This window comes from Mixophyes fleayi, chromosome 1, assembly GCF_038048845.1.
Source record: "Mixophyes fleayi isolate aMixFle1 chromosome 1, aMixFle1.hap1, whole genome shotgun sequence".
In the NCBI taxonomy this organism is placed as follows: Eukaryota; Metazoa; Chordata; class Amphibia; order Anura; family Limnodynastidae; genus Mixophyes; species Mixophyes fleayi.
Window position 1 is genome coordinate 285,289,803 of NC_134402.1, and position 72,089 is coordinate 285,361,891.

General features: G+C 41.3%; 1 protein-coding gene across 1 annotated transcript; it reads right to left on the bottom strand.

Annotated features, from left to right (window-relative positions):
- Positions 1-13,709: 13,709 nt before the first annotated feature.
- Positions 13,710-22,208, bottom strand: LOC142149595 (uncharacterized). The gene is made up of 4 exons (XM_075204948.1): positions 19,826-22,208; positions 17,444-17,671; positions 15,705-16,015; positions 13,710-13,770 (listed from the first exon to the last, which is right to left on the bottom strand). Exons 1-4 carry the CDS (start codon positions 22,067-22,069, stop codon positions 13,710-13,712), a joined length of 2,844 nt encoding a protein of 947 aa, XP_075061049.1. The 5' UTR covers positions 22,070-22,208.
- Positions 22,209-72,089: the final 49,881 nt, after the last annotated feature.

A 72,089-nucleotide genomic window follows, 5' to 3' on the forward strand; every position in this document is an offset into this window, starting at 1 on the left:
TTGACTTACTTTGAATCTCTGCAAACATATTAAAATGTCACTACAGTAAAATTACACATTCAAAGTTAGACAAATTGTGCCTTTCTCCAGGGCCGGAATTACCGCTAGGCAACCTAGGCACCTGTCTAGGGCCTAGCGGCTCTCAGGGGGCCCAGATGGGGGTGACAAGGGTGAAGGAAAAAAAAAAATCGGCCCCTCCCCCGACACGCGACTTCCCCTCGCACGAGTCGCGCGCGCGCGTGGGGGGGGGGGTTGCCGCGAATCGGGGGAGGGGCTGGTGTTAGAACTAGGGGTTGGTGCAGGAGCTCCCTCGTTTCTTCTGTTCCTGTCATCATTCATGTGGAAAAAGGTAAGAAGGGTACTTGGAAGCTACAGGGGATGGGCATGTGTGATAGAAACTGCAGGGGGGGCATATGTGATGAAAGCTGCAGGGGGGCATATGTGATAGAAGCTGCAGGGGGGGCATATGTGATGGAAGCTGCAGGGGGCCATATGTGATGAAAGCTGCAGGGGGCATATGTGATGAAAGCTGCAGGGGGGCATATGTGATGAAAGCTGCAGGGGGCATATGTGATGAAAGCTGCAGGGGGGGCATATGTGATGAAACCTGCAGGGGGGCATATGTGATGAAAGCTGCAGGGGGAGCATATGTGATGAAACCTGCAGGGGGGGGGGCATATGTGATGGAAACTGCAGGGGGTGGGCATATGTGATGAAACCTGCAGGGGGGCATATGTGATGAAAGCTGCAGGGGGGCATATGTGATGAAAGCTGCAGGGGGGCATATGTGATGGAAGATGCAGGGGGGGCATATGTGATGAAAGCTGCAGGGGGGCATATGTGAGGAAACCTGCAGGGGGGCATATGTGATGGAAGATGCAGGGGGGGCATATGTGATAGAAAACTGCAGGGGGGGCATATGTGATGAAAGCTGCAGGGGGGCATATGTGATGAAAGCTGCAGGGGGGCATATGTGATGGAAGCTGCAGGGGGGCATATGTGATGGAAGCTGCAGGGGGGCATATGTGATGGAAGCTGCAGGGGGGCATATGTGATGGAAGCTGCAGGGGGGGCACATGTGATGGAAGCTGCAGGGGGGCATATGTGATGGAAGCTGCAGGGGGGGGCACATGTGATAGAAGCTGCAGGGGGGGCATATGTGATGAAAGCTGCAGGGGGTGGGCATATGTGATGAAAGCTGCAGGGGGTGGGCATATGTGATGAAAGCTGCAGGGGGGGCATATGTGATGAAAGCTGCAGGGGGGGCATATGTGATGGAAGCTGCAGGGGGGGCATATGTGATGGAAGCTGCAGGGGGGCATATGTGATGGAAGCTGCTCTGGCACAGGGGGAATGTGTGATGGAAGCTGCGCTAGCACAGGGGGCATGTGTGATGGAAGCTGCTCTGGCACAGGGGGCATGTGTGATGGAAGCTGTGCTGGCACAGGGGGCATGTGTGATGGAAGCTGTGCTGGCACAGGGGGCATGTGTGATGGAAGCTGTGCTGGCACAGGGTGCATGTGTGATGGAAGCTGTGCTGGCACAGGGGGCATGTGTGATGGAAGCTGCTCTGGCACAGGGGGCATGTGTGATGGAAGCTGTGCTGGCACAGGGGGCATGTGTGATGGAAGCTGCGCTGGCACAGGGGGGCATGTGTGCTGGAAGCTGTGCTGGCACAGGGGGCATGTGTGATGGAAGCTGTGCTGGCACAGGGGGCATGTGTGATGGAAGCTGTGCTGGCACAGGGTGCATGTGTGATGGAAGCTGTGCTGGCACAGGGGGCATGTGTGATGGAAGCTGCTCTGGCACAGGGGGCATGTGTGATGGAAGCTGTGCTGGCACAGGGGGCATGTGTGATGGAAGCTGCGCTGGCACAGGGGGGCATGTGTGCTGGAAGCTGAAGGGGGGGCATGTGTGATGGAAGCTGCAGGGCATATGGGGGGCATGTGTGGCTAAAGGTGCTGGACAGAGGGGGCATGTGTGAAGGTGCTGGGCAGAGGGGGGGCATGTGAGTTAGAAGTCTGTTCCCCACACGGCCCCTCCTCAGCCAACAATACCCTTACAACACTCACTATCTTTTCTTTGATATTCCCCATGATACGTGCTCATTATCTATTCCCTCACATGACCTGCTGCCTCAATCCTGACACCTCTTACCTCAAAATGAAAAGAGGCACCCTTTATATTAATATAATATGTGTGTGTGAGGGGCCAGTGTATGTATATTATGTGTATGTGAAGGGCCAGTGTATGTATATTATGTGTGTGTATGAGGGGCTGTTTGTGGGAGGGAAATAGGTTTATTTTTAAAATGGTAACACTATTAATTTAATGTTGGAGCTGGTTGGAGGGAAATAGGTCTATTTATTAAATGTGTATGCTATTAATTTAATGTTTTGGTTGGAGGGAGGTCTACTTATAAAATGTGGGTGTTATATTGATTTAACACTGGGGCTGGTTGTAGTTTACTAAATTTCGTGTACCCATTTTTTTCCAAATAGAACCTCCAACATTCCAGGATCCAGACAAGCAGCAGCTGATCTAAAGACACCAGCAGCCACAAACCGTGAAAGTGACGAGAACATGTAGGAGAGAGCAGGGCAGTCTGCCAACTATCCTGAATCTGGTGGGATTTATATTATGAGGAGGTCTGAATTGTTTAAATGTTGCACTATGGGATTCATGCAGAAGACTGACATATTAACATAATTATTGCATTCCAGCGCTTTTTCATGTTTCTGTAGGTAGAGGGCTGCAGTCAGTAACTGTAGTGGCGGACTGTCTGTGACGTGGTAGTGATAGGAGACTGCTGTTTTTTTTATTACTGGGCTTGCTAACCATGAACTGCAATTTCTTAACATGTTAATTATGATTAATACCTAAGTTTAGTTAAAGATAAAGTACAATTTGTGTGAATTGAAAGGTAAGCAGTGGTGGAAGTGAGGTGTATATGGTAGTAGGCCATACCGCTACTTCTCGTACTGCCTTCATTATAAAATAATAAAATTGCATTCACTTGTTTACATTCTCATTACATTTTTCATACCGCCACTTCTAAACTTCCACTTCGACCACTGAGCTTAATATTCATCGTATGGAGTATATCACCAGCATAATTCAAAATTCTGGTAGGTCCTTTGACAAAATATGGGGTCCATGAACATTATTCTTTAACTGCTGGGACCACAGTGTGATGCAGTGTAATGATAAAGGAGGGCACAGTGTGATGAGAGGGACAATAATGAGGGGCCGCATGGTGATGCAGGAGGAGCAGCGTGATGTGCGGCGGCACATAGTTTACCCTTCTACTTAACTATAGGAGTATATGCAATGCTAAAAAAAATATAATGCTATGGATTGTTTCAGGGAGGCGGGGGGCTGGAGGGATCGGGGGGGCATGTGGAGGGCTGGGGGGGAGCATGTGGAGGGCTGGGGGGGGGGCCCAAAACAATATCTTGAGGTCTAAATCCGGCTCTGCTTTTCTCTCCTACCTGATCTTGCATCGTAGACTACCTGATGTTCTCTCTTGCTTGTTCTTGAAGCGTTGTTGTCAGTTGGCTTCTGGAACCTTGGGGTCCTGTATTGAAAATGTGCAAATTTTTTATTATAATGCTAAATGTTAACTAACCATGAATGATTCAAACACAACACTCCATTATGACCAAATAAAACAACCCCCTAGTACATGCATATATAGATAATAAAGGATATGAAAATTATTTATAATCATAGAATCTACCAACCCCTGACAGTCAGTTAATTAACCCCCAGCCCTTAGCCAATTTATAATTTTATGCCCCCTGCAGCTTATCCCCCCCCCAAGTCATGATCTCGTCTCTGGCCCCCTTATAGAGGAAAATATTTATCCCCCGGCAGCTTATTCCCCCCCCTCCCCGAGTCATGATCTCGCCTCTGGCCCCCTTATAGAGAAAAATATTTATCCCCCTGCAGCTTATTCCCCCCCCCCTTCTGAGTCATGATCTCACCTCTGGCCCCCATAAAGAGAAAAATATTTATCCCCCTGCAGCTTATTCACCCCCCCAAGTTATGACATGTGCCACTGCCCCCCCCCCCAGTCATGATCTGTGCCTGGGGCCCTCTGTGCCACTGCCCCCTAGTAATTATTTGTGCCTGAGGCCCCCTACAGTAATTTGTGCCTGAGCCCCCCCCTAGTATTTTTTGGTGCCTGAGGCCCCCCTAGTAATTTTTGGTGCCTGAGACCCCCCTCCAGTAGTTTTTGGTGCCTGAGGGCCCCCCCAGTAATTTTTGGTGACTGAAGGGCCCCCCTGGGCGGAAAAAAACGTTAATACGGTAATTTTCTCGCTGGATTTCAGCTCGCAACTCCCTGAGCCGCGGGCTGAAATCCAGCTAACTATTACCGTATTAACGGTAATAGTTTTCCCACGGCGCGGAAAAACAACAATTGAATATGCCCTATAGTGTTTATAACATTTTTTTCTTTTTTTACACTTTATTGCCCCACACCCACCGCCCAGGGGTGTGGGAATAGCCCTAGTGCTTTCAACATAGGGCTGGAATGTGCAGGCCCCTAGAAAAGGGGCCTGCACATTTCTTTTGCGGACCCCAACTCCCTAGATGTTTCAGCCCCGTGCTGAACAGCCTGGGGCTGGTTTGTCTTTATGGCAAGGGGACCCCCTTCTGCAGTTTCCTTGCTATATTGCCACCAGCCCCGGCTGGCTAGATTAGTGTTGGTTATCGCAAAATCGGGGGAACCCATGCTATTTTTCGCCCTGACTTTGTGACTGCCAGAACAAGCCTGGCAGCACAAGGATTAATATAATTAAGAGGGGGGAGCCCAAATTTATTTTTTTTCATTCTAATTTTTAACACTGTAAAGAGCCTGCAATTCTGGTGGCTATAATGCTGCCCAGAGCCGTAACGAGGCAGGTGCGGGCGGTGCCATAGCCCAGGGTGCAAGGCCAAGCGGACGCAACAGCCGCCCGCTACCTGCCTTTGTACCTTCATTACTTCAGTTTCGGAGTGGAACGCATGTGCGTTCCACTGACAGGAAGTTCGGCATTTGGAACGCAAACTTCATGTATGCAAGTCTTGCCAATACTCCCTGTGCACAGCCTTGACGTGATCTTCGGAGCCATAGGAATCTGATAAAAGAAAGGGGGCATTGGTTGCATGGGATGATTACTGACTGTTCATGGACCATGTGTATGATTGTTGGAATAGTTCAAGCATGGTATCTTGGTGATTAAATATATGTATGTGTGAAGATACCGGGTTTATCTGGCCCAGTGCTACCCAGTACCTTCTAGGATTCGTATGGTCACTCAGGCAAAATGCAGTTATAAAAAATACAACAGTATATTTATTGTCATACAAATCACACTAGACTATTATGTACACACAGTAAATAAATGCCAGGCAGATTTACCACATTATCTGTCCCTTACCCCAATAACTTAAGGAGATATTGTCACCTGCTGTCCAGACTTCATGACCCATGGATCCCTCTCAGCTGCATATATATACTCGAGTTAGAAAACGACAATTCAAAACTCCATTTTGCACCTTCCTGAATGAAATCCAAGCATGGACACCCCTCCCCCCTGGAGTTGTTCCTTATATATCACAGGTCTAATTTACACAGTCTTTCCCCTCCCTGGGCAAACCCCTGCATCTATTCTACTTAACCATTGGTCAGTGCTGGACTAGGGGGGGGGGGGGGGGGGGGTTGGACAGGGGAGTGAAGACGAGCTGTCCTTTCAGAGAACCTCCCCTGTTAGATGGCCTGTCTGGACTAGCCTGGTGAGAACAATGGACACTAATTAGTTTTCCTACTCAGGCACATGGCAACCTGATCCCTACCCATAATCCCCCTGGCTTCACTTTAAAGACAATGAATAGCAACCTTACTTCAAGTTATCAATATACAATAAACAATATGCATATGTACACTGAACTACAATGTCCCCTTAGCCACATGTTATTGGACAATGCAGTTATAGTCTGGTGAGCTGGGGAAACAAAAGAAGGCTATAAAAAGTATTTGCTATAATTCACATATCACACTCGTTTTGTCACAGTATGCCTAGGTCAGCTATATTGCATTGTGTGCCCTGGGTCTCAGTGTGGTTTAGTTTACTTTCAGGGATGCAGCAAATACACTATTGTCAATTGCTTTGTGGCTTTGACAGATGGGAAATGTGATAGAGACAAACTGTCCGGAGTGTGCTAGGGGTGATTGCCTTATGATTTGGTGTTATTAGAGTGGGGAGGTAAAACTAATACTCATGCACTCTAAAATATGCAGTATTGAGACCTTACCATAGCATTTATTCAGGAACACTCTCTTGATGATATTCTATTGTAGCATTGACTCCCAGATTAGGAGTGACCACTAGGCAGAGCCGTAACGAGGGCGGTGCGACCACCCAGGGCGCAAGCCCAAGGAGGTCCAGCCGCCCGATACCTGCCTCTGTGCCCAGACGAACCACGACTCTAATCCAGCTCCCCTATAAGCAACAATTCATTCCCGGCATTAGAAGCAGTGGAACGCATGTGCGTTCTTGGGTAATTGCATGGACAGGGGTAAATGCATGGTCTTCTAAGGAACCCACAGACCACAAGTGCAAATACTAGTTAACCACTGTGTTTGACATGTGGTGCCACTGGTATTTAGCCCAGTGCCATATATCTATATAGATATATCTATATATATATATATAAATATATATACATGCATTTGGCTTTTCATGCATTTGCAAATATGTGTAACAGAATTTTTTCAGTAAAGTGCCAACCACACCCCCACATTAGGTTGGCCACACCCACTCGGCAAATGTCACTCCCACTTAGATGGGGGGCGCCGGTGCCCTGTCTCGCCCAGGGCACTAAAATGTCTAGTTACGGCACTGATGCTGCCAGACCCGCTGACTGAGCTTAGATTAGCCCCAGAGCTGATGCAAGATATATGGCAGTAAAAACAAGTAATGTTGACAGGCGTAGGGCTTGATTTGGATGTGGTTGCCTGCGTTTGAGTTTGGCACACCTCTACGGTAAAATGGCTACAGCAAAATCACTCCCAGATTATCCCACAAAGCCCATAATTTGTATAATTTTTTTTACAATTTATTCCTAACATGATTAAATGTATACAAAGTAATCACTTACGTCTTTACATGTTTTTAAAAATTCCCTCAAAATGAGTAACTTTGCATGGGGCAAAACCATGTTGCATTGGAGTGGGGAGGTAAATTTAAAATGTGGGGACAGATTTAAAGCTATCAATTATTTGTGTGCTAGATGAAAAAACAGCCAGTATTTAACTTATGTGCAAAATAATAAACTAACTTGCACCCCTTGCATTGTAACATGGTTTGTCCCGGAGAACATTTACTCCTTTTTTTTTTGCCTTACTTTCCTTAATGACTTAGGCCCTTGATCACTATATGCTATTCTTAATTCATATATTAAAGGGTTATTTATATATTAATTAAACAAAATACTCTTAATCTGTATGAGGTACTTCTAGGGTATAAGCACCACAACACAAGTTAAAAAAAAACCTGTTCTATGGCATCCCAGCCAACAGAATTTATTGTATGTTAATACATGCTATACCAAAAAAAGTAAAATAACAAATATAAATTCATGAAATTTGAAAAGTAAAAATAAAAAAACACACAAACTACTTTTGACAAGTACATATATATATATATATATATATATATATATATATATATATTATGGCATAAGCATCGAATTAAGTACATATATTTAACAAGTTAACCTGTGCATGATACTCATGCATTCTAGTCAAATCAAGCTACGTAAGGTGTTAAAAAGGTTCTTGTCATGCATTTGGGCCTAGCCCAGGCCTACTCAGGGGAAGAGCGTTACTTACCGACGCAAGCGCCCTTTTTTAACGTGGTTTTGTCCACATGTCACCACCTCATCATTTTTCTCCATCACCTCATCATTCATCTTCATCGCCACATCCTTCATCAAGCTACTTAAGGTGTTAAAAACTCCCCACTGTCACCCCCGGCAACCACCAACCACTCCCAACTCTCCTTCAAGAAATATATAGGTCAGTGTATAACTCTGCCCAGCAGGTGGCGCTGCAGCTTGGTTTTTTTTTCCACACACGCCACTAGGCATTTATATAGTAGATATCTCGATGTTGCAGGTGATTTCGGGCTAATCATGGAAAGACCCCCCAAAAAAGTAAACATTTAGAAAGCAATTCCTGGTGAAACTTATGCAGAGTGAAAATTAAAAACATGTGGTCCTTCTGAGGTATAATTTTAGTAAGGCCCCTGGCAGGGTAAGGGTTAATATAAGGTAGATATTACCATCCTTCTACTTTTACAAATTATATACATATGTTAATGGAAAATTTGGGAGTTTGATTCCCAACCAAGTCATTATCTGTGTGGAGTTTGTATATCCTCCCCAAGTTTTCGTGGGTTTCTTCCGTGTGCTCCGGTTTCCTCTCACACTCTAAAAACATACTGATAGGCTATTTGGTTGCTGACAAAATTCTCCTTGGTGTGTGTGTTTGTTTCTGTCTGTGTGTGTTTGTGAATTTATACTGTAAACTCTAATGGAGAAGGAACTGATGCGACTGACAAATATTCTCTGTACAGCGCTACAAAATTAGTGGCGCTATATAACTAAAAGATGATCATAATATTTATTGATCATATTTTGTTACAATTATTAAATTCCTGCCTGAAATATTTATTGTATATTCCCCTTCAATTGAATATGTGTATTCACATTTTGGTAAAAATTGTCAAAGTTGAGAGGATCGGAACATCTCCTACATTAAAATGACCGGTGGAGTTTAAATTGCTTACGTAAAGAAAATACTTGAGATTTATTATAAAAGGAAGACTTTTGTTTACTCGTGCTTGACATTTCTCTATCCATGATTACTGCATACTCTTCCATTTGTAGAAGTACAATTTCACTCTCGACAGGAATTACTTTAGAAAATGGAAAAAATTATAAGTTTATCTTAGAGATAAAAATCAATTACAAAGGAAGTGTACATACAGATTTGCTTCATAATCTAGTGTATGATGCTTAATTTATAAAGAAAAGCATGTTCAGGTTTCCTTAATGAATAACTGCAAAGGAAATACCTGGGACGTTCAGTACTTTCAAGAAACCAGTCGCATACTTAGGCTACCAGATTGATGTAATGTTTTGTATTCCTCATCCTATCTAAAATGAAAAAGAAAACATAGAAATGATATTTTATATATATATATATATATTAGAGATGAGCGCACTCGGATTTCTGAAATCCGAGCCCACCCGAACGTTGCCGATCCGAGTCGGATCCGAGACAGATCCGGGTATTGGCGCCAAATTCAAATCTGAAACTGAGGCTCTGACTCATAATCCCGTTGTCGGATCTCGCGATACTCGGATCCTATAAATTCCCCGCTAGTCGCCGCCATCTTCACTCGGGCATTGATCAGGGTAGAGGGAGGGTGTGTTAGGTGGTCCTCTGTCCTGGTAGATCTCGTGCTGTGCTGTTTAGTTCTGTGCTGTGCTGTTTACTTCTGTGCTGTGCTGTGCTGTGCTGTGTTCTGCAGTATCAGTCCAGTGGTGCTGTGTGCTGTGCTCTGTCCTTCTGAGGTCAGTGGTGCTGCTGGGTCCTGTGCTGTGTCCTGTTCAGTCCAGTGGTGCTGTGTCCTGTGCTCTGTGCTTCTAAGGGCATAGTTATTTCCCCAATATTCCAAAGTGTTTAAAAAAATAAAAAAAAGTTATTTAAAAAAATACCAAAAACTAATTTAATTTTTTTTAATTACCACAAAATTTGCACAACCAATCCTGCAGTATAAGCCCATTGGTACTGCAATATTACCAAGTTCACACATTCAGCAGTAAAAGTCCAGTGGTACTGCAATATTACAAAGTTCACACATTCTGCAGTATCAGTCCAGTGGTGCTGTGTCCTGTGCTCTGTCCTGCTGAGTTCCGTAGTGCTGCTGGGTCCTGTGCCGTGTCCTGTTCAGTCCAGTGGTGCTGTGTCCTGTGCTCTGTGCTTCTAAGGGCATAGTTATTTCCCCATTATTCCCAAGTTTTTAAAAAATAAAAAAAAAGTAAAAAAAAATTAAAAATTAAAAATGAAAAAAAATATATATAATTATAACCAAATTTGCAAAACCAATCCAGCAGTATAAGTCCATTGGTACTGCAATATTACCAAGTTCACACATTCTGCAGTATCTTGTGCTACATATAATGGAGACCAAAAATTTGGAGGATAAAGTAGGGAAAGATCAAGACCCACTTCCTCCTAATGCTGAAGCTGCTGCCACTAGTCATGACATAGACGATGAAATGCCATCAACGTCGCCTTCCAAGCCCGATGCCCAATCTCGTAGTACCGGGCATGTAAAATCCAAAAAGCCCAAGTTAAGAAAAAGTAGCAAAAAGAGAAACTTAAAATCATCTGAGGAGAAACGTAAAGTTGCCAATATGCCATTTACGACACGGAGTGGCAAGGAACGGCTTAGGCCCTGGCCCGTGTTCATGACTAGTGGTTCAGCTTCACCCACGGATCTTAGCCCTCCTCCTCCTCCCCCCCCCTACAAAAAATTGAAGTTCAGGGTTTTTAATATATATTGTGGTGACCCACTCCTCTACGCAGTCCAGGTACATTTATTGGTGCGAATCATACAAGTTCAGGGTTTTTAATATATATTGTGGTGACCCACTCCTCTACGCAGTCCAGATACATTTATTGGTGCGAATCATAAAAGTTCAGGGTTTTTAATATATATTGTGGTGACCCACTCCTCTACGCAGTCCAGGTACATTTATTGGTGCGAATCATACAAGTTGATGGTTTTCTTATTATATATATTGTGGTGACCCACTCCTCTACGCAGTCCAGATACATTTATTGGTGCGAATCATAAAAGTTCAGGGTTTTTAATATATATTGTGGTGACCCACTCCTCTACGCAGTCCAGGTACATTTATTGGTGCGAATCATACAAGTTCAGGGTTTTTAATATATATTGTGGTGACCCACTCCTCTACGCAGTCCAGATACATTTATTGGTGCGAATCATAAAAGTTCAGGGTTTTTAATATATATTGTGGTGACCCACTCCTCTACGCAGTCCAGGTACATTTATTGGTGCGAATCATACAAGTTGATGGTTTTCTTATTATATATATTGTGGTGACCCACTCCTCTACGCAGTCCAGATACATTTATTGGTGCGAATCATAAAAGTTCAGGGTTTTTAATATATATTGTGGTGACCCACTCCTCTACGCATTCCAGGTACATTTATTGGTGCGAATCATAAAAGTTCAGGGTTTTTAATATATATTGTGGTGACCCACTCCTCTACGCAGTCCAGGTACATTTATTGGTGCGAATCATAAAAGTTCAGGGTTTTTAATATATGTTGTGGTGACCCACTCCTCTACGCAGTCCAGGTACATTTATTGGTGCGAATCATACAAGTTGATGGTTTTCTTATTATATATATTGTGGTGACCCACTCCTCTACGCAGTCCAGATACATTTATTGGTGCGAATCATAAAAGTTCAGGGTTTTTAATATATATTGTAGTGACCCACTCCTCTACGCAGTCCAGGTACATTTATTGGTGCGAATCATACAAGTTGATGGTTTTCTTATTATATATATTGTGGTGACCCACTCCTCTACGCAGTCCAGATACATTTATTGGTGCGAATCATAAAAGTTCAGGGTTTTTAATATATATTGTGGTGACCCACTCCTCTACGCAGTCCAGGTACATTTATTGGTGCGAATCATACAAGTTGATGGTTTTCTTATTATATATATTGTGGTGACCCACTCCTCTATGCAGTCCAGAAAGATACCTCGTTGCAACGTTTTGGACTAATAACTATATTGTGAGGTGTTCAGAATACACTGTAAATTAGTGGAAATGCTTGTTATTGAATGTTATTGAGGTTACTAATAGCATAGGAGTGAAAATAAGCCCAAAAACTTGATTTTTAAACTTTTTATGTTTTTTCCAAAAAAAATCCGAATCCAAAACCTTAAATCCGAACCGAGACCTTTCGTCAAGTGTTTTGCGAGACAAATCCGAACCCCAAAAATAATGAAAATCCGGATCCAAAACACAAAACACGAGACCTCAAAAGTCGCCGGTGCACATCCCTAATATATATATATATATATATATATATATATAGAGATAGATAGATATACATATATATTAATTTAATATAACTTTAGCAGTGATTTTAGAATGAATAGATCAAACAAAGGAATAAACCTATTTGTGATTAACCTATTACACGAATTAAACTGTAGTTGTAATATAAAACTTATCTAAAATAAGAGGATTACTGGCAACCATTTGAAATGCTAGGAAAGAAAGGCAGTGAATAAAGAATGCTAGGGGGTATATTTACTAAGCTGCGGGCTTGAAAAAGTGGGGATGTTGCCTATAGCAACCAATCAGATTCTAGCTTTCATTTATTTAGTACCTGAAAGCTAGAATCTGATTGGTTGCTATAGGCAACATCCCCACTTTTTCAAACCCGCAGCTTAGTAAATCTAGCCCCAAAACTCATTATCCTAGTGGATGAGCAAGTGTATAAAAGAATATAAAAGAAAAAAACAGGTGGTGATAGAATATGGTATTCAAACCACCACCAGTAAATAAATTAAAATCAATTACATTTCATATACTGCAGATGGACTCACTTAAAATGAAGAATCTCAATTTCTTACATTAAAACAATACAAATAAATATAACACCGATCTTAAACAGCATACATGATTATAAGAGCTTCATTACAAGACCTGGAATATTATCATTTGTAATTAGAAACCAGTTATAAGCATACCATGTTCACATGCAACTAGTTATAAAGATATGAAAGCATAAAGCGCCTAGTGCGTTTAGATTCAAATTTTCACATTCCAAATAACAAGCAGCTTATTCACTGATAATACTGGTGAATAAACTGTTGGTGCAGGAAGTGCTCTCCCTTAAAAACACATTAAAAAGTGGGCATATTTGCGCTCCGAAAGTATGTCTGAGAAGATGCAAGTATTAAAGAAGCATATTTATGTGAATACATTCTCATTAGCCTATTTGTGCACAATATAGTAATGTAATGAAGCATCATATGCACAAGAGAGAACATTGCCTTTGCAGTTATTAATAAATGTAAAAGTTGCATTTCAATATAAAATATAACAAAATCCCAAAACAATTACAAAAATTAATACAAACATATTTTGTTGTTCTCTTTAAAGATGGAACATGAATCTCCCTTTCTGCAGTAGTCCAAATGGAAATGTTAAGTAATGTGCACAAATTGCTAGAACTTCAAATAATGTCGCTGTAATGCTAATGATTTTTATGTACTATGGAGGGTTCAATAGGCATTCAGCCAAACAGAACGGCTAGCCCCATCCACCCCTATTATAATCTGTCACTGCATGTAAGCATATTTATGCTATTTTATTTAAATGTATCTGTAATCTGTGTGTGTACTGTAAATGCAACTAAAGTTAAAAAAGACAAGTGTTTTGCGTGTATCATTTATTTTCAAACGTTTGTAGTATCATGTATCATGGATTTTTAGCTAGCACTAATGGCCCATCTAGTGGTCGTCTTTGAGTACTTCATGCTACTGTAATAGTGACATCAAGCTATTGTAGAAGTGACAGTGTTTTATATTGTATTAGCTTTCATCAGTTATCCAGGCATCCAATACAATTTGCAACATATTTGGAAATATTATCCTGCATAAATACACCAAGGAATTCATTAGATTTCACCTCTAAAGAAAACCTGAAGATGTCACTTTTTTTTTGCAATATTTCTGACTTTTTCACAATGGAAAAAAATATAGCTCAAAAGTTTTACTTTAGTTAGGTGGCTAGCATATAAATCAGAGCCTATCGTCATGGCACAATGCAAATGCCACTCTGGTGGACAGTGTACAAAGTAGATCCCAATCTGTTGCATTGTGTTGAAAATAGACATCAGATAGTATTTAAAACAGACATTCAATCTGATGTTTTGTATATAAAGCAGACTTGCAATCTGAAGGCTAATATTTAAATAAGATATATATCTGGTGATTAATATAGTGCCTAGTGTATAACAGAACTCTAACCTGGTGGCTAGTATATAAACAATAGCCACAAAATCTGTCTGTTAGCTTATAAAACAACTTACAATTTAAACCAGAATTGCATAAAACAGAACTCTGATGTCAAATCTAGTATATAAGGAACATGTATAATCTGGTAACTGGTTTTTAAGTACAATTCTAATCTTGTGGTGAGTGTAACATCTGGTGGCTAATATGTAAATAATAGTTATTAAATTGTGGATAGTGTATAGACCAGGTTTCTATTTTAATAATTAGTGTATAATGCAAACCTTCAATCTAGTGACTAGTGCTTAGTGTTTAAACAGACCTCCAATCTACTGTCTAATGCAATGGATTCCAAACTTTCTCAGTTCAAGACACCCTTGGTGTCTCCATAATTTTTTCAAGGCACCCCTAAGCCAAAATATTTACCAAGTAGTCCCCCGCCTTGCTTACAAAAGGCCCTGGCTGAGGCACCCCTGTGAGATCGCCGCGGCACCCCAGGGAGCCACAGCACACAGTTTGGGAACCACTGGTCTAATGTATAGTTGCATACGGCTTAACAATACATATCAACCTGCTATATATTTGCAAATTGATTTTTCTGGAGGATTGGTCTGAAACCAGTGATCGAAGTGGAAATTTAGAAGTGCTGGTATGGAACTTCCACTTTAAAATAGATGGCCGGGTTTCCCAAAGGTTTAGGAATTTTTATAGAGTGAAATTAATTTCAGATGCATTTTAACACTCTAGAGTATAATATAATACATATTAAATTATGCAAGGCTATCCACCCCGTGTCCCCTTCCTCTCCTGTGTCCAATAACTTTCCTCCGTGTCCCTCCACCTCTCCCTAATGTCTCCTTTGTGTACTTCCATTTTCCCTCATAGCTCCATATTATAATAAAACTATTCAAAATATCTCCCTTATATCTTCCATATTACCCTTTACCTTTCCCTTATCGATTTCCTTTCTCTGTTCCTATGTGCCCATATATTCATTGTAGGTATCTCTCTCTCTCACACTACCTACCTGCTTTCCTCTGTGCCTCACATCCTGCTTCTCTTGCTCCTTTCTTACTCCTTGATCCACTCTATCATTCCATGTTCCTGCTTCTTTTGTTCCTTTCACTAGTGAATACACAGTTATCCCCCGATCACAATGAACCCTCCTTCATCATAACGTGCCCCCTTCTTATCACACTGTGCTCCTTCTTATCACACTGTGCCTTCTCCTTATAATTACTGTGCCCCCTCCATATCACACTGTGCCCTCATTCATCACACTTTGCCCCCTGCATCACACTGTGCCCTCATTCATCACCCTGTGCCCTCCTTCATCACTTTGTTTCACTCAATCACAATGGTCCCTCCATATCACAATGTGCCCCTCCATCACACTGTGCCATCCTTAATTAATCTGTGCATATTACATTGTGCCCTCCTTTATCATCTTGTGCTCATTATATTGTGCCCCCCTTCATCATCCTGTGTCCATTACATTGTGCCCTCCTTCATCACCCTGTGCCCTCCTTCATCATCCTGTTTTCCCTGCTGTCCCCTTCCGTTTCTACTTACCTTTCTATAAGCTTCTTTCTTCTGGCTCCTGCTTGTCCATGGGAGCTACATACGGCAGCAGGTCCCTGCTCCCCTCTGCATTGCTCCTCACTGACAGTGTCGGAACTTGATGATATCACATCCAACAGACCAGAGAGATTGGACCAGAGAGGAGCAAGGAGCTGCTGCTGCATGCAGTTCCCATGGACAAGCAGGGAAGACAGGCAGAGTGCCTCTCCAGCATGGCGCTCACCCAGCTCGATTTTCCCGCTAACCGCCAGCCCTGGATGCTCCTGAAGTGGGACGAAGAAGCGCCCCACTTCGAGCACTGTCTGAAACAAAAGCACAGTATTCTCTAGGCTTGTGAGGGAAAAAAACAGATGAGTGTTGTCACGAACAGCACTCACCTGAGTCTGTGTGACGCTTACGTGACACAGGGTTAACCACACAACAACCACTTGGTCTGTCTAAAATGATTAAATACTTCCCTATCTATGCCACACACTAGCTTTGCGATACTAATTACCACCACCAAGGTTTTTTCGGATAAGAGCTGACACTCTTATTTAGGAAGCCTTCGGTTCTCCCTAGCATTAATCCAACACAATTTACTTTAATCAGAGTTCACTTAAATCACAAGGTTTGCACAGTTTCAATTAGGTAGCGTCTGGACCAAACTGTCGCGTGAATTCATAAGAACACAGAGACTAGAACTTATTAAGTGTAATTTAATATGGAAAATACATCCACAATGCTTAAGATAAAAAGATAATAAAATGACATACAAATAGAGTGCAATTGTTTCTTATAAAATAAAAAGGATAAAACACAGAATTGATACCTCACTTAGAATCAAGTTTGTGGTGCCGGGAGGAGCAGGAAAAAATGGAACCTCTTCAATTAAACTCCCTCAGAAGAAGAACCCAGGGTTACATTTTCAATACAGTTTTAAAGTCAAGCTACAGGGCCCCCCAGCCCCCTTCCCTGTGAGGTCAGAACCAACAGGATGGAAGAATGCAAATTAGGGTCTTATGACTTTGCTGTTTGAATACCTCTAAGTCAAGTTTTCTTTACACCGTCCTAACTTTTCAACAGTATGGTTTACGAACATGATTTTACCTTCACACAACAGGTCCTAAGTTTCCCTTCATCTGCATACCACACATGCCTCTGGTATGTATGATATTGGAGAAAATGATATGATCTTTTCCTGTGCCCTTATTCAGCTTAAATCTGTCATTAACATACAACCCAGTCTCTGCAGTCGGCCTGTCTGGGGCCTCCCAAACATGTGTGAGATTTCATTGTCTTGCAAGAGATCTCCTCAAAGGCATTCACATTTGCCATCCTGCCATAAATGGTATAAGGTGCTACCCTTATCTACCAGCCCCCCTGGGTGGTTTAACATACACAAAACCCCTTGATCTAACAGCTCCTAAGAGAACCATGTCTCACTATTTCTAGGAAGTAATTCACAAACATATATTTGCAGATTTATGCCTAAAAATTAGCTTGCACATGACACCTCCCCGTTCTAGAGGGTGGCAGGGAAATTGTTACCTACAAGACGATTTTCCCTGCTCACCTGACACAAGGCTTTCGTTCTGACGGGATAATCCATCTGCATTACCATGGTGGCTCCCTTTTCGGTGCTGAACAGTGAAAGTGTATTGCTGGAGGGTCAAACTCCACCGGAGCAACTTCCCATTGTCCCCAGCCACCCTGTGCAACCAGCTGAGAGGGTTGTGATCTGTGATTACCGTAAAGTCCCGTCCGTACAGGTAGGACTGCAACTTTTGCAAGGCCCACACTATAGCTAAACACTCTTTTTCCACAACTGCGTAGGCCACCTCCCTGGGAAGCAGCTTCCGACTTAGGTACAGTATGGGGTGCTCTTCCCCTTGTTGATTCACTTGGCTGAGTACAGCTCCCAGCCCATAGTTGGAGGCATCCGTTTGCACTGTAAACCTCCGGTCAAAATCAGGAGCCTGCAATACTGGGGATTGGGTAAGTGCAGACTTCAATGCGGTGAATGCCTCTTCACAGTCTGGGGTCCAAGTCACCACTTGGGGCAACCTCTTTTTTGTAAGGTCAGTTAGGGGCTTAGCTAAGGAGCTATATTGGGGCACGAATTTTCGGTAATATCCAGCGGTCCCCAAAAAGGACATAACCTGTTTCTTGGTCTTAGGGGTGGGCCATGCAGCAATAGCATCTACCTTAGTTGGCTCGGGACGCAGGGTACCTCCTCCTACTCGGTGCCCCAAGTACTGCACCTCATTCATACCAATCTGACATTTCTCAGGTTTTATTGTTAAACCCGCCCCCGCTATTTTAGCTAGCACACTGCTCAAGTGGATCAAATGTTCTTCCCAGGTCTGGCTAAACACAGCAATGTCATCTAGGTAGGCTACAGCATACCTCTCTTGGCCCTCTAGCAGGCTATCAACAAGTCGCTGGAAGGAGGCAGGGGCATTTTTCATCCCAAAGGGCATGACCAGGAACTCATACAGACCAAACGGGGTGATAAATGCGGACCGCTCCTGAGCCTCAGGTGTCAGAGGGATCTGCCAATAACCCCTACTCAGATCCATAATGGTTATATAGCGAGCGTGGGCTAACCGTTCTAGCAATTCATCTATCCTGGGCATGGGATAGGCATCAAACACAGTAGCCTCATTTAACCTTCTATAATCCACACAGAACCGGGTTCCACCACATTTTTTGGGGATCAGCACTACTGGTGCAGCCCAGGAGCTGTGGGACTTTCTAATTACCCCTAACTCCAACATTTCTTCAATCTCCCTTTTCATATCTGTCTGCACTTCCAGGGAAACTCGATAAGCTGTCTGTCTGAGGGGAGGCTGATCGCCTGTGTTTACATGATGAGCAACTAGATGTGTTTGCCCTGGCTTCCCTGTGAAATGATTCTGATAGGGCCTCAATGTCACAAACAGCTGATCTAGCTGTACTTCTGTCAAGCTCTCACTACGCTGGGTGGTCTCTAATGATCTCCCACTCTTGGCAGAGGCTACTAAGTCTAACAAGGGGTCTGGCTCCTGGTCCTCTTCAGGTAAGCTACATACAGCTAATACAGAGACCCCCCTTTCGTGGTAGGCCTTGATCATGTTCACATGATATACCTTGTGCCTCTTCCGTCCCTCATCCCTGGCTACCACATAATTGACATCATTGATGCGTTGAAATATCAAGTAGGGACCCTCCCAAGCAGCCTGTAACTTATTCTGCCGCATAGGAACCAATACCAGAACTTTCTGACCCACTTCAAAGATACGCTCCCTAGCACTGCGGTCATACCATTGCTTCTGCTTAGTCTGGGCAGCCTTCAGATTACTATGCACCATCCCCATTAGGGATTGCATCCTCTCCCTGAACTGCACCACATAGTGGACCACGGAGGTTTCGGGGGTGATTAATTTCCCTTCCCAATCCTCTTTGATCAGATCTAAGGGACCGCGCACCCTGCGCCCATACAGGAGTTCAAAGGGGGAGAAGCCAGTGGATTCCTGCGGCACCTCCCTGTACGCAAACAGGAGGTGCGGCAGAAACCTCTCCCAGTCTCTCCCCTGGGACTCCACAAAGGTTCTGAGCATCTGTTTGAGAGTACCATTAAAACGCTCACACAGGCCATTAGTCTGTGGGTGGTAGGGGCTGGCTATGAGGTGTTCCACGTGCATCTTTTTGCAAAGGCTTTGCATTAAATTAGACATAAACTGTGTGCCCTGATCAGTTAACATTTCCTTGGGGAATCCTACCCTGGAGAAAATGGATATGAGGGCATCGGCCACCTTGTCAGCCCGTATGGAGGAGAGGGCCACCGCTTCGGGGTACCGTGTGGCATAGTCCACCACAGTGAGAATAAATTGTTTTCCAGAGCTGCTGGGAATGGCAAGGGGTCCTATAATGTCCACAGCTACCCGCTCAAAGGGTTCTGCTATTATTGGCAGGGGCACTAGAGGGGCGTGTCCCACATCACCAGGCTTCCCCACCATCTGACAGGCATGACAAGATCGACAATAATTGGCAATATCTTTGCCCATTTCTGGCCAGTAAAACTTTTGCTTTAAGCGAGACTTAGTTTTCTTTATGCCTAAATGCCCTGCCAGCGGGACCTCATGAGCTACCCTGAGTAACCCTTCCCGATACATAAGGGGTACCACTAGCCGTTTCTCCATCACCCCCGCCTCAGGTACATCTCTGGCTACACTTTCCTTATACAACCTTCCCTGTTCCCAAAACACTCTTTCTTTATCAGACTCAGTGGGAGGACTGCCTGCTAGGCACCTCAGTGTTTCCAGTGTAGTGTCAGTCTGCTGTGCTTGTTGAAAAGCCTGGCTTCTCACTTGCTGCTCAGTGTCTGGTGATAAAGGTAAGGCGTCTGTAACTGCAGGTGCTGGAGGGAGGGGGGTTAGAGGGGGAGCTTCTGGGTCAGAGGGACTTTCTACCTCTCTCTCAGGAGTTAATTGTGAGGACCTATCCTTCTCTGCTTGCCTACGTGTGACCACTGACACTGAGGAAATAGTTACATCCCCTAACTCCTTGGATACAGACAGTTGACCTAGGTCGGATACAATTGAGCAATCATTTTCCTTCTCACATCCTAGTTTACAGACTTCAGATACAACTGAACAAACATTTTCCCTGTCACATCCTGATACCTGGGAAAAAACATGGTTACGTTCAGAGTCCACAACATCACTACTAGCAACATAACGAGATAACATCCTGCCTAAATCAGTTCCAAGCAAAACATTTGTAGGAATATTGTCCGATACCCCGACTTCCCTTAGACCTCTTCCAGCACCCCAGTCCAGATAGACCCGGGCCATAGGCACAGCAGGGTGTATCCCTCCCACCCCGCGCACAGCAATAGTTTTCCCTGGAATTATATCCGATGACCCCACCAACTCTGAACGCACCAGGGTAACATCAGCACCCGTGTCTCTTAACCCCACAGTTACCTTGTCACCGACAGTGACCGTTTGCAGATTGTCATTCCGGCTCACTTGGGATCCCGCAACACACAGGACAGCTGGAGCAGACCGGGGAGGAGGTGGCCCCACAGTGGAGGCTGTAGATGTCTTTCGGTCTGGACAGGCGGCACTGAGGTGCCCTGTCCTGTTGCAAATAAAACAACGGCGGGTATCTCCCTGAACAGGCTTGGCCCCCACCCTCCCAAAAGATGAAGAAACAACAGCAGGTGAAGGTGCTCCTCCGGGCCGCTCCCCTTTCCAGGCAGACTGTCCTGGCACAAAAGTTCCTCTTTTAGCTGCAGGGGCCCGGGTGACAGTGTACTTGTCAGCCAGTCTAGCTGCTTCCGCAGATGATGCAGGGTCACGATCCACTACCCATTCCTTCACTTCAGCTGGGCACAAAGTCAGAAACTGCTCCTGGATCATCAAATCTTGCAGAGCATCAAAGGTGGTGATCTGTAGCCCTCCAACCCACTGTTTGAATGAAGCACACAGCTGGGCCACAAGTCCTGAATATGTGTCAGAGGCACTGCGTTTTAAATCTCTGAATTTCTGCCTATGCGCCTCTGGGGTGATGTTAAAGCGTTGCAACAGGGCACTTTTGATTGCCTCATAATTTCCGTCCATCTCAGGTGGAAGATCTGCAAAGGCTTCTAATGCTTTACCTCGCAAACCAGGGGTTAAATATTGTGCCCACTGATCTTTGGCCAGTCCATACTGTCTGCATGTCTTTTCAAAACCCCGCAAAAAAGTATCCAAATCCCCATCTTTTTCCAATACAGGGAAATTCTCAGGACGGGGTCTGCTAATACCAGCATCTCTGGTCTCTGGCTGGCGTTTGAGCTTCACAAGCTCCAGCTCATATCTCCTCTCTGCCTCTCGCTCGGCAGATTCTCTTTCTGCCTGTCGCTCTGCTTGGCGCTCCGCTGCCTCCATAGCAGCGCGCCTCTCTGCTGCCTCCATAGCAGCGTGCCTCTCTGCTGCCTCCATAGCAGCACGCCTCTCTGCTGCCTCCATAGCAGCGTGTCTCTCTCTCTCCTGACGGTCAGCAGCTTCCTTCTCCTGGAACTGCTGTATGAGTTGCATTTTAGTTGTAATGTCCGCTGGGCCCAAATATTTTAGGGCAGTTTGCAAATAAACATCCATAGCAGTGTCCACACATGAACCATTAGAATCATCCGAAATTAACAGTCCCTGGTTTTGAGGAATACCCACAGTCAGGTCCACTTCTGAGTTCTGGCTATTCTCTTCCTCGGACACAGCTGTGAGTTGCTGATCCCTCTGCACAAGAGCTTCAATCAATTGCTCCTTGCTTTTGCCACTGGTGGGAATTCCTCCATCCTCACAGTCTGAAATCAGCGCCTCCTTTGTCAAGCGTTTATATGCAGCCGCCATCTCCTCCGCTTAATGCCAAATAAAAAAAGATAAGAAAAAAAAGAGAAGGGGAGGGAAAGAAACAATTGCTGTATGTCTTATAATGTTTTAAGCATTGAGTTCAGTCTCTGGTGAATTAGTCTGTATTTCCTCTCTCAGGGATCACACAACCCTAATTCACCTAAATTCTTAAAAAAAAATTAAAAATATATCCCACAAGCTTGCCACCAATTTGTCACGAACAGCACTCACCTGAGTCTGTGTGACGCTTACGTGACACAGGGTTAACCACACAACAACCACTTGGTCTGTCTAAAATGATTAAATACTTCCCTATCTATGCCACACACTAGCTTTGCGATACTAATTACCACCACCAAGGTTTTTTCGGATAAGAGCTGACACTCTTATTTAGGAAGCCTTCGGTTCTCCCTAGCATTAATCCAACACAATTTACTTTAATCAGAGTTCACTTAAATCACAAGGTTTGCACAGTTTCAATTAGGTAGCGTCTGGACCAAACTGTCGCGTGAATTCATAAGAACACAGAGACTAGAACTTATTAAGTGTAATTTAATATGGAAAATACATCCACAATGCTTAAGATAAAAAGGTAATAAAATGACATACAAATAGAGTGCAATTGTTTCTTATAAAATAAAAAGGATAAAACACAGAATTGATACCTCACTTAGAATCAAGTTTGTGGTGCCGGGAGGAGCAGGAAAAAATGGAACCTCTTCAATTAAACTCCCTCAGAAGAAGAACCCAGGGTTACATTTTCAATACAGTTTTAAAGTCAAGCTACAGGGCCCCCCAGCCCCCTTCCCTGTGAGGTCAGAACCAACAGGATGGAAGAATGCAAATTAGGGTCTTATGACTTTGCTGTTTGAATACCTCTAAGTCAAGTTTTCTTTACACCGTCCTAACTTTTCAACAGTATGGTTTACGAACATGATTTTACCTTCACACAACAGGTCCTAAGTTTCCCTTCATCTGCATACCACACATGCCTCTGGTATGTATGATATTGGAGAAAATGATATGATCTTTTCCTGTGCCCTTATTCAGCTTAAATCTGTCATTAACATACAACCCAGTCTCTGCAGTCGGCCTGTCTGGGGCCTCCCAAACATGTGTGAGATTTCATTGTCTTGCAAGAGATCTCCTCAAAGGCATTCACATTTGCCATCCTGCCATAAATGGTATAAGGTGCTACCCTTATCTACCAGCCCCCCTGGGTGGTTTAACATACACAAAACCCCTTGATCTAACAGCTCCTAAGAGAACCATGTCTCACTATTTCTAGGAAGTAATTCACAAACATATATTTGCAGATTTATGCCTAAAAATTAGCTTGCACATGACAAGCGTAAAAATAGCTTGGAGAAATTTAGTAGTTTCAGAGATTAGTACTCAGAATCAGTCTGTGTCACGTTTTGAAAAATGTCTAGATGTTTTTAGATAAAATATTGAAATTTCCCATAAAGTTATATAGCTATAAAGAAGAAGAAGTTCCAAAGGGACATGCATGAGTTTGAGACAAAAAGAGATTACAATTACTGTACATCCATCAATGGTACTTCAAAAACAGAAGGGTAAAAAATATAGCAAAAACACTACTACTGATAAGGAAACTTTGGGTGATTCTTCATAACGTGACACAGATTTGTGAAACATGTAATAATACATCTGATGAGTCTAATAAAGCTAAAATGAAACTCAGTTTTTAGATGAGAAAAAAATCTAAGAAACAAAACATGATAACCTGATGAAAAAAGTGAATAAAAGTAAAAAGCAAACCACAGAATTAGAATCAATTAAAATACTGGGTAGCTTTTAAACTAGAGATGGGCGGGTCCGGTTCCCCGAGAACCGAACTCACCCGAACTTTGCCTATCCGAGTACCGAGCTGAGTAGCTCGGTACTCTCCTGTCCGCTCCGAATCCAAATCGAGGCCGAACGTCATTGTGACGTCGTCGGATCTCGTGGCTCAGTTCTCGCGATACTTCAACATTATAAATACATGCCTCCACAGCAATCCATCGCCATTTCACAGAGGGAGAGAGCAGGGTGTAGTCACAAGCTGATTAGAGCAGGGACAGAGAATCCAATATTCTTCTTGCAATTGCTCTAACAAAAATCGCTAGTGAAGAGAGGAGGATAGAGGTTTATTATTTTTTTTTTATATTTGGCACTCCACAGTGCTTTTGGGGTGTCCCCCATAATTTTGCATAAATATTTCTGGCTGTCAAAAGTCATATCTGTCAGCAGTATCTACCAACTAATTTTTAGCACTCCTCAGTGCTTTTGGGGTGTCCCCCATAATTGTGCATAAATATTTCTGGCTGTCAAAAGTCATATCTGTCAGCAGTATCTACCAACTAATTTTTAGCACTCCTCAGTGCTTTTGGGGTGTCCCCCATAATTGTGCATAAATATTTCTGGCTGTCAAAAGTCATATCTGTCAGCAGTATCTACCAACTCATTTTTAGCACTCCTCAGTGCTTTTGGGGTGTCCTCCATAATTGTGATTAAATATTTCTGGCTGTCAAAAGTCATATCTGTCAGCAGTATCTACCAAATAATTTTTAGCACTCCTCAGTGCTTTTGGGGTGTCCCCCATAATTGTGCATAAATATTTCTGGCTGTTAAAAGTCATATCTGTCAGCAGTATCTACCAAATAATTTTTACCACTACAAATGCTTTGCGCTCAGAATGGATTCAAAGCAGTCCACATATGATCAGAATGAGCAACCAGGTTCTGTCACCAGTCCTGATGTTAGTGTTCCCAGTACGTTATCTGGCCAAGGCGATGTCAAACAACAGAGTGTTTCCAAATCAGTGAGAAAAACAAAACCCCCAAAAAAATTTACTGTATTGAAGCGAAAAAGAAGTGTTACTGAGCAAAAGTTAAGTGCCGATAAAAAAAAAATTGCAAACATGGCATTCTACACACGCAGTGGCAAAGAGAGAATGAGGCCTTCACCTTTGGCTATTAGTGGCAGATCACAAAAAGTTACCCAGCCTACAATTGGTGCACAACTACTGTTACGCGTCAAAGCCGAGCTGCAAGATAACAGTAAGGCATTAGAGGAGAATGTTTGCTCTGATTCACAAATGACAACAATCCCTGTGGAGAGTCCATCCAACACTGGGATGTCTAATCGTGAGCATTCGGCTGATGTGTGCCTTAATAGCCCGAGTGTAGTCGGTGATACCCAAATTGAGGATGCCACTTTGGAATTAGAAGAGGATGAGGGGGAGATTTGTGTAGGCAACGAGGGCGCTAATGAGGATGTTGATTAGGATGAGGTTGTTTGTGTAAGTCCTGCACTAGTGGCAGCCATTGTCATGCCTGGGCATAAAACAAAAAAATCCACTTCTTATGTCTGGAATTATTTCTACCCAAATCCAGACAACAATCATATAGCCATTTGTAGTGTATGTCAAGCCACAATCAGTCGAGGGAGGGACCTTAACCATCTTGGAACCTCGTCTATGTTACGCCATTTAACGAGAGTTCATGGCAAAGTGTTCGGAAAAGCTGAAAGTTCTTCCCAAAAGAATACAAGCACTCCATCATCAGCTAAGACCCTCCGCTCACCGTCATCCCGACGGCTACAAAATACACACACCACACCATCCTCATCAATATCCTCAGTAGCGCTCGGAGTTAGCCCGGCATTCCACTTAAAGCTGGATGACTCCTGCACTATTATTGATTCCTCTGAAGAAAGCGTTAGTTCCACTGCTGCTGCTGTTGCTGCTGCTGGGGGTGAATCGTCATCCCAGAGGCAGGTCAAGAAAATGAGCAGTCCTACATTTCAGCAATTACCTGTAAAACAATCATTTGCGAGGGGAAGCAAATATGACAGCAGTCACCCAGTCGCCAAGCGAATCACAGACGCCATGGCTGCAATGTTAGTGTTAGATCTGCGTCCAATCTCCACAATAAACCCACCTGGTTTTTCACAGTTAATTGAGGTTTTGTGTCCGCGTTACAGAATTCCATCATGACACCATTTCTCCCGTAAAGCAATTCCACAACTATACCAAAAAGTGTGTAAATATGTAGAGATTGCGCTGAAAAATGCCATTCTGCCCACTGTTCACTTAACCACAGATATGTGGACAAGTGGAAGTGGCCAAACCAAAGACTATATGACTGTGACAGCCCACTGGGTTGGTCATTCACCTTCACCAGCAGGAACAGCAGCAGCATGTACACCACTATGTAACATTTGTCACAGGCAGGCCACTCTTTGTATCACCTGCTTCACTAACAGGCATACGGCTGACAATTTGTTACGCAACCTGAGAGATGTGATTGATGCATGGCTTATACCACTCGGACTCTCCCCAGGGTATGTCATTTCTGATAACGCCAACAATATAGTGCGAGCATTACAGCTGGGTGATTTCCAACATATTCCCTGTTTTGCTCACACCATCAACTTGATGGTGCAGAGTTTCCTACGAAATAACCGTGAGGTGCAGGAGATGCTTTCGGTTGCCCGTAAAATTTCAGGCCATTTCAGGCATTCAGCTACAGCATGTAGGAGATTACAGCAGCTTCAAGAGCAGTTTAACTTGCCCTGCCACCAACTTAAGCAAGAGTTTACAATATCAAATCAAATACACATAAATGGGGCGCTAGTTACCCTATAATAATCGATCAAGATGCAGCTATCTAAACGGGATCTGGACCCGTCAAGATATAAAAACTAATACAATAAAGTAAGATAGCGCAAAACTCAGATCGATAAAAAATTTATTACAAATGCATGTGTACCAAAAAATAATAAACATTTGCTACACTATAATCTGGTTAAATGATTACAATGTTGGGGGAGACCTGACAGTCATGGGACTAAATCAGTGGCATAGTATCATTATACATGTCATAGTGAAAGTATGAGTATTCCACTAAAGCAGTAACACTTAGGATATGTAAATTGTGTCACACATAAACAAAGGACCTAGTACAGAGAGCTTTCAGACACTGATAGATATCCTGAGTATCATGGAGATTAGCTGCTAGGAGTATGATGTTATAGTAATTGTCGCTATGCAGATAGTTATAGATCTCATCAAAGAGAATCTAATACACAAGAAACAGCATGCAGTGAACAAAAACGATAGACAGGTAATTCCAATTGATGAAACGTGCTTAAGTAGTCTCCAATTAAAACATTGATTGGAGTGTGAATTCAGAGGAATTGCAGAGGGCTTCCGTTAAAAGATCCGTCTCATTAAATTGATTTCCAGACTGGTTTGAATATGCACCTCTATACAATAAATCTCCTCAAAATATCATATGACAACAATCAAGTCCAAGCCGGTATGAGGATATAGCACGCTGAAAAGGGAACACAGAATATCAGCTGATGAGCAGGTTAAATAGCCCACGTTCCCCGCTCTGTACACTCCTGTAAACAGAGTTGTAGCCAACAATGTTGGATTATATAAGCGAGAGTGAAAACATCAAACCTGCATGTCGGGCTCAGCGTCCTCCAGCCACAGTTTCAATCGTATTAGCGTCCATTGAAATAGATCGTGAAAAGTGGTGAATAATCACATTGAGTTCAGTGTCCTCTGCCTGCAGATCAAACCATATCGGCATCCGTTTTCAAAAGAGGTGCAGAGATCAATGTGTAGTTAACAAGCAGAATGAGCTCGGTCCGACCCCGGGGTATGGGAAAGAGAGTAGTATATTTCTGCCACGTCTCTAAGTCTCTAAGTCTCCAGGTCTCCAATGGATAGGTGCACTTCACCTGACGCGTTTCTCGGCACTGACTTGCCGTTTCCTCAGAGGCAATGATAAAACAGCCACCTTCAAGGGGGCTGTCATATACCCATCATGATCAGTCACGTGACCGGTACTATCCAATATGGAGCAGAGTATACGTGTAACTCTGATTGAGCCAATATAATCCTACATGACATTAATTCAACAGAAAAATAAAACATTCCTACATTATAAACTACTGCATGACATTGAATTATTAAAAAAAAGGGGGGGGGGGAAGGGGGGTGCCAAATTTTAAAATTTGCGGACCAATTAGGTAATTGGTCCACAACATAAAAATAATGTATTTACACATATGCCAAAGCTTATCCTACTTAGATATCCATAGTTACAAGTAATAGTGATACTATAAGCCTAGTACAGATTTACCTTTGAATGAATATAGATTAATATGGCCTGATACATGAACTTGGACACTTCAAAATATAAAGCAAAAAACTATTGGATAGCATATTTGTCGGGTGTCTTGGGTATATGTTGTAAACAGCCCTCACTAATTGGTATAATAACCAGACTAAAATATGGAAAGCGTTACAAGCATTACCACTAAGTTGGTATCTATAAATGTATTGAAAAAGGGTTAAACATTCTTGGAAATTGGAGCCAGAAAGATTATTGATAACTAGCATCTATAAAATGAAAACTGGGATAAAAAGTAGTGAACAATGAAAAATAATAAATACAAAAATCAAATCAGCCTTTTGGAAACCACAAAAATAGTGTCAACATGGGACTAGAGAAGCCTCAACTATCTAAAAAGCCCAAAGATGTAAAGAACGAACATAAGTAGTATATTCAAACGTTATTAAGCTCTATACTATCGTTCAGGCCATGTGGAGACATGGTATCGAGTTTGAAAATCCAAAATGCTTCACGTTTACACAACAGGTTAAACCTATTACCTCCTCTCTTAGTTTTCTCGATGTGTTCTATTGCTCTTATTTTCAGACCTGATAAGTTACTATTTTGACAAACATTGATATGTGAAGATAGACTATGTGTTCTGATTTTATTGATTATATTGCGTCTATGTTCCAGGAAGCGTGTGGCTAGTGTTCTAGTAGTCCGTCCTACATATTGGACTCCGCAGGTGCAGTTGATAAGATAGATTACAAAAGTGGATTGGCAATCCATAACTTTCTTGATAGAGAAACTCTCACCTGTTCTAAATGATGAAAAGTTGCACACTTTATGATCTGTGTAACTACATGGGATACATCTGAGTTTCCCACACTTATAGAACCCACTCGATCTACTGAGCCATCTAGTCGCCGGTTCAGTAGACTTAGGAACATGATTAATTTTGTCAAAATGTTTAAATAGACTCGGAGCTAATGTTTCTTTAAGGTTTCTGGATCTTTTAAAGACCACCATATTATTGGTCTTGATGTCATTACTTATGAAGTTATCCAATCTTAACAAAGAAACATTTTTATTGATGGCTCTTTTAATCTCACGTGCTGCACAGTTGTACTGTGTAACGAATGTAAAGGTTCTAGAGTCATGTTGCATATCTTTTTTCTTGTTTGATTGAACCAATAGCTCAGATCTGTCAATTTTGTCCACATCCGAAAGCGCATTATCCAAGATGGAATCGGGATATCCCTGTTCCTGGAATGCTGTGTATAATTTTTTAGAGTGGGTTATGAACTCCTCAGGTTGTGAACAGTTTCTTTTGATACGTAAAAACTGTCCCTTGGGGATGTTGTCTCTCCAAGGTTTGTAATGGTTACTCTTATAGTGAAGAAAACTAAAGGCATCTATATCTTTGGAATAATTGGTGGTTGTTATTTGATTGTCAACAATCTTAACTGTAATATCTAAAAAATTAATCGTTGTAGGATGAAAACATGTGGTGAAACGAAGCCCAAAAGTATTGGAATTTAGATGGTCAAAAAATAAATGCATGGTGGGGAGATCCCCATCCCAAATAAAAAAGAGGTCATCTATGTAACGGCCATAGAGGACCAGGTTCGCCGCGAAAGCAGAATCCCATATGTACCGTTCCTCAAAAAGCCCCATATAGAGATTCGCATAACTCGGTGCGAACCTAGTCCCCATGGCCGTCCCTCTAATCTGCAAATAATACTTCGAATCAAATAAAAAGTAATTATGATTCAAAATAAATTCAATGGAAAGCAATAAAAACTCTGACAGTCTATCGTCAGAATTTTCATGTTTATTCAAGAAATATTTTACGGCCTCAAGGCCCAGATCGTGGGGTATATTAGAATAGAGGGCTTCAACGTCACAGGTGATAAGATAAAAAGAGGGTTTCCAATTAATGCTGCGGATCAAACGTAGAAAAGTGGTGGTATCCTTAATATGGGATTTAAGTGCTATTACAAATGGTTGGAGGTGAGTATCTACAAAAAATGACAAATTGCTAGTCAGTGCACCCACACCGGAGATAATGGGTCTCCCCGGTGGGGACACAAGCGACTTATGAATTTTTGGTAAATGGTAGTAAGTTGGTATGATTGGATATTTTGAAAATAGAAACCAATATGTTTCTTTGGAAATAGTACTAGAAATGAGTGCTTGGTCAAGTAAATTATGAAGTTTCTCCTGGAACAGCAGGGTAGGATCATAGGACAATTGGACATAAAAACGATCATTGTTCAGCTGTCTCATTGCTTCCACGTGGTAATCTGCAACATCCTGTATCACCGTGCCTCCACCCTTATCCGCCGGTTTAACTATTATGGTATTGTCTTCCATCAGATTTTTGATGGCTAATCGTTCTTGAGGAGTCAGATTATCCCTAAATGGTTTGTGTGAGGTTGATTCGCAGATATGTTGAAAGTCTTCCATGGTACTTTTGAAAAAACTCTCAATAAAAGGACCCCTATATTGCAGGGGATAAAAGTCAGAAGGATTTTTGAACTTGTGCACAGATGTGGAAGTATTGATATTGAATATTTCAATCTCAGAATTGGAATCGGAATTCCAATTATCCCGTTGCAATGATTCCAACTCGGATAAGGCTATGTTGTCACCATCATCCAAAACAATAGGAAGTAAATCGGTTTTCGCTTTTTTGATGGCTTTAATAGCGAAATAGCGTTTCCTACTTAGGGCTCTAGTAAATCTGTTCAAATCCACAAAAAGATTGAACAAATTGGGTTTAACTGTGGGTGCAAACTTAAGACCTTTTTGTAGCAACGATAAGTCAGCTTGTGTTAGTTGCTTGGAGGAGAGATTAAATATACCCTTGCCACTTAATAGCGACGTACGTTTTTTGTGTGTTTTAGTTGCACCTCCTCTAGAGCCTCGTATTCTTCCTCTCTTGTTCTTTTGAGAGTAGGTGAATTTAACTCTTCTGCTCTTAATACATGTGGATTGGGAGGGTGACCCTTCCCTAAAAAAGACACAGAGGAGGAGGGAGGAGGAAAGGATCCTATAGAAACAGCGGTAGTTTGTGAGGCCATAGTGGTAACTAAACCACACGGGTCCTCTGTGGGTTGACTATTATGTGAAGTACTGTTGGTGGTGCCTGATGTGGTACTGGCACGATTCTCTGACAAAGAGGTATTCGTTTTGCTGTTCCTTTGTAGAAACTCTGAGGCGGAAGTATGTAAACGCGTATTGGAACCATGATTGTACTGTTCTCTGAAAGAACCCTTTCTCTGTAATTGTCCGGACCGAACCGATCTATTAGGACTTGTGTCCCGTGGTCCGTATATGTCCCCAGAAGTTAATTTGTGGGATTTAGTAACAGAATTAGGATAATCAACTTTAGATCTACTCCTACTTCTAGGGTGTCTGCCAGAGGGTCTGTTGTAAGACCTAGTTCTCTCCATATCATAATCCTCACAGTCTCTCCTGAATTTAGCTTCCTTACGTGATATCAAGGATCGTTCAGATTCAACCATACGTCTATTGATCTTTAGATCTCTCTCTTTGAAACTTTCATGAGTCTCAAAAGGTTTCAAGGATTCCTGAATCTTTTCAATTTCTTTTTGCGTGTTATCTATTTTACAGTTTCTATACTTAATTAACAGTTTCATCAAACTCATCGAACAGTTATCTAAAATAGTATTCCATTCATTGGTAAAGCAGTTGTCATCCTGAAAAGAGGCAGTTTTAAATATTTAACTTAAGCAAGAGGTGGTAACTAGGTGGAACTCCACCCTGTACATGCTTCAGAGGATGGAGGAACAGCGCAAAGTCATCCAAGCATATTGCACCAGCCATGACATTGGGAAAGGAGGAGGGATGTATTTCACTCTTGCACAGTGGGGAATCCTTTCAGTCCTGTGCAAGGTGCTGAAACCATTTGAAGTTGTGACGTGTGAGGTGAGTGCAGACTCTGCTAGTTTGAGCCAAGTCATTCCTTTAATTAGACTATTGGAAAAGCAGCTTGAGAAAATGAAGAAGGAGCTGAAAGCAAGCAATTCAGCAAAGTATGTTGGCCTTGTCGCTCAAGTACTTAATTCGCTTCACAATGATCCTCGAGTTATTAAGATCTTGAACTCAGATCAGTACGTTTTGGCCACTGTGCTTGATCCAAGGTTTAAAACCAACATTGAGTCTTTACTTGTAAATGAGCGAGATGTGAACTTTTGCAAGGAGCTATTGCTTAGCAAGTTGGCCGCTGAACTGGGCCTCGGCTTGACTACGTGTCCTCCTTCACCTTCTCAAGCTGCTGCTGCTCGTAAAAAATTAAATTTCCCAAAAAGAAGCAGGGGGCAGACCAGAACAATTTAACATCTGGGCTGGTTTGAAGGATTTTTCAAAAAAATTTGTCACTTTGCCCATAACTCCATCCAATACGAGTATAAACATGCAAAGGATGGTGGAGGATTACTTTCAAGAGGTAGTTGATATGGAAATGTCAGACAGTCCCTTTCCTTACTGGGAAGAAAAGCAGGCCATTTGGAAACCCATGTACAAACTTGCTTTGCAATACCTAAGCTGCCCACCCTCCAGTGTGTACTCTGAATGAGTATTCAGCACAGCAGGGAACTTAGTCAGTGATCGCCGTAGAAGGTTACTTCCCAAAAATGATGTTTATAAAAATGAACTACATCTTCCACGAGGAAGGCCTTCACCATCCAAGACATCCAAGCACTGACTGTTCTCTAATGGCGGATTCAAGCGGCGGTGAATTGATAGTCTGTGATGATGACGTACACACTGATGAGGGTGAGGATGAAGCTGAAGATGATGATGATAACATCTTTTTAAAACTTTCTATGTAAGTGTAGGGTGCAATCTACCCCCAAAGAGGAAAGGGACTTGTGGCATTTCCATATCACGTACCGTCTTGAAAGGCTGCTGTTTGGGCAATTTCTCCTTAAGGGTAGGGTGTCATAGACAGAGTGACCCCAAACTGCCTTTGTCCATTTCTCTCAATATTGTACAGTCTATAACGGCTGAATTTTTGGTTATTTTATACAAGTGGAGGGGAACCTAGAGAGACAGAAACCAAACTGGCTTTCTCCATGTCAATTAATATTGTACAGTCTATAACGGCTAAATTTTTTTGTATTTTCGACAAGTGGAGGGGGGCCTATAGAGCCAGAAACCAAACTGGCTTTGTCCATTTCAATCAATATTGTACAGTCTATAACGTCTGAATTTTTTTGTTTTTTAAACAAGTGGAGGGGGGCCTATAGAGACAGAAAGCAAACTGCTTTTTTCCATTTCTTTACATATTTAACTATAAGTGTAGGGTGTAATATACATCCAAAGACGATGGCTGCATTGCCAATATGCATAGATGGAGTGGAAGACAAACTGTTTTGTGTGTAGAATAAATGAAGGCCTACCAACGAAGAATTAAACTGTTTTTTGGATGATTTATTACCTCTACAATTAGATTACTTATCTCTAAAACAGTTGGAGCACTAAATTGGGTTATTTTAGACCCAAAAACATTGATTTTCCAACAAAATAGCAAAACAAAACCAAACAAAACCAAAACCAAAACACGCAATGGCGGTTTTGCAAAACCAAAACCAAAACACGACGGTAATCCAGATCCAAAACCGAATCCAAAACCAAAACACGGGGGTCAGTGACCATCTCTATTTTAAACTGAACTTACTAAAAATGAAAGCGGGGCAGTGGGCTGCTACAGAAGAAGGGGGTGGGGGGAAACAAAAAAATAATAATAATAATTTCAGCAGCATTTTAACACTCTAGAGTAAAATATAAAACATATTAAATGATGCAAGGCTATCCACCCTGTGTCCCCCTCCTCTCCTGTGTCCAATAACGGAAAAAAAAAAAAAAGAAATATGGTAAATTTTCCCTTGCATGATGCACATATTTTCTGGTCATCCCATGACCTGTTATTGTGTAAAGCAAATTATGAAGAATACAAGTTGCGCACAGGTTGGGAAAACAGCTGGGGATTTATCTTTTAGCATAAAGTAATATTTGTTTCTTTGGTGGTGAATTAACTAACCTTCAGGGAAAATCGACCTGTCTATTCCCAGTTACTATTGACTGACACATCCAGATCTTTGTAGACTGTCTACAACAGGATTCAAAATTTGGATTGGTCTATTAGAGTGCCTGACACTCACTTTCATGCTGAACGTGAGAACATAGTTGAGCTTTTCACTCACTGTGAGACAGCTGTCAAGCCCCCCAATATAAGGAGATCACTGATCAGTCACTGATGGAGATAAAGACTTACACACGGATGGAAGGCCATAGGCTAAAACAAGAACGGAGACTGAGAAGAAAATGCAGCAAGTTTCTATGCAAAGCAGGTATAGAAAATGCTGCACAATGCTCCAGCGACCTCCACTGTTTTAGCAGGCTTTATACTCTCCTGGAAGTTGTCGGCTACTCATTACAGTTAGGCATGTTAGGGTGGAGAAGACTAACACAGAAACAAGAGACAAAACATATAAGAATAGAACATGTAAAAAGATGAAAACAGCACCAGCTCCAGCTAGAGTCAAAAAAGCAATCACTGAAGTGCAGATATCACGGGTTTAGAACCTTACAGTAAACTAGAAGCGATATGTTACTAATTATTAATTTGGGATTCTGCAGTTAGTATTATTTCTATGGTAACTAAATACTTGACTTGGGTTTGCAAGAAGGCTATATTAACCACTTGACTGCTAAAGGCGAGTGGGACTCACCCTCTACATGCACTCCAAAAGTACAAAGGGTGTGTCACACTCGTCCTTTACTGAGGGATTCAAAGAAAGTCTACCTATCACTGCCCATGGTGGCGGGTAAGTTTTCTTGTAGTGCTGCAGCAGGAGCAGTAGCATACATCTTTGGCCTGAGTCATTAAGGCACGCACAATAGGCGCTTCATGCGTTCGGGTAAAATTGCACGGAACTGTCAACTGCATATTCCCGAAGTCAACAAGATATGAATCGTCACATATGCTGCTTAATGACTTTTATAACAGTCTTTTGTTGCAACATAGATATAAACAATATCTGGTACAGGTTTACACAGGCTGAAGTAATGCAAGATGATAAAAAATATCTCGGAACCAATGCTTGTGGAGATTTACACAGAGTTCAGTAATCACAGTAATGCTCCACAAGAGAAAAATAGATCATTATCGCAATCTGCACCTGATGATACTGAGTTGAAGTATATATGAACAGCATATAGATGCAGACCAGAAAACAGAGTCAGGAGATAAATATAAGTAAAGAAAGGAATCAGCAGACTTGTCTGATGCAATCCAGGTATCAAGAGACAAATATAAGCAGAGCCAGGAACCAGCAGACTTGTATGATGTACTCCAGGTATCAGGAAACAAATGAATGCAGAGTCGGGAACAACAGGTGCAAAGTCAGAAACAAACTGAACACAGGAACAGGAACCAGGAAGCTAGCGTGTTCAACACTATCACTGGCAATGAGTTCACTACAGATGAGGGTTTAAATTGTAGGGTCTTCAAATCAACTCCCAGTGGAAGACACAGCTGAAGGGCATTGCAGATCTAAGTAATCAGCAGGATGCAAGACATATTTAAACCTAACATTTTGTATATGTTAAAAACAAAGTTGTCTGTCATTAATATATACTATATTCTTGATAATGATTTGTGGACAGTGAAGTTAAAGATGAAGACTTTATCTGAAGAAATGAAAAAACTCTAAGGGATCTGATTATTAAAATTCCATCCTTCAATTATATTTGGGTGTCCTGTTGAGCCAGAAATTGCAATATATATTGAAAGAATTCTTGGAGTTAATAGTAGGACACAGATATTAGGAAGGGTACATTAACTGTTGAGAATTTGCACAAGTAGGTTGGAACTTTGGTGAATGTAAATTATGAGAAGGATGTCTTTAGAACAGTCAAGGTAAGCATCTCTGAAAAGATGAGTTTACAGTGACCACCTAAAAGTTGAGAAACTGGAGGAAAATATGGAAGAGCTGTCCTTGTGTGTGTGAGAATTTAACAAGAGAGGTGATGAGCAATGAATATTAGGAAAGTGTGTATTTAGGAAAGTACTCTGAAATTATGCTGCATATGTAGGATTGAGCAGAATTTTGTATAGCATTTTAGTTTAAACCTAGTACTTAGAATTTTATGCTTAGAGATAGTCAGTGCAAGGATTAACATAGAAGAACAGTAGAGGTTATGCGGTTGGTGAGGTGAATAAGCCTGGCAGCAGTATTTAGAAAAGATTGAATTGGGACAATAATAGAGGCCAATTAGAATACAGTTGCAGTAGTAAAGAGTCCATGAATGAGACTTTGGTGCATCATGTGTCAGACATTTGGTCAGTGATTACTTGTGAGGTTGGAAGTAGAGGAAACACTCCAACAACTTTATTTAAAGATGTTTCAAAGTGTGAGTAAACCTAAAAGTAAGAACATACTATCCCCACTCAACATGTGTTGTGCATGTTTAGAGCATGAAGTGGACATGGACACCTGAGTTGTTGGTCCCAATGCAATCATAAGAGGTTTACATGTGCCCAGAATCCCCCCTCTAGACTTACTTAATATAATTTGAATAAAAAATGTTGCAGCTCCATTTTAGCACTCCATAAAGAGGGCAATGTGATTTGTTTTCCCAGAGCAGATGTATATGTAAAGTTGGCTATATAAACTGTATATAGTATATATTCTGTGGAATATGCATACACATAACATATGAATACTTGATGTAAAGCAAAAGTAGAATCCATTTATTAAAATCCTTTGCTTGCTCCTGCCATATTCATATTTTTGTGATACCTGTGTGCTTAATGGATGGAATAATAACATTTTGCATGACAGCAATGTGCGACATGAGTAGAAAGAGGTGACTTTTATTGAGTTAGGAAGTCCATGTTACAGCTGGCTATTTCTTTGAGAGGAGAACACAGATCATCAGAATGTTTAGAGCCATAGTTTAAAGTTCCACATGTAAATAGCATGTTAAAACTACTGCAAAACATATCACTCAGAAATGTGGCCTAATTAAGTGTTAAAATGCCCACACGGAAACACTGTTTGTAGCATAAAGCATTGGAGGCTTAATCAGATCTAACATTGCACCTAGAGGTGTCTTGCTCTTAATCTCCCCTTCGTCTGGACTGTGTCATACGTAAAGTGTATTTGGGGACAGATAAGCGTCATCATGTTCTTTATCCAGTGGCAGCTCCTAACCCTCAGGTGAACAATTGTGGGAGGCTCCACTGGTTACCTCAGGGTTTTCGCCTGTTTTCAGTAACAAGTGCAATATCGTCATGGATAGGACATCTTTCTTGTGATGAAGTCCTTATAAAACACAGACATTAGTGTATGGAGAATATCATTCACGTGACATACCTCCTATGTTTAACATCATTCAATTACTGTTATGCAATGTAATTTTATTTGATTCATTCAGACCTCATATGTGTTGTTACAGCATACATTTGTACAGTCATGTATTTTAGATATGCTAATACAACATAAATTGAATAAAAGGTAAAACCCAGTGAGTTATGACACATAAATGTTTCCTTTACTCGAAAAGCCTCCAAACCCACTTTGAATGACTGAAGCAAGCATACGGAGAATGCCGATTGGACGGCACTGTATAAGTACATATCTGGTTTGTGTCTAAGTACATTATTCATTATTTATTTTCACAATTTATACAATATCATTAGGGATTTTTAAGCAAAAATATGTTCTATGTCCTTCACTATCATCGAGGTTGATTACTAATTCTCCCTACAATTTGGTCACACAGATTGGTGGTCAAATTGGATGAAATCTGGCCATGTAGCTGTTGGTCCAAGCGGCTAGATAACTTTTGACCTAACTGATGCCTGTCATAACATGACGACACATGCAGGCAGGTAGAAATTATTTTAAACCACAGCCAAAATGAATCTGATTAATTTTGTTCTGAAAATTATTAGATATTGCACTCATTTTCTGGGCCACAACGCTGCACTATAAAACCTATTCTACAATAATGCAGGCATTATCACCACATGTGTGTTCAGCTTTTGTTGAACCACATTTACTAGATAGTTCAAATATATTGAGCCACACTTATTAGAATACTTAGAATACGCTATGTTCAGTAGTAGAATATTAAATTATTTTAGTTAATTTGAAAATACTGGACTCTACATCAAGGTATAGTCTTCCTCTGTGCACTCTAGAACAGACTCTGCAGATTCTGTGTTCCTGTATATGCAGGAGGTGGACAAATCTGATGAAGGTGCACCTGTTTCAACTACAAAAAAAAAGCAAAAAACATTTTATTTTTCTCTCCTAAAATACTACATGATTTAGCTTTGTTTACGGCTTAATTTAATCAAGAGAGTGAAGGACATAAGTACTGTTTTTATTATGTGCCACTTTTGGGCATGTTAAAGGTTTTATTACATTGCTTGGCATGCATCTAGAAATGCCAAACGCTAGTGGAGATCGAGTCTTATCCTCAACTTTAATTGGATACGCTTACGGAGAAGTGCCTTTGCTTTAGCACTCTGACTAATATAATGCACAGAGCAATGCACTGTTTTAATTAAATCCATAATCTGACCAAGCATTTGACAGCCTGATTTATTTCAACTATAACAGGGAGAACAATCGTTTGGTCCACCTACTACAGTGAAAATCAACATCTGGCTGGTTCAAAGCAGAACTGGTGTCTCTATATGGAGAGGAGGCAAAAGCCAGCAAAAAAAATGTTCTCTTTCCATTTAGACTAAGGCGAAAAATGATTTATTTTATATAACTAAAGCTGAATTGTGTGTGTGTGTGTGTGTGTGTGTGTGTGTGTGTATTTTTGTGTGTGTGGTCTCTGAGAGGGAGGAGCACGCTGTTACCCACCATTACCGCCCCCATGGATGCACTAGTCCTGTTCTGACCATCCTAGGGCTGTTTTTCACTATTGCATGAGTATCACACACTCATAGGGGTATATTTACTAAATTGCGGGTTTGAAAAAGTGGAGATGTTGCCCATAGCAACCAATCAGATTCTAGCTATCATTTTCTAGAATGCACTAAATAAATGATAACTACATTCTGATTGGTTGCTATAGACAACTTCTCCACCTTTTCAAGACCCGTAGTTTAGTAAATATACCCCATAGTCTTCCTGTTAGCGTGGAACTTAAAACAGGCCGTCTATCACTGAGGCTGGCTCAGAAGATGGAAAGGGGACATGCTGTCTATTTTTTATTTATTTAGTTTTATTTTACACAGTGCATTGTGCATGGCAACTGTTTTGTCTCATTAAAAGTACAGGATAAGACTAGGGGTTAAATGCAGATAAGAGTTTCCGGCAGGTATGAAAAGTGGAGATGTTGCCTACAGGGGCTTCGAAAGGGGTTTACAAATTACCGGGGCCCAGACCCCGCACTGTCGGAAAACCTTTTTTTTTTTAAAGTGATTAAAAAAAGAAATCCCCAGTGCGTGGCGTTGACGTGCGCACCTGCAACTTTTGGGGGGGGGGAGGTGTTAAGGGGGCCGTCAGCAGCTTCTAGCTCCCAGACAGTGTGTGACATCACACACTGTCCAAGCAGCCTGGAGAACAAGGAGGTGGAGCTTCAGCTCTGTCTGCACACTGAGTTCCAGTTCAGCTTGGGTTAGTATGCTGGGCTTGGGGGGGGGATATGATGTGTTTGGGGGAGGGTTATGATGTGTCTAGGGGAGTATGATGAATCTAGGGGGCATGATATGTCCAGGGGAGGGATATGATGTGTCTTGGGAGTTATAATGTGTCTGGGGGATGGATGTGATGTGTCTAGGGGATGTATGATGTGTCTGGGAGTGGTATGATGTGTCTGGGGGAGGGATATGATGTATCTTGGAGGCGTGATGTGCCTAGGGCGGCGGTTCCCAAAGTGTGCGCCGCGGCTCCCAGGGGTGCCGCTGCGCTGTCACTGGGGTGCCGCGGGCCAGACATAGAAAAAAAGAAAAAGAACACATAAACTTACTAATCCACCGGGCGCCGGGACCCAGCAGCCTCCTCTCCCCGCAGCAGCTGTCACTGAATATCGACGTCAGTAACAAGCTGCGGGGAGAGGAGGCTGCTGGGTCCCGGCGCCCGGTGGATTAGTAAGTTTATGTGTTCTTTTTTTTTTCCCTATGTCTGGCCCGTGGCAGAGGAGTGACAGGGATCGTGGCAGCGGAGGGTGACAGCGGGGCAGAGTGAGAGTGACAGCGGGGCAGAGTGAGTGTGACAGCAGGGGCAGAGTGAGTGTGACAGTAGGGGCAGAGTGAGAGTGACAACGGGGCAGAGTGAGAGTGACAGCAGGGGCAGAGTGAGAGTGACAGCGGGGCAGAGTGAGAGTGACAGCAGGGGCAGAGTGAGTGTGACAGCAGGGCAGAGTGAGTGTGACAGCGGGGCAGAGTGAGAGTGACAGCGGGGCAGAGTGAGTGTGACAGGGGCAGAGTGAGAGTGACAACAGGGGCAGAGTGAGAGTGACAGCAGGGGCAGAGTGAGAGTGACAGCGGGGCAGAGTGAGAGTGACAGCGGGGCAGAGTGAGTGTGACAGCAGGGGCAGAGTGAGTGTGACAGCAGGGGCAGAGAGTGTGACAGCAGGGGCAGAGTGAGAGTGACAGCAGGGGCAGAGTGAGAGTGACAGCGGGGCAGAGTGACAGTGACAGCGTGAGAGGGGCAGTGGAGGGGGAGACAGCGTGAGAGGGGCAGTGGAGGGGGACACAGCGTGAGAGGGGCAGTGGTGGGGGACACAGCGTGAGAGGGCAGAGGAGGGGGGACAGCGTGACAGAGGGCAGAGGGGGCAGTGTGAGAGAAGGCAGTGTGTCTGGATGCAGAGGGGGCATAGTGCCTGAGGGCAGAGTGTCTGTATGCAGAGGGGGCATTTTTGCATACAACTAAATAAGTATTTCTGTCCTGACCTAAATACTTATAACAATTTTTTGACCCAACTACTTCTAAAACAGGACTGCTCAATAATTATTTTGGAGGGTTGCCTTGAAAAAATTTGGAGACTCTAAGGGTGCCGCGAACTGCAAAAGTTTGGGAACCACTGGTCTAGGGGGTATGACATGTCTGGGGGTTTGATGTGTCTGAGGGGGATGTAATGTAGATGTGTGGATAGCGTGATGTGGCCATGTAGTGTTAAATGTATAATATATCATTACACTGTGCATATTATATACTGCGTGCTAAAAATTAAGAGGCGCTCAAAAACTCTTTAATATATATATATATATATATAGATAGCTAGAATCTGATTGCAACATCTCCACATTTTAAAACCATGTGAAACTCGCAGCTTGATGCATTTACCCCTAGATCTCCGCCAACTCTGACCTTCTTCAGAATCCAATTAATTGTGGGTGGGAATGGCAAGGAACATCCCTGTGAATCTCCATCCTTTCATAATTTTGCTCCACAATATTAAATTGCGAAGTAATCAGACTGCTGTGGATAGATTTAATTTATTACATTTCATTATACAATTAAAGTTAATTGTTTATTTAATAATAGACTGCATTGAAATAAACATCATACAACTTACATTTGACATGCTCTGTCTCTGAATCCCATTTCTACAGCTCTTTTGTCTTGCACTGTAAAACAGGCATGATTAACAGCTGCCTCATCCGCCACATCCATCATTTTAGCAAGATGTTTTCATCAAACCCTGCCTTGTGATCAACATTATTCTACGATGTACCCAATACATAATTCACTTTATCAAAGGTTAAATATATAAATTACATTGTTTTCACATATTTTCCTTTTTCCAGTAATTGTCCCATGTTCCTCCCCTCTCTCATGTCTCTTTATGCCAACTTGTCTGCACTAGTGTCTCCAAAATACCTGTGAATGACCACCTCTTACCACTGCAATAGTCTTGCAGTTGGAGTGCTGTGCACAGCACAATATTGCTCTGTGGTGCAGGCCTGTAATATGGAAACAGCTCATGTGGTTACCTAGAACTGTGAGGTTCAGCCTTAGCTAGTTACCAGGGTCCCAGTAGGGGCCGGTACATGCAGAGACTGCATCTAGTCACTAGTCTAGTCTGCAAGAGACCCATACCACAGATAAAAGTATATATTAATTTTACAGGTTATTATTAGGAGTTTATTCATAACTGGTATCCCTGTTAATGACCAGGAATGCAGTCACAAAGTAGGCCTACACCTACTAGTACCTACTAACAATATAAAAACATTCACAGTAATATATATATACAAAACAATATTATTATTATTATTATTATTATTATTATTGTTTACAAAATAATAATGCATACTTTATTATGTGTAACAGTCTATCACCTTTTCATGCTCCAACTTTTCTTTCAATTCCTTTATTTCAAGAACAAGGGATATTTTTTCCTTTTCCAACTGTTCTTTCTTGTTTTCCAAATCCTGAAGACACAATTGTATATTGTGAAATTTTTATTTCAAAAAATTGCTCGCTATATAATTTAGATTCGTCTACTACATATCCCACTTTGGCAATTTACAAGTCAAACCGTATAGCTTTTATACAGCTCCTAAGATAAGAAATTTACAAAAACAAGTGAATTTAAAAAGCAATAAATACTAACAACTGCTATAAAACTGCATTTGGGACGCAACGCCAATGCTTTTGTATTACTGTGTGAAAAATAAAATAAATGATTTTTTAATACATGGTAATTCTCTATACCCTGTTTGCACCAGTAACAGAACTGAATTTAAGAAAGTGCTTTTTAAATACGTGGTATGTTGTTTTTTTGCTGCTTGGTTGTTTAAGACTTTGATTGCTAGCTTTTGTTGGGGAAGTTTGTTAAAGGGCTGTTTTAAATGTAACAAGAAGGTCTGTCTCATTTACAACTTTATAGCCAATGGAAGGAAATCTGTGATTTCAAATAGTAATGGTTCTGAATTTGTTATTCAACAGTTTATTAATTGTGATACCTTATATGTCATTTATGTATTAACTTGTCCCTGTGGTCTCCAATACGTGGGTAGGACCACACGAGCTTTGAAGGGGAGGTTTCGCGAACATAGATTAAACTTTCTGCGAGGGTTCCTAACTTAGTGTTTCAAGACATTTTTATTATAGACATAACAGGTCCTCTGAAGGTTTATCCATCCTGGGTGTGGAGAAAATCCACCAAACACTTAGAGGGGTGGACCAATACAAAACATTGTGTAAAGGAGAGACTTCTTGGATCTTCAAATTACAAACTCTTTCACCTGAAGGTCTGAATGATAAAATAGAATTTATTGATTAGTAAAGCTTTGATCCGAGATTTGTCTTGGTATCCTTTTTAGCTCTCTAAGTTGGTCTTCCTTTAGAATTATTTTTAGTTATATCTATGGAGAAAAGGTACAAGCTGTATAATAACCTTATTAAGGTATACATTTGGGTCTTTATTGGGTATTTGCTGGCATTTATGTCTTTATGGTCTTGATCTTTTATCCTAACACCGATTTATGAATGGAATTTGAATTTCATATCATCTGTATAGTTTAAATATCTAAAAATTATAAATAACAATAAAAATAAAACAGAGAAGATAGAGTGTGTATAGATATGGTTATAATTTTAAATGTCATCCATATTGATAATTACATATGCTTATGTACTTTATTATGTCTGTTTACTGTGGTGTACATTTTTTTCTGGTCTGTTCTCCGGAAGAGGTAAGATCCAAAAATTTATTTATAAATACATGGTTTATTGTATGATAATGGCCGGCATATTGTAATGGTGTAATTATTTGCACCTTATTGTTTTTATTGTATATTATCAATATACATATTTAAATTTGGTTATTTTATTTATGTTATCTTATTTTATTTAGTTTTGTTTTAATCTATTCTATGTATTTTATTGCATTGGTTGTATTTCTAAAAATTCTAGACAGATATGAAGGTGTAAATGATGGAGACATATTACATCAGTATGTCTCCAATATAGTAATCAACGTCCACCAATCAGATGTAGATATTCTTACTTAAATAACAGAACCATGTGGAGAGGACTCTTATGCTTTGAAAAAGTCTGGTGAACCAGACGAAACGCGTCAGGGAGTCCTCCGTTTGTGATATCCAGAATCCCTCTGTTACTATCTCGCTCTAGCGCTAGGAACTATTCTCTCAGGAACATCTGTGCCTCTCATTGTCCCCGGGCGGATCCATTTCGGGTGCGCACCCAGAAGTCATGTGACCGTATTTCAGCGTGACTACTGTCTGCAACTCCTACACAAGATTGGTGAATACCTTATTATCGCTTTTGCAGAGTGTGTCCAGCGAAATACCCGGCGAGGCTTCAGACTGATCTATTTATTGGTACAGGTAGCTCCTATATTATTTACCACTCTGGATCCTGGAGAGAACTATAATAGCAATAAATTGGCGCTTTGAGGTGCTATATAGGGCTGGATTTCCTAAATATATCAACTTATGTATTGGATTATATGAGACATCTCATTGTTTTTATTACGATATTACTCTGTCTTGTTTATCACCGCCATTGCCATAGGTGGTTTTCAATTTTATATACCAAGTTATACTGATGATTTGTCTATATGATTGTTATTGGATGATATACTAATATCTTTTATATACTTGAATTAAATATTTTATGTTTACTTATGCCGGTCATTTGATTTTTCATCCCTATAGCTGTTTTCTAGTGGGTATATGCGCTGGTATATTTGTCTTGAAGTTTGTTGAGGAGCTGATTATAGTCATTGATCACATGTTCGTTATATAATATATAATTATTATATAGTGTCTGCCAGCCAGTGTTAGCTGCAGAGCTAGTGTGTTTATTTAAAAGTGTGTTAGCTACAAGTGTATTAGGATTAATATAACATTATTCAGAGTTATACTAGAGTTAAACAGGAGATACAAGGAGGACAACACTACATGATATCCCTACTACAGGAGGACTAAATCCAGCACTGCAGTGATTCCTGATACCCTCCACCTCAAGCTCCTGCTTTTGGACACTCCTTACTGATCTGCTAGTATTGGTGATAAGATCATTTCTGATTTAATGACCCACTTGCAAACCTTGTCTCTCATTTAAGTTTGTCCAATCTGTACATCTGTGTTACCATGTTGTTCTACCCACACTATGCTAACTACTTTCCATTACTATCCACAGTGCTCCATCTTCCTCTCTGCATTTTCCTCCTACCTCACCTTGCTTGTTCCCCTCTTCCCCATTTTCTCTCAGCCCAATATTCTCATCTACTTCAACCTACTCTATGGCTACTTCAACCCACCGTCCTTCAAGTTCTACTATTTAACCTCCACCTCCTCTGCTACCCACCTGGACTGCTAACCTTAATGTGCCTTTAGTTCCTATTGTTGCTCACTACCTCTCCTTCTAGAATGTAAGTTCTTATGAGCAGGGTCCTTACCCAATATCTCGTGTGCATCCAGTTTGTCTTCCTTGTTTGTCCCTGTCATGTCTGATGCGGAATTGTTTCTGTATGCCATGCAATTTGTTCTGTTAATTGCATATATGCATGTATTATTCAGCTCTGTACTTATGCACTTGTTATATCTACTGTTTTCATGGATTTCATATTTGCACTACATCAGGTGCTACGAAATCTGTGGCGCCATACAAATAAACAATAATAATAATAATAATAATAATACATCATCACCTTAACTTTATCTTGAAATTGTGCAGTTTTGTTCTCCATGATCTCATGATAGACCTCTAATCTGTCCTTCAGAATTTTCATTTTAGCACGGTAATGATTTCTAAGGATAATAATCACCTGTTCCTAAGATAAAATAATGATATATTGCCAAAGTTATATTTTAACAGTTGTTTTATTACCATGACAAGTAATATCACACTGTAGTTATATATTTGGAAAATAATGCGTGGCATAGATATGTATGCTATATTTGAGATCTCAAAAACATTGCTATTGTCATGCAAGTAGTCTGCAACTCTTGGATAATATGTTGTAGTTCTATTTGTGTCCATGTATATAACATTGTTCTTTGTTAAAAAACACACACTCACACACAAAATTTCAAATTAGGATATTCAGTATGTGCAGAATAAGTTATGTTAATACTATTTTCAAATATTTAGATACAGTTAATCCATACTTATAAAATACAATAAAACTTTTTTCTTTCACAAATGTGTTTCTTTTGGGACAAAATAAAATCCCGTCAACATGACCTCTTTCAGAGCCCTTTGGGATTAGTTGTCAATAAGCTCCATTTTGTACACTGTAATTTAGGGGCCTGTACACAGAGCATACCTACTGCTTGTGAGTTCAGCTCCTTTCACCATAGATTTGTAGCTACGCACGGCCATACATGTAATGTAATTAATAATGTATTATTTTCATACTATGGGGCATATTCAATTGTTCCTGTTTTCCGCGGCGTAAAAAGTATTACCGTTATTACGGTAATACTAAGACGGATTTCAGCTCGCAGCTCCCTGAGCCACGAGCTGAAATTCAGCGTGAAAGGTACTGCAATAACGGGAACTTACGCCCACTATTACCGCAATGATGGTAATAGTGCGTGCGCCACGTTACTTTGGCCAGTAACGCCAACAATTGAATATGTCCCTATAAGTAGATAACAATTGCCTGAAGAAGGGCTGCATTATTTTATATATGGGATGCAGAGGGGTTGTAGCTATAGAAAGTTATGGTTTGGGGTGCGTTTGAAATGTCACACAAAAATTGTACCAGGTTGGCAAAAAGTTTAAATATGGGAAAGGGTTTGTGGTGGTTCATAGCTCACTATTTTCCTAGCTTTTACTGTCGGAGTTTGATTTTATCTGACACAGCCTGTACTATTTTGGTCCATCAGAAATTAATTCCAAAATGAATATGTTATGGTAATATATGGTAAATATGGCTCTTCCGGTACCAATTAAAGTTTTCTATCTTAAGTGCCGTTTGATTCCTATCTAAAATACTTTTTGAGTTTAGTTCAAGGTGCGCTGGATGGAGCTTAGGGAAAATGTGCCAAACATGGTTCAATCATGTGTATATATAGTTTTCTAAGCTTTTTTGAAGACAGGGGTTCATGTACAATATGAGCTCACACCATTAAAACCATTATATTGTGATGTCATACACATATTTAACAACAGTTGCATATTTTTTTTTTACGGAAGTATGCATTTATTAACACCAGCATATGGTACTGATTAGGGAACAAAAATATATTTTCTGAAGTGTTCTAAGTAATTGAAATATTGAACTTTAAGGGGTGACTTAATGATGATAAATGTGTTCCTGAGTCAGAGAAGTCTTTTAGAGCATTTTTAATTATGTAAATTGTCTAGATTTTAACACCACCTCAGAGGTGGTGGTAATAAAATCCCAGACACTACTTTTAAGGGGATGACTTTTGCTCTATACAGTTACATTCAATGAAGAGACCACATATAAACCAATGTAAATAATATATGTAAATGTGAATGTTTGACACTTGAAATAAGGGCAGTAGTTTTTTTCCCTTACCGTCATAAGTTATTTAAGGAGAATACCAGATGAGCAGTTCTAAATAATTAGAGGAATGGTCCAAACAATTGTAGATAGCACTTTTAGCTAATGATTTTACTGCAGGTGTGCACATTGCAGTCACAGACTAAAATTATGAAAGCAGAGTGTGCATATATGTGTCACCGCTACCAGCTATTATCATAAGTTTACAGAACTAGTAGTAGAGGTCTTCACCTATAGCAAATGACTTTCCCATAGAGCTTGATATGCTCACAGGTAGTCAAATGCCCCCCGTTCTTAAACTCAATGTAGTGCAAGCTTATGAGTAACGCCGCAGCACAGTAATAGGAGGTAATAACAGAAGGTAACAATGGTCAGGAACAAGCCAAGGTCCAAGGACAGAAGCAAGCAGCGTGGGCAGGTTCAGGCAAAGATTAGGACTGGCAGCAAACGAGGGTATCCGAGTCACAAGCATAGGTCAGGGCCACGAGCAAATAATCAGAAGTCCAGGAAAACAAGCCAGAGGTCAGGCACAGAGTACAGGAGCAGGTCAGCAGCCAGGAACTGACCGCTATAACCATCAGGGAGGCTCAGCCCTCCCTGCCCTAAATACGTGGAAGGACCAATGAGAGAGTGAGAGGCACAGCCTGAGGAAATCAGCCTCAGAAGGCAATAATTAACTTGGTTGTCTTTGCGCACAAAACCAGCTGCCCCTACTGCAGAGACACAGCGATTTGACAGGCGTCCTGGTCGTGGCCTTGGCGATGACCGGGCCGAAACTGGAAGTGATGTCGGCAAGGCTACGAACGCAGACAGCCTGGGACAGCGACTCGCGGTGGCTAAGGGAACCGCCGCAGCCCGTGACAATATACATGTAGGTGTGCATGCATATATGCACTATGGAGTAATATAAATGACACTGCATCTGGAACAAAGATGCTCTTTTATGAATTATACATGACCCCTAGATTGTGGAATAGAAAAAGAAGTTGATATACTTATTGCACTATTTTAAGATAATTTTTTGCTATAAAAGTTCAGGACAGTTTCCATGTATATAAAATGTAACAATTTCTAAGAAGTAAAAACATTTATACCTGATTACGCTTTGCATTTTCATCAGCTTCTTTAATGATCGCCATGTGCTTTAACTTCATTTGTTGCATATCATTCACTATCTGAAATATATACAGTACTTTAATATGTAAGTCATATATTACACAACAATGCACATAGTGACACTAGGGGGCATATTCAATTAGGATTCCGGTCCGCGGTAACGCGCATTACCACGGAACCTGCGCAGTATTGCCAGTAATATGGTACCGCAATAACGCAGATTTTCATATGCAACCCTATGCAAACGAAAATCCACATTATTGCGGTACCGTGGATTAACTACACGGCCCGTTCCGGCGCGATCCCGCAGACCTGAAACGTAATTGAATATGCCCCTAGTAGTTTATTGCAAATCTTTATATATAACATAACATAGAAAGAGTTACTCCCTTAACTTGACCTATGTGACAGAAAGTGGCCAATTCCAATACTTGAACCTTTCTCAAGATTTCTTTCTGTCTTTCTCAGCTTGAGAAATGGCTAAGCGATTGCTCAAGACATTGGATAAAACTGCTGACTTTCGGACTATACTGCAAGTCCTGGGAGAGCATATTTCTAGATCTCCCTGGTAGCGGCCCCAGCTTACTATAGAAAAAAAATCTATCTACGTGTATATATATATATATATATATATATATATATACACACAAGTTAACCCGTGCATGATACTCATGCATTCTAGTCAAATCAAGCTACTTAAGGTGTTAAAAAGGTTCTTGTCATGCATTTGGGCCATAGCCCAGGCCTCAACCACCAACCACTCCCCACTGTCACCCCCGGCAACCACCAACCACTCCCAACTGTCACTTCTCCTTCAAGAAATATATATATATATTTTTTTTTAAATCTTTATAAACACTTTTAACAATTAACAAATTAAATTAACAAATTTAAAACATCTTAGTATACCAAATTTCAGCCCTTTCTGAATTTTTTTTTCCACACACACTAAGAATTTAGTAGGTCAGTGTATAACTCCGCCCAGCAAGTGGCGCTGCAGCTTGGTTTTATTTTTTCCACACACACACAGACAGACTAACACACGCCACTAGACATTTATATTATAGATTATTCAGGTGGTTTGTACTCATAACTAACATGTGTACGTTACCCTGTTGCCTACCTCGGTACTTCACTTGTATGGATAGTACAATAAATAGATTCCAGGTGAGGCTGCACTCCAGGATTTAAGACAAATTGTAGTTAGTATCAAAAGGGTGTATGAAAGAAAGGAATGGATTGGTTGTCTTAAATCCTTGAGTGCCACCTCACCTGGAAAAAAAATATATATATATATATATATATATATATATATTTATATAGCTAGTAATATATCTATGTCATTTTAAGTTGCTTGTTAAATTTAATAGTAGGAGATAAAAAATTAAGATAAATGATACTGTTTCATTTAAAAAAACGTATTTATTTTGCAATAGCAATATAGCAAGAGAGGGTATTTTGTGTCCCTGATAAAGTACAATAACAATTGATTAACACAGACCTTTTATACTTACTATGAAATTACTTATGCATGTGTTCAACTGGCAAACTACACTCTAACTATGCAATTGGCTTAATTACTAGTCCGACATATGTAATTGAAGAGTAGGGTCTACACTATAACATAGAATTATAAATTGCATTTAAATAACTGCATTATAGTATACATGATAAGTTTTTGTCCTTTAACAAAAAAAAGTTAAACTTTATCACAACGCTGTGTATATCCTTCAAGTAAAGTTCTAACATAATTCAGTGTCACAGCTTACCACTAGGTGTCATCAGTACACACTTGGCAAGAATGAAAGATAATGTTAAATTGTCAGTAATGAGAACAATGTTATAGCATGAAACAGACAAACTCAGAACTGCAAATGATCAAAATTTTCAAAACTGTATAATATTTGCCTCATTTCCCCTTGGAATTCCACCTTTCATCATTCCATCATTTTTATTTTGCCTGGAATTCTCCCTTATGGTAACCCAACCACAACACAGTGAAGAATTGATTGATGCCATTCCAGGGAGAAACAAGACATTTGTGGGCCCTATTGCAAAATTTTGCAAAGGCCCCCATATACTGTTCAAATGGTTAAAAACTCACATATACACTTGGGACTTTGACAGGGAGGGCGGCCTCCGGTCAGCTGTGGGCCCCATTGCAGCTGCACCCCTTGTACCTATGGTATTTATACCCCTGATAACATTGTCATCACAGCTCTATTTATAGACCATACATTTATTGAAATGTGCAATCAGTATTGGCAAGCAAAAGTGCAAATTTGTTTCTATCACCTGAACTCCGCACCTCTGCAAAACAGCCTTTTCAAATGTGAAATTTTGAAAATTTCTATTTTTTTGACCTGCTCCATCCACTAAGAAACATCAGGTCAGTAAAACTGTAACAAGTAACTGGGAATGCTGCTTTAAATATGGTTACAAGTTTATTATTCACTAACTGAAGCACCTGGTGTTGTCTGGGTTTAAATCTTCAAGTTATTAAGTTATCAATGAGCTGGATGTATCTGTCAACATTTTAAAAATAATTAGCAGCTTAGCAGCTCTTCCAACACACCCATGAGGTGGCTGCCCAGTGTTGTTTTTGTTTTCATATTAAATGTCATCAAAATCGATTCAGTGGAAGACCCAGAACAGGTTCCCTGGGTAAAATATCTGCCCAGCGTACACCAACGGGAGGTCCGACTGGGACCTCCATGCCCTAGTATGTCTTCTTGGATCCAATGTTATCAGTCTGTAAAGTTTTCGTCCAAATTCATCCAGCGGAAGGCTCCGAACAGGCTCCCTGGGTCAAAATTCTGCCTAGCATACACCCGTAGGAGGTCCAACCGGGACCCTAACACCTTCTAAAACCTGGCCAGAATATAACTGGACCACCTCGCTTTGGTCTCATCAAAATCAGTGCAGGAGTGTCCGAATGCAGGCTCAGAACAGGCTCCCCGGGTCAAAGTTCTGCCCAGCATACACCAACGGGAAACGGGACCCTAACCTCCTCAAAACCTGGCCAGGATCCAACTGGACCACTCTGCATTGGTTTCATCCCAATGGGTGCAGGGGTGTCCCAATGCAGGCTCAAAACAGGCTCCTAGGTCAAATTTCTGTTCAGTGTACAAAAATGGGAGGTCCAACTGGGACCTCAAGCCCCTAGTATGTCTTCTGGGATCCAATGTTACCAGTCTGTGAAGTTTTTGTCCAAATCCATCCAGTGGCAGGTGCAAAACAGGGTCAAAGTTCTGCCCAATGCCAACGGGAGGTCCAACTGGGACCATAACCCCCCTAAAACCTGGCCAGGATCCAATTGGAACACCTTGAATTGGTTTCATCCCAATCGATGCAGAGGTGTCCGAATGCATAACTGGACAGACAAACAAACAAAGAGACCAATGCATTTTATATATAAGATAATCATACATTCTATCATTCGTCTTATACAAACCTTAGTAATGTAAATCTTTGCAAGATCATAGGGAATGTAAGCCTGTCCGTCATTCTCCTCACACTCAGTCAATTCACTTAAAGTGTGGCTTTTATAGGTATTTGTAAAATTCTGAAGATCTGCAAACAACATAAACATTTCCATTAGTATATTGTAATTGTTAATAATGTGGTACTTTCTATTAGGTTTGCCAACCTTTGAAAATAAATAGTAAGGTGTTTAAGAATTTCAATTTAAATAATTTTTAACTTGAAAAATATATTGTGTAAGAAGAAATAGTTAAGAGCTAGAGGGTTCCTTCAAATATATTATGTGATCTAAAAAACCAATAAAAAATGAAAACAACAAAATATACTTGTATCAAATAAAGCGCAGTCTGGAAGAGATCTTCTTTTTATGTTCAACATATTATCCAATATTCAGAAAAAAAGAAAAAATCAAAATAGTGTCATTCAGTTATTGCCAAACCATTGGAATAATTGTCATAAAATAACAATAAAATAGTAATTAGTGAATAACAAACAAACAAAAAACATATTACTTGCTCTTCTCCTTAATGTGATATTTGTGTGGCACACTAATGATGTCCCCCCTAGTGGTGGAAAACCAGTGGTTATTGATTTCATCAGCTTTATTGGAGAGTATTCTTCTCTTCTCAACCTTTGAAAATAATTTTACTACCAATTTTCTGGAAAATGAAGTGACCACCATAATTTTACTGACATATAGGGCCTCAGCCATTAAGGAGAGCAAGGCAAAAAAAAAAAAAGAGTAAATGTTCTTCAGGACAAACCGTGTTGCAATATATGTGGTGCAAATTAGTTTATTATTTTGCACATAAGTTAAATACTGGCTGTTCTGTCATGCAGCACACAAATACTTGATAGCTTTATTTTTACTCTAAAATGTAAAGTTGATCTAAGACATGCCCTATCTCAACTATAAATCTGTCCCCACATTTTAAATTCCCCACCCCTCTTCAAAGCAACATGGTTTGGCCAAGGAGCAAAGTTACTCCTTTTTTTTTTTTGCTTTGCTCCCCTTAATGACTCAGGCCCATAATCTATGTAATTTTAAAATGCATGTAAATGAAACAATCAGCCATTTAGTGTTTCCAAAAAATAAAATAAATGGTTCACAACATTACTCACACAATAAGTAGTTGATGTATTATGCATGTAATGTTAAATTTAGTAGTGTGAAAAAAACATGCTATGTTTTACTGATCTTCGTAATAATTTTACAGACAGTTTACATTTTTACATTCTTATTTTAGAGTGTCAGCAAATGTATTTATGTCTTTGAACCATTATATATTTCCCTTTGATATATTTTAACCACAATAAACTGTACAAATACTGTTATTGAGCATATAACTAATACTGCTTTTATGTATTTTACTTTCAGTTTGAGCCTAAGTTTGACCACCGCTATTTGGTCTCCATGATTGTCATTTTTGGGTGTGAGTATTTTGTGCTTTCTGCACAGGCCTGTAGCTTTTGGTAAACTGGTTTTTTTTTTAACATAGAGAAGCTGTTATTCTCAATAGAATTGTGCACAAATGTAAATGGCTTATGAAAAAAAAATAACAGATCGGTACACTTGATGAGAAAAACATTGTTCTTTTCTACTACAAGTTGTTTTATATTAGACTCAGTAAAAAAAAATAGCAGTGTATCTTCCTTATTATGGCATTGATCATTGAAATATGGGATTAAGGCCAGGAATATACAATCTTTGACCACTATGTGTCCAATTTCGAATGTGAAATTTGACTTTCTGTTGCATCTGGCAACAAATTGGCTTTCCTTTACATCAGGGGTATTATTACTAATAAGACTAGTGATCAGTGGTCTGTTCAATCCCAGCACCATTTGAACTTCAGCAGGAGAAATGACAAGTACTGGTGAGTGGTTTTGGTGAACTTTTGAAAATCTTTAACTAACCTGTGATGTATGCTGTCCGGCTGCTAAAGCTGTCCAGCAATATTAAAAAATAAATACAAAAACAAGCCCACTGTATTGCCTGTAAAGTATTTTTTGGGTGGGATGATCTTCCTGACACCACCTGTAGGAGGGGTGGGACAAATTGAAGTAAAACTCCACTCAAAAATGATTTTACTTAATTAAAATCATTATGCTGGGTAGTACAAATTATGAGAATAGCACTTGGTAAGGGAAATAGGCCTGCTACTGAAATTGTCTATAAAGAACTGAGAAACAGCAAGTTGTTGCCATTCGGTTTTGAAGAACCGTCTGTAGAACATCTAACCATGAAAAGAAATTGTAGACAAGAGTGATGATTTCCATGGACGTATTCTAATAACTAACTTTCATGCCATATTTGTAATGCGTCACAGTGCTCCAGTGCCGTACAGTCGAAAAAAGGACATGCATAAAACAGGGACATACAATGTAGACAAAATAAATATAGATATGAAAACAAAGGTAGGGAGGGGCCTACTCATGAGGGAGCTTACATTCTAATTGGAAGAGCCCACAGCCGAAACAAGAGGAGCAAGTGTGGCTTACAGTGGAGATTGGGACAATTGTAATGGTGCGTTAGTATAAGTAGTATCAGCGGGACTAGGGTAAGCTGTAATAAAGAGATGGGTTTTCACAGAGAATCTAAAGATTTGGGCATGGTAGAGAATTCCATAAGTGGGTAGCAGCACTGGAGAAGTCTTGTAGATGGGAGTGAGAAGTGATTACTGGGGACGAAGTGAAGCGAGCTGCAGGTCAGAGGTAGGTCTAAGAAGGCGAAAGCAAAAGTATTTTACACTGAGATTTGAGATACAGTATATGAAGCTGTGGTGTTGTTGAGGGCTTTGTAGATAAGGATGAGTAATTTTAATTGGATTCTGGGTAACACTGTTTTACATTCAAACCTATTTATGTATTTCAATGGACCAGGAAAACGTGTACTAAAAACGCCCCAAATCATATAAGGAAAAAAACAAAAGATAATTTGCAGATGACCACATTGTATTACTTTGTAAAACAGTTTGCACCAATGTGTACAATATTTACATATGGTGAGCTTTAATACAAATCATGGGCCTGAGTCATTAAGGAGAGTAGAGCATACAAAAGGAGTCACTTTGCACCTGGGCAAAACCATGTTGCATTGGAGGGGGAAGTAAATTTAAAATATGGGGACAGATTTATAGTTGTTGTATGGCATGTCCTAGATCAAATTTAAATTTCTGTGCAAAAATAAAGCTATCAAGTATTTGTGTGCTAGATGAGAAAACAGCCAGTTTTTTTACTTACGTGCAAAATAATAAACTAATTTGCACCCCTTGCATTGTTACATGGTTTGTCCCGGAGACTATTTACTCCTTTTTTTGCATTACTTTCCTTAATGACTCAGGCCCATGTCTGCATAGTAAAATAAAATGTTATCTTCAGAAAAAATCTAAGTTGTCCTTATTTGAACAATTGTATACAATTTTATATACATTTTTTTTATATCTGTATTGCTAACCATTAATTCCTATACAAAAGTGTATATAACACTACCAAAGGCAATTTAACGCTACTAAATACAATATTTAGTTAATGAGGAGACTCTGATAAAAGTGTAAATTCCATGGGACTGATTTGTTTAGTGTTAAATGCACGTATTTCAGCTCACTGCAGGATACGTCCAATACTTACTTATGTGGATAAATTTGCAAAAAAAACACACAGGAAAATAAAAAATATTGAATTAATGTCACCTGTTAATAATAAAGACATTAATGATAAAACAGTAGAAAAAAAAAGTGTTCTTCCATGAAATCATTTACTAGAATGGTCAATGATCAGGACTTCAGACACACTGGATTCGGACGTGGCTGCGTATGCTTGAGTTTGGCACACCCCTTCCTCGTCCTGTTCACTCCCTGAAATCGTAGGCTATAGTAAGTGTCCATTGTGTTTTCAAAGGGTTGCGTTCACGGACGTATCTCCCGGTTTTGGGCATGCGCAGAGAGATTTTGCGGATAATACGCTCCAAATCGGCAGATACGTGCCTTGATGAATCATGCTCCAGGTGTTCAAATTTTATTATAAGAGCTATGAAGAGTCAGTGCAAAACTGTCAGCGATGGAAGAAACAGAGATGAGGAGAGTGAATTTATCATCACCATCACCATTTATTTATATAGCGGCACTGATTCCGCAGCGCTGTACAGAGAACTCATTCACATTAGTCCCTGCCCCATTGGAGCTTACAGTCTAAATTCCCTAACAAACACACAGACACACACACACAGACAGACAGACAGAGAGAGAGACTAGGGTCAATTTTGATAGCAGCCAATTAACCTACTACTAAGTTTTTGGAGTGTGGGAGGAAACCGGAGCACCCGGAGGAAAGCCACGCAAACACGGGGAGAACATACAAACTCCACAAAGATAAGGCCATGGTCGGGAATTGAACTCATGACCCCGGTGCTATGAGGCAGAAGTGCTAACCACTTAGCCACCGTGCAGCACTTGTGTTATACAAGATGGATAGATTGATAGAGTTCTGCAATTGTCAAGTCATGAAACAGCATTGACATTTTGGTAAGTAATTATAAAAACATAATCATTCATGCATGGGAAGCAGTATGATTTAGTATGCTCTGCCTGATTTCGCACTTTAATCACACTGTGTCACTCATGCTGCATAAGGTTTGTTGGGATTAGTAGTAAATACAGCATAAGTTGACTTTTTTCTTAACTTTCACAACACAAGGGGCCATTTTTGTAAAATATTTCTTCTACCTGTTTTATTTTTTCAGACATACATGTTGATAATAAACTAATTATTGTATCTGAAAGTGTATTTAATTTGACCAGGAAATGTTTTCTTTCATCAGGAGTTAAGCCCACCATATACATGGGCACCACCATTGTTGTATCATCAGTCCAGCAGGATCAATTCCACATTGCAAATAGCTTTTCATGCAATAATTTAAAATCTGCTGACCGCTCAGCAATGAAGGCAGCCATATATGTGGTCTCTCCCTCTGAATGGACATTGTATATTGCAGAGAATATTAGATACATTGTACATAGTGTATAATTCATATCAAACAAGATAGTGGTTATAATTTACAAAAATATCATGTTGAGTCTATTGGATGCTTTACCAAGAAATAAATAGGTGTGCTACATATTGATGTGTAATTATCACAGAATTCCTTTTAAACTGGATCTACTTGGATTATATTGTAAATTTAATGATCAATTACACTGGCTACAGAAAATGTTATAAAGTTAGATTTTGTTTGTTTCTTTTTAGTATTTACTTTTAATAATATTATTTTAAGAATAATATAGTATGTTGATTAATTTTTTTTTTATTTTGATCTTTTTGTAGACTGGAACATGATTATTTAAACAATAGCAAAGGCACTTTATTTTGCATTTTAAAAGCCAAAACCTTGCGTATGGAATTTTGGTCACATCACCTCTTTCAAGCTCTGCTGTATCTTCTTTCATGCCTTTCCAACAATTCAGAAAGGTCAACTTGCTCCTGTAAGTTCCAATCTTGCTGAACCATGACTCACCCTGTTTTTCAGGACCTACAAGTAAAGTCACAATATCTTAAAAGAACTAAACATCCAAATGTAATAATTGATTAAAAGTAACTATTTCAAATTAAGAAATATATTAAATATTATCAAATTTTAAATATGTCATCATCATGTTCTGAGGTTGTCAATGAGGAGCAGTGCAGAGAGGAGACACTGCCAGAAGACAAGACAGATCAGAAGGACTTATGAAGGGGCACATTGTGATTAAGTGGAAGCAGTGTGATGAAATGGGAGCAGTGTGATGAAGGGGGAGCAGTGTGATGAAGGGGGAGCAGTGTGATAAAGGGGGAGCAGTGTGATGAAGGGGGAGCAGTGTGATGAAAGGGGAGCAGTGTGATGAAGGGGGAGCAGTGTGATGAAGTGGAAGCAGTGTGATGAAACGGGAGCAGTGTGATGAAGGGGGAGCAGTGTGATAAAGGGGGAGCAGTGTGATGAAGGGGGAGCAGTGTGATGAAGGGGGAGCAGTGTGATGAAGGGGGAGCAGTGTGATGAAAGGGGAGCAGTGTGATGAAGGGGGAGCAGTGTGATGAAGTGGAAGCAGTGTGATGAAACGGGAGCAGTGTGATGAAGGGGGAGCAGTGTGATGAAGGGGGAGCAGTGTGATGAAGGTAATCTGTGCAATGAAGGAGAGAAATAGTGTGATGAAGGAGGAGACCAATGTGATGATGGAGCAGAAAAGTGTGATGGAGGAAAGGAACAATGTATAATATATATTATAATAAATGACATTGTATTGTTTCAAATACATCCTTGAGAGGTTTTAGTACAGGGTGATTGAAAAGTCGCAGTACACCCTTTTATTTCAAAAACTCTACAGGAAATTGGGAAACCTGAATACTCCAGTAAGGTATGGGTGACGCGGTCTATCTTTTACGGTATGTACCAAACATGGGCGCCATCTTGAAATCGGCCAATCGGCCCAATTCCTGTAGAGTTTTTGAAATAAAAGGGTGTACTGCGACTTTTGAATCACCCTGTATTTCTTGCTTCTCTTTTGTGAAATATTTTTTTAGCTAATTTTCTCCCCCAAAAATTCTTCCATAGGCTGTGCTAGACCTTGTGTGATCTGTCAACATGTAATTGGAAGCTATTAATAGACTATTTAATATAATCCACTTACTTTCTAATGAATCATTATCTATAGCAATACTTTTAATTATGCAGGAAGGGTGACTTTTTAATTCAAAGAAACTTGTTACATGTCCAGGTAGATCAGAATGTAACATTACGGATGACAAATGAGGTTCATTATCACTTCTGTAGGAGTCTCCAGATGTTTGCGAAGTGGACGGTACAGCATCTGTTCCCCAGGTTTCTGCAGCAGAGTAATCGAAACATAGAGTAATATTCATTAATACTTTACAATTAAGAACACTTGCAATACACATTTTCAGCATCTTGAACAATCTTTATCATCGCTGTGAAGAGCAGAAAAAATGATTACTGTATGAACACATGTTTGAACTTCCATGGTAACTGCTTCTCCTAGAGACCCCACTGCAGTTTATGAAATGCTACTAAATACTTGTTGTGGAAATCAGGAACACACAACCAGCAAGGAGAACAAAGCTGGAAAATGTCAGAGTTTGTTAAACACATGTTCTGAGGGTACAGTTATTGAATGTTGAGGAGTTAAAGTCAGAAACATTTTTTCTAAAGTGGATTAGACTTGGCACCAAACAGTTTGTAGTTTATTTAGAATGGTTTCCTGTATGTAGCACTGTACAAACACAAATGTTTTCAAGATGTATACTGTGTCAGGATGGACCACTATGCCACCCTGTCTGTTGTTGCTGGGAGCCGCCTGGGCTCACTTTGCCACTGTTCCCTTTCGTTATCCCAAATGCACCCTCTAACCACAGTAGGAGGGGTTTACAAATGCTGCCACCAGTGGACTCCTTACCAGTATCCAGTACCGGGTTTCGTCTAAGTAACTGACGCTGCTAGTGTAACCCATTACTGGCATACCTGGGCTGGTACCCCTGACCTCTTCTTATGGATCAGGGTTGCTGTGAATGGATCCCCCCTGACCTATCACACTGGCCAGAACTGCTGGGTAGTGGGCAAAGCAGTAGTACCGGAAAGCTGGGTCCAAATCTCAGAACAGCCGGGAACGGATTATAGTTGGGTCTAATCTGTAGGTCACAGGGATAGACAAGTTTCCAAGCAAGTCTTTGAAGCAAGTGATGTTTATTTGCTCACCCTGGTTGAAGGTACCAGGGAGCAGGTCAGATGAAACAAGAAGAACAATTTTCAATACAAAACTTAGCTTTTTATACAGTTTTTGGACACAGCCTTACAGGGTAAGCTAGCCCCCTGAGGTTTGAGCTATTTTTAGAATCAGAATGCAATGTGTTTATCCAAACATGGATTTACATGCAATGCAAAGCTAACAATATTTACACTTATCTGTGTATCCAAAAACTTGCTATGATTTCCTGCATCTTGTTTAGGCACAGGAAATCTAACAGCAAGTCTAATTAAACCTTCCTGTGCCTTCAGGTGCTGAACCCTCACACATCAAAAGGTCTAATTAACATGAGATTAACATGGGTCATTTTTTCAGACAGTTGCAGAATACATATTCCCAAAGCAAAGTTACAAAACCTCAAAGTAATTTCCCTACCAAAATATACAAAAGACTACCTCAACAAAGGCTTATTGCATCAGCTATATACCTCAGAAATAAGGCATTTCCTCTAGCAAAGTTAAAACAAAACACAAATTTCTTCCCCTGGTCTCATAAATAAAGATATTTCCTTTACCAAAATACACACAATACCAAAAATAAGTACATTTGCAATTATATAAATAAACGCCCAGCCCTATTTCCTTTAAATAGATTTATACCATAAGTTATTTATAAGTGATCCAGTCACATATACATACTGTACATGTACTACAGAGCAGTCTATGCTAGTACCTTATAAATAGCAATGCCCAGCATACTATGGTAAAAGTTTCCTACTGACTCTAATCACCTAAAAGGGTATCCTAATAACATATACATTTGTAAACTACATTTCTAGCTGTACTTTACTGTAGTGTAGGATGGCATGTCTCACCCATCTTGTATAGGCTTTGTGATGCAGGGAACACTGTATTCTTTTTCTTCCATATGCACAATCTGGATGAAGGCTGGATATTTTCATATGATGATGTAAAATAAGCAGCTAAAGAGAATAGAAATTTGAATAGAGACTATTAAACATTGTTGGTATTATTATGCCTCTTTATTTTCTTTGTCAAACATAGGACCATCTGTACCATTGATAGAGTTCAGTAATGTAGAAACTTTGCATTCCTGTGTTAATATGCTTGTGATTTTTAGGCCTCACTTTAGTTGTATGTATTGTGGGGCAGACCAATAAAATGAATGCAGGTCATCCTAAAGGGTAGTCTCATTGGCAGACTATGTCACGTGGCCGCCTATGGTATTGAGAAATGTGATTTTGTGTAATAGAAATAGGCTCCACTTTGTATGCCAGCAGCCATTTCTGTTCTAGCATTGCATTATAGTAACATTTATATCTTTGTATGTTATTCATTAGCAAGAAATACAGTTTCTTAAGAAATGTGTCCATGACCTTAAAGAATAGCTGACCTGACACAGATAACAGTTACATCACCCTCTCCATGGGTGGGCAATACTGTAAGGTTTTTTGTGTGAGAGATAACTACAGAACATTGCAGGGCGTAGCTTGCTGACATATGTAACTTGTACAACCAGAGTACTATAAGTATATGTAACCTGTGACAATAAACAGGAGACGCTTTGTAATACAGAACTTGTTGTCTGTTTCACTTTCTCTCCAGCTGATTGACCGCTCCCAGGTATACTTGATGCTACACAAGTGAACACTTGACTGGTCAAGACGCTGAGGGGGGTATTTAATTACAATTTGCTGCTGTGATTACGCACGGCTGCGCATATAAAGCGTCATTACGGTAGCGCAATATCACAGATTTTTGTGCGCACCCATCCACAATGTTGCGGTACCGGGACCTGTGCGGCCGCGCATAATCGCGGTCACGAATCGGAATTGAATATGCCCCTGAGGGTCTCAGATCCAACAGTATGCATAATGGTATAAGGTATGAAGGAGCTGCACATCTTTTGGGCCCCATAGGAGTACTGGGCCCTTGAGTCAGAAATAGAGTTTAGTAATAGTGACCATTTCATAATCAACCTATTGCAAATAACCATGCAAATGTGTACTAGACAAAATAACAAAATACTAATCAAATAGACGTGGAGCTCATTCTTCTATGGCTTATTTATTAGAGGCTTCATACAATATAATTATGTAGCATGTAGGGGAAGACTTACTTTCATGTGCACTCCGCCCCACCAATTACATACCCAAAATTTACATTACTCTGCAATTGACTCTTTTTTATCACCTCATATTTCATTACTTTATTATCTAACCACATTCTTCAATTTACATAGATTTTTTTCTCACAATTTACACATAAAACCCTACACTTACATACTAATTCAGTAAAAAAACAAAACTGCATTTACAGGTAGCTCATTGGATCCCAGCATTTACAGAAATAACATTTATGTTTTACAATATCTACCCATAATATTCTAGTGAATTATACTGTATAATATTTATTTCCTTCTCTTGTCTCCAATTGGAGTACAACATTTTTACTAAAATAATGCACAGTACAGTGATAAAAGAGAAAAGAAAGTGTATTGTACTGCATATGTATTAAATATTACAACAAAGTTCTAAATTAAATACAGTAATTAATTGTGTGACAATATGAACAATGTAATGACATGTTCAAATACAAACATTTTGAGAGATTTTTCAATGTGACGTCTTATTTTTTATCCCGTCCCCTCAAAACCGTGTTGTGGTTTTACTGTATTTCGAGAACTAAAGGACAGTGCACTATAGTTTCTACCACTAGATGGAAGCAGTGAAGCCTTGATAAAATTGCTCAATTATGTTTGGGTGTGGCACAGACAAGCCTAGACTTCTTTATTTATATAAATATAATTTTTTTGTATGTGTCTGAAAGGAAAGAGCTGTTGAAACAACGCCCACATTGCTTCAATTGTCTTTTCTGAGCAGTGCAAATACACGAACAGTATTTCAAGCTAAAATAAATATGAGCTAACAAAAAAGTGACATTACAACATCAAGATACAATTCAGGGGCGCACGCAGGGGGGGGTGCCCCACATAGTGGCACTGTACTATACAGCAGCCGTGACGCTGTCAAAGAAGCGTCCGTGGCGGTGCTGTATTGTGTACAGTTCTCTCGGTTTGTGGGGTTTTTTGTTTTTTTTTGGGGGATGGGGGGTAAACCCCCCTAAAAATCCTGCATGCGCCCCTGCAATTGTACATCAGGATATGAATCATCCACTAAGTCAGTGGTTCCCAAACTTTTGCAGTTTGCGGCCCCCTTAGAGTCTCCATAATTTTTTCAAGGCACCCCTCCAAAATAATTACCGAGCAGTCCCGTTTTATAAGTAGTTGGGTTAAAAAACGTAATAAGTATTTAGGTCAGGACAGAAATACTTATTTACTTGTATGCAAAGATACACATAAATCCAAAGGAAAATAATATTTTTTTATATTTTTTTTACAATTATATTTCTGTGAAAGAATAATTTACAGCTAACTCACTCTCTGCCCCCTTCATCCACACTCTCTGTGCCCCTGCATCATCATCCACACACTCTGTGCCCCTGCATCATCATCCACACACTCTGTGTACCTGCATCATCATCCACACACTCTGTGCCCCTGCATCATCATCCACACACTCTGTGTACCTGCATCATCATCCACAGTCTCTGTGCCCCTGCATTATCATCCACACTCTCTGTGCCCCTGCATCATCATCCACACACTCTGTGTACCTGCATTATCATCCACACTCTCTGTGCCCCTGCATCATCAACCACAGACTCAGTGCCCCTGCATCATCATCCACACACTCTGTGTACCTGCATCATCATCCACACACTCTGTGCCCCTGCATCATCATCCACACACTCTGTGCCCCTGCATCATCATCCACACTCTCTGTGCCTCTCTGCATCATCATCCACACACTCTGTGCCCCTGCATCATCATCCACACACTCTGTTTACCTGCATCATCATCCACACTCTCTGTGCCTCTCTGCATTATCATCCACACTCTCTGTACCCCTCTGCATCATCATCCACACTCTCTGTGCCTCTCTGCATTATCATCCACACACTCTGTGTCCCTGCATCATCATCCACACTCTCTGTGCCCCTCTGCATCTTCATCCACACTCTCTGTGCCTCTCTGTATCATCATCCACACTCTCTGTGCCCCTGCATCATCATCCACACTCTCTGTGCCCCTCTGCATCATCATCCACACACTCTGTGTACCTGCATCATCATCCACACTCTCTGTGCCGCTCTGTATCATCATCCACACTCTCTGTGCCCCTGCATCATCATCCACACACTCTGTGCCCCTGCATCATCATCCACACACTCTATGTACCTGCATCATCATCCACACTCTCTGTGCCCCTGCATCATCAACCACACACTCTGTGTACCTGCATTATCATCCACACTCTCTGTGCCCCTGCATCATCAACCACAGACTCAGTGCCCCTGCATCATCATCCACACACTCTGTGTACCTGCATCATCATCCACACACTCTGTGCCCCTGCATCATCATCCACACACTCTGTGCCCCTGCATCATCATCCACACTCTCTGTGCCTCTCTGCATCATCATCCACACACTCTGTGCCCCTGCATCATCATCCACACACTCTGTTTACCTGCATCATCATCCACACTCTCTGTGCCTCTCTGCATTATCATCCACACTCTCTGTACCCCTCTGCATCATCATCCACACTCTCTGTGCCTCTCTGCATTATCATCCACACACTCTGTGTCCCTGCATCATCATCCACACTCTCTGTGCCCCTCTGCATCTTCATCCACACTCTCTGTGCCTCTCTGTATCATCATCCACACTCTCTGTGCCCCTGCATCATCATCCACACTCTCTGTGCCCCTCTGCATCATCATCCACACACTCTGTGTACCTGCATCATCATCCACACTCTCTGTGCCGCTCTGTATCATCATCCACACTCTCTGTGCCCCTGCATCATCATCCACACACTCTGTGCCCCTGCATCATCATCCACACACTCTATGTACCTGCATCATCATCCACACTCTCTGTGCCCCTGCATCATCAACCACACACTCAGTGCCCCTGCATCATCATCCACACACTCTGTGTACCTGCATCATCATCCACACACTCTGTGCCCCTGCATTATCATCCACACACTCTGTGCCCTTGCATCATCATCCACACACTCTGTGCCCCTACATCATCATCCACACACTCTGTGTACCTGCATCATCATCCACACTCTCTGTGCCTCTCTGCATTATCATCCACAATCTCTGTACCCCTCTGCATCATCATCCACACTCTCTGTGCCTCTCTGCATTACCATCGACACTCTCTGTGCCCCTCTGCATCATCATCTGCATCATCATCCACACTCTCTGTGCCCCTCTGCATCATCATCCACACACTCTGTGTCCCTGCATCATCATCCACACACTCTGTGCCCCTCTGCATCATCATCCACACACTCTGTGCCCCTCTGCATCATCATCCACACACTCTGTGTCCCTGCATCATCATCCACACACTCTGTGCCCCTGTATCATCATCCATACACTCTGTGTACCTGCATCATCATCCACACTCTCTGTGCCTCTCTGCATTATCATCCACACTCTCTGTACCCCTCTGCATCATCATCCACACACTCTGTGCCTCTCTGCATCATCATCCACACACTCTGTGCCCCTCTGCATCATCATCCACACACTCTGTGTACCTACATCATCATCCACACACTCTGTGCCCTTGCATCATCATCCACACTCTCTGTGCCTCTCTGCATCATCATCCACACACTCTGTGTCCCTGCATCATCATCCACACTCTCTGTGCCTCTCTGCATCACCATCCACACTGTGTCCCTGCATCATCATCCACACTCTCTGTGCCTCTCTGCATCATCATCCATACTCTCGGTGCCTCTCTGCATCATCATCCACACACTCTGTGCCCCTGCATCATCATCCACACACTCTGTGTACCTGCATCATCATCCACAGTCTCTGTGCCCCTGCATTATCATCCACACTCTCTGTGCCCCTGCATCATCATCCACACACTCTGTGTACCTGCATTATCATCCACACTCTCTGTGCCCCTGCATCATCAACCACAGACTCAGTGCCCCTGCATCATCATCCACACACTCTGTGTACCTGCATCATCATCCACACACTCTGTGCCCCTGCATCATCATCCACACACTCTGTGCCCCTGCATCATCATCCACACACTCTGTTTACCTGCATCATCATCCACACTCTCTGTGCCTCTCTGCATTATCATCCACACTCTCTGTACCCCTCTGCATCATCATCCACACTCTCTGTGCCTCTCTGCATTATCATCCACACACTCTGTGTCCCTGCATCATCATCCACACTCTCTGTGCCCCTCTGCATCTTCATCCACACTCTCTGTGCCTCTCTGTATCATCATCCACACTCTCTGTGCCCCTGCATCATCATCCACACTCTCTGTGCCCCTCTGCATCATCATCCACACACTCTGTGTACCTGCATCATCATCCACACTCTCTGTGCCGCTCTGTATCATCATCCACACTCTCTGTGCCCCTGCATCATCATCCACACACTCTGTGCCCCTGCATCATCATCCACACACTCTATGTACCTGCATCATCATCCACACTCTCTGTGCCCCTGCATCATCAACCACACACTCAGTGCCCCTGCATCATCATCCACACACTCTGTGTACCTGCATCATCATCCACACACTCTGTGCCCCTGCATTATCATCCACACACTCTGTGCCCTTGCATCATCATCCACACACTCTGTGCCCCTACATCATCATCCACACACTCTGTGTACCTGCATCATCATCCACACTCTCTGTGCCTCTCTGCATTATCATCCACAATCTCTGTACCCCTCTGCATCATCATCCACACTCTCTGTGCCTCTCTGCATTACCATCGACACTCTCTGTGCCCCTCTGCATCATCATCTGCATCATCATCCACACTCTCTGTGCCCCTCTGCATCATCATCCACACACTCTGTGTCCCTGCATCATCATCCACACACTCTGTGCCCCTCTGCATCATCATCCACACACTCTGTGCCCCTCTGCATCATCATCCACACACTCTGTGTCCCTGCATCATCATCCACACACTCTGTGCCCCTGTATCATCATCCATACACTCTGTGTACCTGCATCATCATCCACACTCTCTGTGCCTCTCTGCATTATCATCCACACTCTCTGTACCCCTCTGCATCATCATCCACACACTCTGTGCCTCTCTGCATCATCATCCACACACTCTGTGCCCCTCTGCATCATCATCCACACACTCTGTGTACCTACATCATCATCCACACACTCTGTGCCCTTGCATCATCATCCACACTCTCTGTGCCTCTCTGCATCATCATCCACACACTCTGTGTCCCTGCATCATCATCCACACTCTCTGTGCCTCTCTGCATCACCATCCACACTGTGTCCCTGCATCATCATCCACACTCTCTGTGCCTCTCTGCATCATCATCCATACTCTCGGTGCCTCTCTGCATCATCATCCACACACTCTGTGTCCCTGCATCATCATCCACACTCTCTGTGCTCCTCTGCATCCACTCTCTCTGTGTCCCCTGTGCATCCACTCTCTCTGTGCCCCCTGTGCATCCTTACTCTCTGTGCCCCCTGTGCATCCACACTCTCTGTGCCCCTCTGCATCATCATCCACACTCTCTGTGCCCCTGCATTATCATCCACACACTCTGTGTACCTGCATCATCATCCACACTCTCTGTGCCTCTCTGCATTATCATCCACACACTCTGTGCCCCTATGCATCATCATCCACACACTCTGTGCTGCATCATCATCCACACTCTCTGTGCCTCTCTGCATCATCATCCACACACTCTGTGTACCTGCATCATCATCCACACACTCTGTGCCCCTGCATCATCATCCACACTCTCTGTGCCTCTCTGCATCATCATCCACACTCTCTGTGCCTCTCTGCATCATCATCCACACACTCTGTGCCCCTCTGCATCATCATCCACACTCTCTGTACCCCTCTGCATCATCATCCACACACTCTGTGCCTCTCTGCATCATCATCCACACACTCTGTGTCCCTGCATCATCATCCACACTCTCTGTGCCCCTCTGCATCATCATCCACACTCTCTGTGCCCCTCTGCATCATCATCCACACACTCTGTGTCCCTGCATCATCATCCACACACTCTGTGCCCCTGCATCATCATCCATACACTCTGTGCCCTTGCATCATCATCCACACTCTCTGTGCCTCTCTGCATTATCATCCACACTCTCTGTACCCCTCTGCATCATCATCCACACACTCTGTGCCTCTCTGCATCATCATCCACACACTCTGTGCTCCTCTGCATCATCATCCACACACTCTGTGTACCTGCATCATCATCTACACTCTCTGTGCCCTTGCATCATCATCCACACTCTCTGTGCCTCTCTGCATCATCATCCACACACTCTGTGTCCCTGCATCATCATCCACACTCTCTGTGCTCCCTCTGCATCCACACTCTCTTGCCCCATACATCCACACTCTCTGTGCCCCTCTGCATCATCATCCACACTCTCTGTGCCCCTCTGCATTATCAACCACACTCTCTGTGCTCCTCTGCATCCACTCTCTCTGTGCCCCCTGTGCATCCACTCTCTCTGTGCCCCCTCTGCATCCACACTCTCTGTGCCCCCTCTGCATCCACACTCTCTTGCCCCATACATACACACTCTCTGTGCCCACTATGCATCCACTCTCTGTGCCCCTCTGCATCCACACTCTCTGTGCCCCTCTGCATCTATACTCACTGTGCCTCTCTGCATCCACTCTCTGTGCCCTCTCTGCCCCCTCTGCAACCTCACTGTACCCCCTCTGCATCCTCACCCTGCCCCCTCCTTCATTCTTTTGCCCCTCCATTGCAGTTTCCTATCACTATTCCCCTCCGTTTCTTTACTTACCATACTTGACCTTCTTTTTTCTGTCTTTTCTTCCTTTTTCTTACCAAATCGGCGTTGCCTGGGACCCAGCATCCTCTCTCCTGCCACTTTTCACTGAATGTCGGGCGTGATGACGTCACGTCATTGTTAGGGAGGCCCTATTATGCACCTATTATGCGCTGCAATTTTTTTTTTTGTTCCAATTACACATGTGAACAGACATTCTCTGCAGAAATATGGTCACCACGACTGACTTGTAATGGTGATGCTGGTGACCTTTTCAAAGTTAGAGGGCTGCACATGCGGCCCTTGAAGTGCATCAGTTTGCCAATTACTGCACTAGCTTCACCAAAACACATATAGCTCTGTCATTCCTTCTGATGAGCAGTCTTGGGCATTAAGACTTGTAGTGGTAAAGGGCATTATTATGTCATAGCCTGTACTGTAATGTTTTATTCTATTAGATACAGTTCTTACACCTATTTTTTACTTCTGTGCAAGATATGACTTGAAGGAGGCTCATAAAAAAATTTGGCCTGGTGGCCCTGAACGTTTGCACTTGTTCCATCATTTATTTTGCAATGGAAATACTGTAGAAAACGTAAGAATGGTACCTACGATGATCATAACCATTAATCTTTTAATAATTGTGAAACTGATGATAAGGGTTAAGAGATTTTCCACATCATAGTTATTTACTTTTTTGTGTTATTTGATGGGAGAATGCAGGAGAGACAAAATAAAATAGTGTTGGTGTGAACAAGCCCTTATCATACTTAATAATCAATCTTTAAGGAAAGTCACCTGTGTTGTGCATCTGTGTCTTAGTAGGACAGATAATAGGAATACTCCCATCCCTGCTCCATCATTCACCTTTCTAAGGCTATGCGCCAGTATCTCTCCATAGAGATCAATAGTTTAAGTATAACACTGGTGTGCACAAACATTATGTGGCCAGTTGTGCATAATGAGAAGGGTTATTTAACATGATTTTGCATCAACTGATTTAACACATCAGTCAACCAATCAATACAGTAGTGACCACAGTATCAATGTTATGAAAAGTTTGTCCAGTGGCTGATTAAAATGTAATGGGCCATGGGCACCCTATCCACATTTTTCATGAATGCTCAACCACTGAAACAGTTACAATTCTTAAATGTTCCCTACTGGGAACATTTTTAATTAGAACACAAAGCAAATCATTCATTCTAATTGTGTTAAAAAGTACAGGGCAGCCATCAGGAGGGTATGGGAAGACATGCACACATGGTAATGAGATTACTCAGTATAATATGGCATGTTGCACAGATTTCTCCTCCTCCTCCCTGCACCAAAGTCCTCTGTCACCTCTGAGGTAGCAGATATCAGCTCTGCCCCAATTGTGTTACATGTAATATCATCTTTATTCATATTATAACAGTATTATTCTTGCAATGTATTCTTAGAAGAAACTCATATCCATCACCTCTGTAGCAAAAAAATATTAAATCAAAACATTCAAAGGGGCATATTCAATTGGCCGTGTTACTGTCAAAAGTACGGTAAAGTCAATGCCGGCTTTTTGCTCAACCAGTGTTAAAATTACCGTATTAGCGGTAATAGATTTAACACTGCGTTACTCTGGGGGTAATTGAATTCCCCCGAAAGAGTGACACTTTAACATATAGGAGAAATGTACTTACAGTCAATTTAATTTCCTTGGAATACTCCAGCTGAATAGAGACAGGGAAAAGAAACATCCCTGGAGGATATATAAGGTGGCTCCTCCTGGTGTCTTTGAGAAACCTCCAAGGGTGTCCTATGAAACATAACCAAAGAACAAGAAGGTGGGAATATTGGGCTGCCTTGCAGTATTTCAAAGAAGTTTAATTAACGATAAATATAATTGTACAATTTCCTTTTCATACTCCCTGGCAGCTCTGAAAATTTGATGTACTAAAACAGTATAATCAAATATGGTGGGACAAATACAACAGCAGTAATAGTGCATAAATAAATTCTTTATTCAACACTGATTGAAGGATTGTCCTTCCAAACTGCTGTAAAAGATAATGTCTGGTGAAATTGTGTGAAGAGATGACCGACCAGCTGATCGTCTGTTGAGGTTTAAGCTTTGCTTGTTCAGGAGAACGTCACTGCACCTGTAGAATGTGCCTTTAATATTTCAGGCACTCCCCTACCATTCCCCTTATAAGCCTGTGTAAATGACTCATTAATCCATCATCAGAGTAGGTTTGGATGCAGCATATACTTACAGGCACCTTATCGAAGGACAAACAATTCCTCTGTCTGACTGAATTTATTTGTTCAAGAAAGGTAAATAGAGATAGCTCTAACAAGAGTTGGAGTATTTAATCATTCTTCCTTTTCATTAGCTGGTATTGGAGACAGAAGCTATTTGTGGTTACAACAGAGAGTATATAAAACACTTTACTCTCATTTGTTTTTCTGCTTTATAATAATATTTTGTTTTTGGGTGTGGCACTCTAATATTAGGATCAATTGGTAGAATATAAGGATATTTCTAGTTATCCATAGACAGAGCTCTGACCCCTAAAACATTCAAAATATCACCTATATGTGTGTGTGTCTGTTTCTGTTGTGTGTGTGTCTGTCTATTACTAGTAGAGATGCTCACTGACCCCCGTGAAGTGGTTTTGGTTTTGGATCTGGATTAGCTTCGTGTTTTGGTTTTGCTTTTGGAAAGAACAACCTTGTGTGTTTTGGTTTTGTGTTTTTTTACTAAAATTGCTAAAATTTACTAAAATAACATAATTTAGATTTTTTTTTTTAGCCTACATTATTATTCACCTCAATAACACTAATTTCAAGTAATTTGCAGTCAATTTTGACCACCTCACAGGTCACATTATTATATTCATACACTTTAGGACAAATACTGCAGCGACCTGGCTGGATGCTAAGTGACAGAGCAGTGACTCAAACACACGGCAGTTCCTACCATATCTAGGACACATTGGCACACAGCAGTGGCAGAAAAGAAAAGTCAGAAGAAAAGCCTGCAAGGCCAAGTATTTGTATTTCAGCAATGACAATTAGCAATGAAGCAATGGA

What these genes read in the sequence shown, in the direction of transcription:
- LOC142149595 (XM_075204948.1), bottom strand. Translation starts at nt 22,069, where the DNA reads ATGGCGGCTGCATATAAACGCTTGACAAAGGAGGCGCTGATTTCAGAC. An exon ending in TGTACGGACGGGACTTTACG is followed by an intron (nt 16,016 to 17,443) that starts GTAATCACAGAT and finishes CTTTTGTTTCAG; the next exon opens with ACAGTGCTCGAAGTGGGGCG. An exon ending in AGAAAGAAGCTTATAGAAAG is followed by an intron (nt 13,771 to 15,704) that starts GTAAGTAGAAAC and finishes GTATTTATGCAG; the next exon opens with GATAATATTTCCAAATATGT.